The 72,089-nt window shown below is 33.6% G+C and overlaps 2 protein-coding genes and 1 long non-coding RNA gene across 3 annotated transcripts; 1 reads left to right on the top strand and 2 right to left on the bottom strand.

Annotated features, from left to right (window-relative positions):
- Nucleotides 1-18,868: 18,868 nt before the first annotated feature.
- On the top strand, nucleotides 18,869-27,237 carry LOC120152692. The gene is made up of 3 exons (XR_005518706.1): nucleotides 18,869-19,006; nucleotides 21,312-21,321; nucleotides 27,228-27,237. It is a non-coding gene; the product is annotated as an uncharacterized LOC120152692 (long non-coding RNA).
- On the bottom strand, nucleotides 18,875-22,805 carry LOC120152691. Its single transcript, XM_039164864.1, has 6 exons — nucleotides 22,698-22,805; nucleotides 22,499-22,610; nucleotides 19,658-19,750; nucleotides 19,468-19,547; nucleotides 19,095-19,323; nucleotides 18,875-18,995 (listed from the first exon to the last, which is right to left on the bottom strand). The coding sequence occupies exons 1-5, from the start codon at nucleotides 22,712-22,714 to the stop codon at nucleotides 19,260-19,262; spliced, it is 366 nt and encodes a 121-aa protein (XP_039020795.1). The 5' UTR covers nucleotides 22,715-22,805; the 3' UTR covers nucleotides 18,875-18,995; nucleotides 19,095-19,259.
- A 13,013-nt stretch (nucleotides 27,238-40,250) lies between the features above and the next one.
- Nucleotides 40,251-42,546, bottom strand: LOC120152631. The gene is made up of 3 exons (XM_039164819.1): nucleotides 41,621-42,546; nucleotides 41,225-41,283; nucleotides 40,251-40,838 (listed from the first exon to the last, which is right to left on the bottom strand). The coding sequence occupies exons 1-3, from the start codon at nucleotides 42,240-42,242 to the stop codon at nucleotides 40,341-40,343; spliced, it is 1,179 nt and encodes a 392-aa protein (XP_039020750.1). The 5' UTR covers nucleotides 42,243-42,546; the 3' UTR covers nucleotides 40,251-40,340.
- Between the last annotated feature and the right edge of the window lie 29,543 nt (nucleotides 42,547-72,089).

Raw genomic sequence — 72,089 nt, 5'->3', positions numbered from 1 at the left:
AAAAACAAATTGAGAGTCGAGCCACGAGTTGATTACCCTATATTTAGGATTTTGGAAAATTATGAGTTTGATCTTATTTTAATTTACGATTCATTATGTTATTTCAAAAGAAAAAGAAGAAGAAGATTTTCTATCTGGTTAATGCTTACACTTATGTGAATTTATTTAGGACTGTTGCATATTATAGCTCTAAGCCCGAGTTCAATTTCGATTTACTTAAGTAGGGGAAATATCACACCTCATGAGGAGTATTGGACTTCCTTGTGTGGGTCTGATAAATTACCTCTGGAAAGCAGCCTAAGTTGCCTATCTGGATATCAGTTCCAAGTTACGCTTTTAGTGGTGTGATCCCCTAAGAAGAATATGATTCGTAAGTTTGTAATGGGCCATAATCGGAGTCAACCTTAGCAAGTTGTAAAGATGTCTTGGAAACCTTCTTAGAACTAAACCTTAAGTAGAGAATTTAGCAAACCTACCCCATTAGAGCAATGAGGATAACCTAGGAGAACTAGAACGCATGCAGTTAGGACTCTTAATTTCCTTTGTATGTTTATTTTTCAGTCTCAACTTTGAGTCGTATTTAATTATTTTTGCTAAAATTACATTTCTTTGACTAATCATTTTAATTAACTTGACTCTTTTTGTCTTGTTTCTACTAACATTGATTTCCTTTTGTCTGGTCTTGTGCTTTGTTGCATTTTTGCATGAACATGACATATCCTCCAAATGTATTGATCTCTTAAACAACTAATCTTTTAGAAGGTTCTTGAAAAATAATGCCACAACAATGCCTCTAGTTGGGTAAGGTAGAATTTCGAAGATGCTTTACGTAGTTCGAGTAGCATCAAGAGATAATCTACCTACTAAGGAGACGAGCTAGACGTCTGCCTGCTGAGGTAACAAGTTGGACTTAAGAAAATTCGACGTTGAAGCCAACAGTTGAATGTCACGAACCAACTCAAAATATTTCTGAAAGTAAAAGATGGAGTAGAAGCTTTGAAGACGATGCAATACCCAAATGGTCGCAGGAGCTGGACAACTTGAAGATGGACCAGACTTTTATTTCACAGTGTATTAAGACACTGTCGGTTTCTCAAGAATTGTTTAAGGAACAATTATTTTTTGGATCAATTCCTTGCTACATTTGCATCTCACATTTTGCACACCTATTTTTCATTTGCATGTGCATCTTTGCATTAGCATATATACATTGTACATTAAATGGTATACATTGCATCTCAACATGCATTAATCACGGATCTTGGGAGTAACTTGTAGAGAATCATGTGATAAAAGTTTTAAGGTAAGATGAAGTCACCCCATTTGTACCAAAAAAAGGATTGAGAACTATGGATGTGATGTTAGCACCGTCTAAAGTTTGAGGCACATCATTGAGATATGTGGGGTACAAAAGACCAAGGTCCAAAATTTAATTAACCCAAGAGCATAAACCTTTAATAATGATACATCCTAGTATGAATCAGGAAAAATTATTTCATCCACTGTGAAATCTTATGGCACTAGCTTTGTCCTGTTTCAACATGTTTTTGTTCTTTCTTTATTTGCTCAATAAATATTTTATTGATTGAACTTATTTCGTTTTCCAAGGTTATGAGCAATAAATCAAGTTTTAATCTTGTAATTCTTTGAATATCGAATGAATTAAAGGTTCTTTTACTACTTCATTAATTATAGACCTTTGACAAGGGGCGAGATTAGACCTTCCCTACCCCATCCAAAGCTGAAAGAACCATTGTTGGGTTCCTTAGCCAAAATAACACGCAAAAGACCGAACCTTGATATCATTTCCCTTTGAAACCATAAATTCATGCCCTTATCCTTCTCGAGGCACCAAAATTCGTACTTTTTACCTTCCCAGATAGAGTTGATCATTCCTCCACACTTTATTGTCCAATATAGAGGGCTTCAAATTTACTTATTCGTTTCCTACCTTTAGTAAAATCTGGAGGCATAAGGTACAAGAGGGTCATGTGTACGAGAACCATTCCTGTAAGAAAGGTAAAATGGAGTGTTACGGATCAAGTTTTTGCTAGAGAATTAGAATAATTGGGGTATACTATCCAAAGCAGGATCAATCAAAGATGAATATATACGATTCGCAAACCGGTTGCAGTCGAGAAACCAAGGGTATGATCCCCTGAGAGAGCAATCATGTACAGTAGGGTAAGGTCATTTCAAACAAACATGGTGTTAAGCAGGTCTTGATGCTTGTGATATAAGGTGTCGACACCGTTTTTTGCCCGGGTGGGGAAAGATCGATACCGAATCGGGGGTTTTCTCTTTGAAAAGAATTTTTGAAATATGAGGAGTCGCCACCAATCATTTAAGGTGCGATTGGGAAACCATAAAGTAGGGTAATTTTAATATAACATTTTATTTTTATCAAAATACCAAGTTTTAAGGTCTGCGAAAATACAGAAATCAGGTTCAGGAGTCGATTACACGTAAAGAAAGATTAACACCCCCACAAGCACCCAAAAGTTGGTACATAGTTGATTACCCTATATTTAGAATAAAAATTTTTGAGTTCAAACTTTATTTAATTTAAAAATCATTACGAATGCAAAGTTGAAAAGGGTATTCGTTTATTAAGATCGATAACATTTGTCCCCTAGCATAAATCCGGGAGATCAACAATTGTGTTTAATAACCAGACATTGCCTTAATTTTAAAAATCATGATGTAGTCTTGAAAATGATGTTGACCTATCTTGGGAATCACCAGTAGTCACCCCTTGATATGCGGGAGATATACAATTAATTCCCTAATAAGTGAACATTTCCTTAGGTTTGAAAATAAAATGCACTCAAACAATTGGTTACAAAAATTAATTACTAAACAAAATAATGGTTTCTCTCAAACCTAAAGTGTAAATTATAAAGTTTAAAGGACCTAGGGAATTAAACCTAAAAGTGTAGGCTCTAGTATTAACCTAATTAATTTTAACCAATTATTTGATCAAATAATTAAAATGGAATCTCAAGCAAAAGCGTCGACCAAATTAAGAATTCTCCTAAATTAAATGATAAAATATGAAATGAAGCCTAAAAATATTTTTTCTAAATCAAGTGGTCTATCTTAAAGCTAAATTAAAATTAAAGAACCTAAATAAATAAACATACAACATTTTAGGGTAATCCATAAATGAATAAATAATTAATTAATATAAATGCTGACGAAATAAATAACAATAATAAAAAAATAATTAAAAGACAAATTTAAGAAATGAAAATAAACAAGTCGCTAAAGTGCAACTGAAAGAAAATTAAAAGTAAAAGGAAATTAAATAAATTTAAATTATAATAGAATTTTAACTAAAATAAATATGGAAGAAATAAAGGTTAGTAAATCAACATGCTTTAAAAGAAATTTTAAGTAAAGAAAAAATATAATCAAAGGAAGCAAACGACAAAATTAAAGAAAAATAAAAGGTTAGATAAATATATTAATTTTATATAATTGAGAATAAATTTAGAAAATATTAAAATAATAAATGGTAATTAAGTAAAGTAAAGGGGATTGAATTAATACAAAACAAAATGACAGATCAAGATAAAAAGGGATTAAACAACATTAGATGAAAAAAATCTAAAATATAATAAAACATAAGGTAAGATGCATACCTATAAAATTGCAGAAAATTAAATAACAAAAAAAAAAGGAATATAAAATTGCAAGAAAATAAAATTTAAGGGGTTAATTTTAATAATTTTACTTGGACCATAAATAACGCAAATCATAACCAGGGTGAGTCATCCCAAGATTGTAAAATAATTAATTAGAGGGGTTGAAACGAAATAAAATAGAATACAACAAACAAACTAAAAAAACAAAAATTAAAATGAATAAATTTAAAACTTCATTATCAAATTCATAATAAAATAAAAGATAGAATCAACCAGTGACTAACATGAAAAAATATCAAGATCAATAGCTAATTTCAGATAAATTTGAATTGTAATAATGGTGACTAAATTAAAATAAATGCAAGTAGGGTGTCAAAAATAAAATAAATAAAAGAAAATATGGGGTCCAAAATGTAAAAACACGGCTAAAGTGAAGGGACTAAAGAAGGATTTATCCAAAAACTTTGGTGACAAAAGTATAAAGTACTCTGGAATAGAGGGACCTAGAGCATGGTTTACCCAAATATTTTAAAACAAACCCTCGCTTTTAATCATATCCGGAAACCCGTGAAAACCCAAAATATTTCCCCTTCTTTCATTTTCTCTCCATGCTCTCCCTCTCCTCCCATGGTCTGATCGTCGTTCACCAAGCAACAAGGAAGACGCTGGCCGCCGAGCACCGGCAACCACCTAAGGTAAACCTACATTCTTCCTATGTTTTTTTTAAATTCGAAAAAAAAAAGTTGCTAGAAAAAAAAGAAAGTTGACACCTTTGAAGGTTTCTTTTGTTGTTCTATTGATTTATAAAAATTGGGGAAGCCCCTTTTACAACTTGATTTTTTTTTGCGTGGATAAAAGAAAATAAGTGAGCCCCCTGCCTTTTTACATTGTGGGGTTTTTATAACCCATGTTAGCCCCTCCCAAAATTACATTACTTTTTTGTTTCCTTTTGTATGTAATCTGCTGATGGAGCTAATACTAGGGTAGATGGGAGTTGTTGCGTGGAGTGTTGGAGATAGAGGCATGGGGCAACATGGATTACTTTGTTGGGATTGGGGCAGAGGATCGGTAGGAGCTGATTGGGTAATAAAATGGTGATTACAGCTGCCCCTCTTTGCTCATTGTTATGAAATGAGAATTAAGCAAAGATAATAAAGCGCCATTTTATTAGCTCAATATCTGTTCTTCAAGATACAAGTTCTTCTCATCATGATCTTTTTACTGGAAACGTTGATCTCTCGAGTGAGGCATCGCTGATTCGAAATGTCGTGAATCGAGAAAAGGTTGAACAAGCTCTTCATTATGAATTCTCTACAAGAAATGTTGGTCCCTCGAGTGAGGCGTCGTTGATTCAAAATGTCGTGAATCGAGCCAAGGTTGAATAAGTTCTTTTCATGAATTCTCTACTGAAAATGTTGGTCCCTCATGTGAGGCATCTTTGATTCGAAGTGTTGTGAATTGAGCAAAGGAAACGTGAAAACATCCTGCCCAAAGGTCTTATGGATGGCCCAAATGACTTATCATCTTGCTTGAAAGACTTATAGATGACCCGAAGGATTTAAGCATCATGCTCGAAAGACTTACTGATGGCTCGAAGGATTTAAGCTTATTCAAAGTGTTTTGAATCGAGAAAAGGAAATGTTAACCCATCTAGTGGGGCGTTGCTGATTCGATGTGTTGTGAATCTAGAAAAGGAAATGTTAATCACTCAAGTGAGGCGTAGTTTGTTTTAAGAAAAACGATCTCAAGCAAGATAAATCTCCTGTTTCGAGTGAAACTATCTCAAGTGAGATAAATCTCATGTTTCGAGTGACACTATCTCAAGCGAAATAAAATCTTCTGTTTCGAATGAAATCTCAAGCGAGATAAAATCTTGTGTTTCAAGTGAAATTATCTCAAGCGAGGTAAAATCTTCTGTTTCGAGTGAAACTATCTCAAGCGAGATAAAATCTTATGTTTCGAGTGAAAGTATCTCAAGCGAGATAAAATCTTCTGTTTCGAGTGAAACTATGTCAAGCAAGATAAAATCTTCTGTTTCGAGTGAAACTATCTCAAGCGAGATAAAATCTTCTGTTTCGAGTGAAGTTATCTCAAGCGAGATAAAATCTTCTATTTCGAGTGAAACTATCTTAAGTGAGATAAAATATTATGTTGTGAGTAAAACTATCTCAAACGAGATAAAATATTCTGTTTCGAGTGAAACTATCTCAAGTGAGATAAAATCTTTTATTTCAAGTGAAACTATATCTCAAGCGAGATAAAATCGTCTGTTTCGAGTAAAACTATCTCAAGCGAGATAAATATGGTTTTAAGAAAAACAATCTCAGGTGAGATAAATCTTATATTTTTAGTAAAACTATCTCAAGCGAGCTAAAATATTGTTTTAAGAAAAACAATCTATAGTGAAATGATATGTCTTGTTTCGGCTAAAAACTATCTCAAGCGAGATGAATCTTGTCTTAAGAAAAATAATCTATAGTGAAATGAAATGCCTTGTTTCGAGTAAAAATTGTCTCAAGCGAGACAAAGTTTGTTTTAAGAAAAACAATCTCAAGTGAGATAAAATTTCATATTAAGTGAGACTGTCTCAAAGGAGACAATATTTTTTGAAAATATTGAATCTGAAGATGATTGCTCCCTCTTGCTGAGGATGTCTTTTGGTCTTTTGATTTCATTTTTCATGAAAGATCTATAAAAAAATGTATCTGAATACAACTATTCTGAATGTCCTCATGAGAAGAGAAAATATCCTTGAGATAGACAAGACTTCAAGAGAAATTTCAATGGTACCCTCATGAGAGGGGAAAATTAAAGTTTTTATTGCATAAGGTGATGGATATTTGATGCAATGATACAAAAATCATGTATGTGTATGCCGATGCATGTTTTCTCGACTAATGGTAGTGAAGAGGTGCTCAAGCAATCTTGGTTCTTTTCCTAATCTGTTCGTCTTCATTCTCCTCCTACACCAAGGTGTACCATCATATTTCTTTGCAAAAATATGCTTTTCTCGCTCCCTAAAATTCAAATTCTTTGTCCCAATTTCTGATGTTAAGCTTCTAGGTCCGAGTGACCTATGTCAATTTCCAAGCTAAACTCTTCAGAGAGATTGTCCTGTTTGAAAATGTTTTCTTTCTTTTTATTTTCAAAATATGGAAAGTTTGTTTAAGAAAAACGTTCTTCTTGTAGGCTCACAATCAAAATAAATTGTAAAACAAGAGTTCATTGAATATCAAATAAGTCAAATTTTCTTTTAATCATTCAAAAATTATATACATTTAAAAAGTGTAAAGATTAATGTTGATATAAGGCTTAGGCTGACTTGGGAAGGTAATGTGTTTCAGGTTAATTTGGGGAGGTAATATGTTTCAGGCTGGCTTCTTTGGTTAAAATCTTGTATTCTTGATTATGGTGTTAATGAAGTAGTCGTTATTCTTATCTTCTGGAAGTGTTCACTGGTTCCCAACCCTCGTGTGTGCCTTTAGGTTATGTAGTGCTTTATCCAGATGTATAAGATCATCTTCTGTACAGTGGTTGACAATCTTCGTGTTCGAGCTGCCTTTTCAAGTTTTCACCTTGAATTCTCCTTTGGATTTTACATATTGAACCCTTCTTTTATTATTTTTCCTATCATGCATTAAAAATTTTAGAAAACTAATTTTTGCAAATAAAATTAATCATGAGGGGCGGAATGAAATCTGAAGATAGTCTCTCCACTTAGAAATCCATGTATGATTATAATGGACTTTTTAGGCATGTAACGTAGGTCGGGGCTCACGGTTACGAAAGAAAGGGATAAATAGGCCCAAACAAGTGTTGAAGGGTTATTGAACCAATGATCAATTCGTTATGTTGTTTTCAATCTTGTCTTGCTCGACTTGAATAAGCTCATGTGTCTTTTATTTTATTTTCTTTTGGTGTTCTATGATCTTCTAGCGAATTGATTCTAGATCTTTTCTTTTTTTTTTTTTTTTTCTTTTTTTTTTTTTTTTTTTTTTTCTTTTTCTTTTTCTTTTTTTTTTTTTTTTTTCTTTTTTCTTTTTTCTTTTTTTCTTTTTTCTTTTTTCTTTTTTCTTTTTTCTCTTTTCTCTTTTCTCTTTTTTTATTTTTTTTATTTTTTTGTTATATCTCTTCTTTTTCTCTCTGTGTTGTCAAATCAATTTGATCTTCGAGCGCTTCGTATTTGGTATGCCTTATGGTATCTTGTTATTTCTTACTATGACTTGCCTCTGTAACAAAATCTAGATTGCTGGCTTTCGCTTATGTGAGTAGATTTCATTCATCTTGCCCCCTATGAGGAGGGTGATCCTTGGTTAGGGTTGAATCATAAGAGAAAATGTTATAGGCTCAAAAAGGGATAACAAGGGATATATATGTGTGTGTGTGTGTGTGTGTGTGTGTGTGTGTGTGAAAGGATAAATGAAACAAAGACGTTCATCATCTCATACACGGAAGTCTTTGTAAAAGAGGTATCACCAGGGGGACAAATATTCAGGATTAACCTTATTTATATGAAAACAATGTAATTAATGCATGAGAGAATTATTTCAATGATTCCATTTATTTCTACTTCACTTTGCTCCTAGTATGCCCCAATTATTTGAATTCTCTTGCAAAAACTTGATGCGTAACACTCCCTCTTAACTTTGTTGTAGGAATGATTCTTGTTATGCCCCCCATATTTATCGAGGTTGGAAAATGAATGTTGGTTCTGTTTCTAGGAAGGGAAGTGTGTGACTTTAAAGTCGTAATTCTGAAGAAGATAATGTTATGGAAAGGTTATTTCTTTCTGGGAAGGTAAAACTACAGGTTTTGGTGCCTCGGGGGGATAAGGGCATGACTTTATTATTTTGAAGCGAGGTGATGTCAAAGTTTGGTCTTTTGGTAATAAGCACACGCCATGTAAGGAAACAAGTAAGGGTGTTCGACTTTGGAGAGAACACGAAAGGTTTAATCTTGCCCCTTGTCAATGATCTATAATTAATGAAGTAGTAAAAGAACCTTAAATTCATTTGATATTCAAAGAATTACAAGATTAAAACTTGATTTATCGCTTATAACCTAAAAAACACCATAAGTTCAATCAACAAAATATTTATCGAGTATACAAAGAACAAAAACACGTTCAAACAGGACAAAGTCAGTGCCATAAGGTTTCATAGTGGATGGAAGAACTTCTTTTTAATTGGCCCCATAATGTCTCATTACGAGTTAAAGGTCAATACCCCTAGGTCAAACAAAATATGGGCCTTGCTTCTCAGTGCCCCACGGATCTCGAGGATGTGCCTTGAACTTCAGATGGTGCTAACATCACGTCCATAGCTCTCAATCCTTTTTGGTACAGATGGGGTGACTTCTTCTTACCTCAAAACTTGTTGAACTATATTTTGATATAACAATTAAGGCAAAATGTGAATTGCCCATCCAGCTCAATTGGTAGAGCACAAGGCTCTTAACCTTGGGATCGTGGGATCAAGTCCCATTGTAGGCAATTCATAATTTAGAGGTCTCCCACGGAAGTTGCTCTCAACCTGGTGTTGGGGGCAGCCTACTATCCTACCTCCCCTTACCCCATTACATATGGGAAAAAGGGTCAGCTAATTAATTAAGACAAAATATTTCTGGACTTGAATTGAATTTATTCAAAGTTTTCAAAGTTTTTCAAAAATAATTCAAAGTCCGTAAAGCTTGGAATTGAGCACAAAATGTTTTTCTTGACAAGAAGTATCGAAATTGTTCTTATAGTATCGATACCTAATGAACAGTACCGATACTTAATGAACAGTACCGATACTATTCATATGGTAGTGATACCAAAGGTAAGGGAAGTATCTATACTCACTAGGTAGTATTGATACCACCAGCATTGCTCAAATTTCAGAATGCAAAAATGGTACCGATACCCAAAGGGGTACCGATACCCAAAGGGGTACCGATACTACTCTACATAGTAGTATTGATACCATAGGGATAATATCGATACCATCAGGCCCCAACGGCTAGTTAATTATTACAAAGTTTATGTCGATACTCCCTTTAGGAGTACCGATACCCTCTATTATGGGCAGCTTTATTTTGCACGAAAATTGATCCCCAACGGCTCCAAAACACTCCCAACGGTTAGAAACGGTCACAACAACATTCCAACATATAAATACAAGTTGAGGACACCTGAAGAAGGGTTAGAAACACATATCCAAGCAATCAAACACAAGAGAAGAGTTTTTCATTATTATTTTCATTTCTCTTGTAAATATTGTGTTTGTGTGAGCTTAATTCTTTGTATACACATACCTTTGAGAGGTTTATTTGTTTACTTCTTTTTATCCTTTTGTAAAGGGATTTTGGTTCTATCTTAGCCAATTAAAACGATAGGGACTTGTAAAGGTTACTCTTGATCCTTGAAAAAGAAAGAACAAATTAGTGGATTTGTTAGAAAATCCTAAGTGATGAGCTTAGGTAGTGGATGTAGACTTGGTTGAGAAGTCGAACCACTATAAATCTTTGTGTTCATTTTCTTTTTTTTTCTCTCCTTACTCCCTAAACACATTTTTATCAATTCACCCCCTTTACAACACTTTTGGTTATTCAATTTAGCCTCTTCAAATCCTAACAATTTTTATCAGAGCTTGACTCATTAGAATTTTTAACCACCTTAAGATGATACTCGAAAAAGCTGTACCGATTCCCGATGCAACCGACAAAGAAATGGCTTCAACCTCCAGTGCCTACTACATTGAAGATTCACAATCGGACAACAAGTCACCCTACTTCAATGGAGCAAATTATGCCTATTGGAAGAATATAATTATGCTCTTCATTTAAACCAATGATATAAGAGCTTGGAACTCTATCATGAAAGGCTACATCATTCCAATCGGCGAGATTGGAGTGATGGAGAGAAGAACAAGTTCCAACTCAATGCTAAGGCTATGCACATCCTCTTTTACGTATTAGGCTCGGATGAATATGGTAGAGTCTCATCTTGTTCCAATTCCAATGAGATATGAGATAAGCTCCAAGTCACTCATGAAGGAACCGATGAAGTGAGGGAAACCAAGATAAGTGTTCTCAACCATAGCTACGAGAATTTCAAGATAAAACTCGGTGAAGGCATCAAAACTATGATGGATAGATTTTCTGTGACTGTCAGCGGTCTCAAGGGATTTGGAGAAGTAATCTCTAATGAGAAGCTTGTGAGGAAGATGATATACTCTCTTCCAAAGTCTTGGCAATTGAAGAAGATGGTGATTATCGAAGCTAGAGACCTAAACTCTCTCACTCTTTATGAGTTGATTGGTTCTCTTCTTACTCATTAGTTGATGGTGAAGGAAGGGGAAGAATATAAAGAGAAACAAAACAAGAAGAAGAATGAGGCAGGCATTGCCTTCAAGTCCACCAGTGAGAGCTATCAAGATTCAAGTAAAGAGGTGGATAAAGACGATGAAGAAGAAGAGATGGCCAAGCACTTCAAAAAGTTTAAGAGATTTGTGTCTTCCAAGGAAGTAAAACAATAATCAAGCAAAAAAAAAGGGTCCCCCAATGTGCTTCAATTGTTAAAGAGCGGGGCATGTCAAGTATGAATGTCCTCTTCTAAAGAAGAATGGATCAAGCAAGAAAAAAACATTTGTGGCAGCTTGGAGTGATAAAGATGACTCCAATGATGAAGATGAAGTAGCCAACCTATGCCTCTTGGCCATCGAATGAGATTCAATGGTATATTATAACTCAAATGATTTAAATACACATTCTTTTTATGAGTTACAAGATGCTTATAATGAGTTGTATTTGGAATTTGAGACCATGAATTCCAAATATAAGAAATTAATTTCAAAACTCAAAGTTGAAAATGATTTGATTTTGAAAGCAAAAATTGATTTTGAAGATCAAAATGAAATTTTGAAAAATGATTTAGAGTTTTCAAAAGTCAAAATCAATGATTTAGAAAAAGAAATTTTGATTTAAAAGTTTAGTTTGAGAGCTTAACAAAAGAAAAAGAATTAATTTCTCAAAACAACTCATTATGTTTAAAAATGGAAAAATGCTCACATTGTCATTTTTATGGTCATTTGGAACATACTTGTCCCATAAAGAAAATAAAATCTTTTAAAATTAGACAAGTATGGATTCCTAAGGGAACAAGGGGCATTGAAACAAACGTCCAAGGATCCAAAGCAATTTGGATACCAAAATCCAAATAAATGTCTCTTGTAGGTGTGTGGGAGCAATGGTGATGAAAATGAAGAAATTGAGATGTTCTAGCCACACTTGAAAAAAAGAATGGGTAACCTCTAAGCTTAAATATTTTATTTTGGTTATTTGGTTGCTCATTTAGTTTATGCATGCATGAGTTTTGATTTTAAATGATTATGCATTGTTTTTAATCTCATGTATGTTGAAAAGTGCTTTATGGTGAACATTTTAAAATTTTAATGATTTTTCATAATTTTTAGTTCATCATAATGAATTTTGGTCAAAATTGATTTTCAATGTAAATGATATCTCTCTAACAATTGATATAAACTTTTCAAATTCTTTGATTTTACAAATTTTAAATTTTTGACCTAAATTTAAATATTTATGCATGAAATTTAAAAATACAAATGATATCTCTCTAACAATTGATATCAAATTTTTCAAATGCATAACATTTTTTAAAAGCTTTATGCATATGCACTTAATTTCAACATTGGATATTGCATAAAGTATTTTAGACTTGGATATATTGAATTTCATGTGTTATTAACACTTTTGTTACTCTTTGTTGAAATTAAATTTTGTTTAAGTGTCAAGCTTTTAAAATCAATTTTTGTTTGGAATGCACTTTTTGAGGGGTAGCTTTAATTTTTTTCAAATGCTTTTTATGTCAAATTCACCACTTACTCTCCAATGTTATTTTTGAACTTTAAAGTAGAATTCTTTTTGATCTAACAAAAAGAGGGAGAAGTATGGTTTGAAAACTTAATGAAAAAGGGGGAGCTGATCATTTTCACATATTTTCCAACAATTGGAATCTTTCTCATTAAACATTTTATTAAGGGGAAGTTTTGCCAAAAACAAGTTTTCAAATGTTTTGTTATATCAAAAAGGGGGAGATTGTTGAACTATATTTTGATATAACAATTAAGGAAAAATGTTTTTGGACTTGAATTGAATTTATTCAAAGCTTTCAAAGTTTTTCAAAATTCAAAGTCCTTAAAGCTTGGAATTGAGCACAAAACGTTTTTCTGGACAAGTAGTACCGATATTTTTCTTACAGTATCGATACCTAATGAACAATACCGATATTGTTCATATGGTATTGATACCAAAGGTAAGGGAAGTATCGATACTCACTAGGTAGTATCGATACTACCCTTACCTTTGGTATCGATACCTAATGAACAGTACTGATATTGTTCATATGGTATTTATACCAAAGGTAAGGGAAGTATCGATACTCACTTGGTAGTATCGATACTACCAACATTGCTCAAATTCCATAATTCAAAAATGGTATCGATATCCAAAGGGGTACTGATACTACTTTACATAGTAGTATCGATACTACTTTACATAGTAGTATCGATACCATAGGTATAGTATCGATACCATCAAGCCCCAATGGCTAGTAACAGCTAGTTAATTATAAGAAAGGTAGTACCGATACTTCCTTTAGGAGTACCGATACTCTCTATTTTGGACAGTTTATTTTGCACGAAAATTGATCCCCAACGGGTCAAAAACACTCCCAACGTCTAGAAACGGTCACAACAACATTCCAACATATAAATATAAGTTGAGGATACTTAAAGAAGGGTTAGAAACACCTATCCAAGCAATCAAACACAAGAGAAGAGTTTTTCATTATTATTTTCAATTCTCTTGTAAATATTGTGTTCGTGTTAACTTAATTCTTTGTAAACACCTACCTTTGAGAGGTTTATTTGTTTACTTCTTTTTATCTTTTTGTAAAGGGGTTTTGGTTCTATCTTAGCCAATTCAAAAGATAGGGAGTTGTAAAGGTTACTCTTGATCCTTGAAAAAGAAAGAACAAATTATTGGATTTGTTAGAAAATCCTAAGTGAGGAGCTTAGGTAGTGTATGCAGACTTGGTTGAGAAGTCGAACCACTATAAATATTTGTGTTCATTGTCTTATCTTTTTCTCTCCTTACTCCCTAAAATTTTTTTTATCAATTCACCCCCTTTGCAACACTTTCGGTTGTTCAATTGAGCCTCTTCAAATCATAATAAAACTTTTATCATGAGATTCTCCACAAGTTACTTCCCGGGTCCGTGATTAATGCACGTTGAGACACAGCGTATACTATGTAATGTGCAATATATATTTACTAATACAAAAATGAAAAAATACACATGCAAATGCAAAGATGCACAAATGGGAGTGCAAAATGCAAGATGCAAATGCAACAAGGAATTGATCCCAAAAGTAATTGTTTCTTGAACAATTCTTGAAAAACCGACAATGTCTCGGTACACTAGGGAAGTGAAAATTTGGTCCATCTGTAAGTTGTCCAACTTCTGCAAGCATATGGGTACTGCATCATTTTTAAAGCTTCTACTTTATCTCATACTTTCAGAAGTCTTTCAAGCTGGTTCATGATCTTCAACTATTGGCTTCAGGGTCGAATCTTCTTAAATCTAACTTGTTACCTTAGCAGGTATACGTCCAGCTTCTCAGTAGGTAGACTCTCATTTGACGTTGCTCGATCTACATAGAGCGTCTTCGAAATTCTACTGATCCCATCGAAAGGCATTGTTGTGGCAACAATAAATAAATTTGACTCAAAGTTGAGACTGAAAAAAAGCATACAAAGAAAATTAATAGTCCTAACCGCATGTGTTCTAGTTCTCCTAGGCTATCCAATGGCTCTAGCGGGGTAGGCTTACTAAATTCTCTATATGAGGCTGAGTTCTAGCAAAGGTTCCCGAGCCATCTTTACAACTTGCTAAGGTTGACTATTAACTGTAAATTATGTAAGATCGAACTCATAATTTCCATAATCCTAAATATAGGGTAACCAACTCGTGGCTCGACTCTTAAGTTGTTTAAAAAAATGTCCCCAGTAGAGTCGCCAAGCTGTCGACATCGTTTTTCGCCATGCGAGGAAAAAACGATATCGACTCGGGGTTTTTCTCTTTGAAAAGATTTTTCGAAATGTGAGGAGTCACCACCAATCATTTAAGGTGCAAGTGGAACACCATAAAAATAGGGTGATTTTAATAGAACATTTTATTTTTATCAAAATATCAATTTTTAAGGTCTGTAAAAATCCATAAATCAGGTTCGGGAGTCAGGGTAAGGATTAGCATTCCCACAAGGCCCAAAAGTTGGTACCTAGTTTATTACCCTATATTTAGAATCGAAAATTCCGAGTTCAAACTTTATTTATTTTAAAAATCATTACGGATGCAAAGTTAAAAAGGGTATTTGTTTATTAAGGCCGATAGCATTCACCCCCTAGGATAAATGCGGGAGATCAACTATTGTGCCTAATAACCGGACATTGCCTTAATTTTAAAAATCATGAAGCAGTCTTGAAAAGGATGCCGACCTATTTCGAGAATCACCAGTAGTCCCTCCTTGAGCATACTTGCGGGAGACATACTATTAATTCCCTAATAAATGAACATTGACTTAGGTTTGAAAATAAAATGCACTTAAACAATTGGTTACGAAAATTAATTACTAAACAAACTAATGGTTTCTCTCTAACCTAAAGTGTAAATTATAAAGTTTAAAGGACCTAGGGAATGAAACCTAAGAGTGTAGGCTCTAATATTAATCTAATTAATTTTAACCAGTTATTTGATCAAATAATTAAAATGGAATCTCGAGCAAATGCGATGACCAAATTAAGAATTCTCCTAAATTAAATGATTAAATATGAAATGAAGCCTAAAAGTATTTTTCTAAATCAAGTGGTCTATCTTAAAGCTAAATTAAAATTAAAGAACCTAAATAAATAAACATGCAACATTTTAAGATAATCCATAAATGAATAAATAAATAATTGATATAAATGCTAACGATATAAATAACGATAATAAAAAATTTATTAAAGACAAATTTAAGAAACTAAAATAAACAAATCGGTAAAGTGTAACTGAAAGAAAATTAAAAATAAAAGGAAATGAAATAAATTTAAATTATAATAGAATTTTAACTAAAATAAAATATGGAAGAAATAGAGGGCAGTAAATCAACATGCTTTAAAAGAAAATTTAAGTAAAGAAAAAATAGAATCAAAGGAAGCAAACGGCAAAATTAAAGAAAAATAAAAGATTAGATAAATATATTTAATTTTATATAATTGAGAATAAATTTAGAAAATATTAAAATAATAAATGGTAATTAAGTAAAGTAAAGGGGATTGAATTAAAACAAACCAAAACGACAGATCAAGATAAAAAGGGATTAAACAACATTAGATGAAAAAAATCTAAAATATAATAAAACATAAGGTATCGCATACCTATAAAATTGCAGAAAATTAAATAAAAAAATAAAAAGGAATATAAAATTGAAAGAAAATAAAAGTTATGGGTTTATTTTAATAATTTTACTTGGACCATAAATAACGCAAGTCATAACCAGGGCGAGTCATTTCAATATTGTAAAATACTTAATTAGAGGGGTTGAAACGAAATAAAGGAGAATGCAACAACCAAACTAAAACAAACAAAAATTAAAATGCATAAATTAAAAATTCATCGTCAAATTCATAATAAAATAAAAGATAGAATCAACCAGTGACTAACATGAAAAAATATCAAGATCAATAGTTATTTTCAGATAAATTTGAATTATAATAACGGTGACTAAACTAAAATAAATGCAACCAGGGTGTCAAAAATAAAATAAATAAAACAAAAGAAAATATGGGGACCAAAATGTAAAAACACGGCTAAAGTGAAGGGATTGAAGAAGGATTTATCCAAACACTTTGGTGAAAAAAGTATAAAGTACTCTAGAATAGAGGGATCTAGAGCATTGTTTATCCAAAAAATTTAAAACAAGCCCTTCCTTTTTATCATCTCTAGAAACCGTGAAAACCCAAAATCTATCCCCCTTCTTTCGTTTTCTCTCCATGCTCTCCCTCTCCTTCCATAGTCCGGCCGCTGCTCACCAAGAAACATGGAAGATACTGGCCGCCGAACACCGACGACCACCTAAGGTAAACCGACATTCTTCCTTTGTTTTTTTAAATCGAAAAAGATAAGAAAAGAAAAGTTGCTGAAAAAAAAGAAGAAAATTGATATCTTTGAACAGTGTTTTGAAAATCGGACCGGACCGATCGGTTCAACCGGTTCAACTGGGAACCGCTGTCTAGTCCGGTTCATTCTACACCGATTAAGCCGCTACTAGTGAACCGGAAGGAACCGTTGAACCGGTTGTGAACCGTTGAACCGGACCGGACTGTGAATCGGTTGAAAACTGATTCTGTTTTTTTTTCTAAAAAAAAATTAAATCAAACGACGTCATTTGTTAAACGAGCTAAAAATTATCAGGTTCAACTCGAACTTGAAATATAATATTGAAACTTGAACTCAAAAAGGCTTGAACTAAAAAAAATTTAGAAGCTAGATTGAAGCTTGAAATTCAAGCTCGATTGAAGCTTGAAATTCGAGCTCGATTGAAGCGAAAGAATAGTTCGCTCTGTGCTCACCTAAAGACTCAATGATTTTGAATGTCAAATTACCTCTATTATTTATAGAAGTCAGTTGGGATGCTCTTCTATGTTTCTTAGCCATGTGGGATTGTATTTTTTTTCATATTTTTACTCTTTAGATTTTTGTGATGTTCTTCTATGTTTCTTAGCCATGTGAGATTTTTTATAAAAAAAAATTAAACCAAACGACATCGTTTGTTATGATTTTTTAGCCCTAAATTTATTTTTTGATTATAGTTATATAATTATATTTATTATTTAATATGTGTTACCTTAAATATTATGTTGTAGTTGATTTGAATCATTTTGTTTCACTTGATTTTATGGTTTTTAAGTTATATATGTTATAACTTGCTTTGAATATGACTTGTGATATAAAAAATTATTTTTTATTAAATGTTTTTTATATTTTTATTTAATTTTTTAAATAATTAATTATGATGTCGTCCGGTTCTTCCGACCGATCTGACCGGTTCGACCGGTTGAACCAATGAACCGATAGCACAACTGGTTCGTTGACCGGTCCGGTTCTGAAAACCATGCCTTCGAAGGTTTCTTTTGTTGTTCTATTGATTTCTAAAAAGTGGAGGAGCCCCTTTTACAACTTGATTTTTTTTTAAGTGGAGGAAAGAAAAGAAGAGAGCCCCTTCTTTTTACATTGTGGGGTTTTTATAACCCATGTTAGCCCCCAATTACATTGTTTTTTTGTTTTTCCTTTTGTATGTAATCTGCTGATGGAGCTAGTACTAGAGAAGATGGGAGCTGTTGCGTGGAGTGTTGGAGATGGAGGCATGGGGCAGCATGGAGTGCTTTCCTAGGATTGGGGCAAAGGATCGGCAGGAGCTGATTGGATAATAAAATGAAGGGCCTCCGGCCTAATACTATTATTATTCATACAACAGAAGCAATGTTTTCTATATTCGAATTGTGATTTTGAGGCAAAATAGTTGAGGATATCTTACCAGGACAACAACATCCCGGGCAGCCAGGGCCAAGATGTCGGCACAAGACACAACACCAGGGCATCGTGTTTCAACTGCCTGTTTGGCCTTCATTAAAAATAATTATGCATGTTTTTACATATTCTAACTGATTATGTTTTTATTGAGTAAACTACATCATTCATCACTCAACTATCTTTGTATTCTTATTTTTGTCACTTAAGTTTAAAATATTTTAATTTAATCACCCAACTTTAAACATTTTCGATCACTCAGAAAAAACTTCTAAAGAAATACAAATAATCCGATCTTTGAACAAATTTTTCAAAAATTAACAATATTCAAAATGATAAATGTATTTCATCTGGGATGGTATGTCGTTTAGCCATATGAATATAGAATACATAACTACATCAACCTAGAAATATAAACATAAATATGAAGATGCAAATACCATATATCATAAAATAGGCAGAATTCACAAAATTAACAACAACAAAAAACACCAATAATTTCCCATCAAATTACAAACAATCTTTCTGACAATACATCCTCCGACTTTTCCAACAATAAATCAAACTTGTTTGTTTTTTTATTATGCAATCTTCCACAGTATATATCAAGAAAGATACGACGTCGGAAATGAATCATATCTTTTTGTTCAAAAGGGAAGGAATCACCATGAGTAAGGCAATCGGCATATTTCATCACGAATACCCCACAATCAACCGAGCTTAAAGTTTTGTTTAAGAAGAAAAGGAAAGGAAATGTAAGATGTTAAGTAAATGAAAAAGGTGCAGAGAAAATGTAGATTTAGAAAGACAATGCTTACTTTTTTTGCTTTGGAATATCATTACGCACTATGAATGGCCATTCCTCCGCATCACTGTAACCAAACTCTGGTAGTAGAAAATATGTAAAGCATCCTAATATTGTTTCCTTTTTCATCACCATTAGATCTTATTTGCGAAGATGGCTTTGAATCCAACCATGAAATCTATTTCTCTTGTATCAACATAGAAAAGAACCCAGTGTGTTGATAAACACAATGGTAGAAACAACTGCAATCACAAATAAAAGTTAAAATAAAACAAAAATTTACATCAATTTTTGTTTGTTAAGACAAAAGATTTAAATTACGCTTGATGAAAATAACATTATCAGATAGAGACTTTACAAAAAATAGCAGAAACTAAATAACTTACTTTATGTACACCTGTGAGCTTCTCTCCTTTAAACAAGCTAATACTTCATGTTCTGATTTGGATCCATCTATCAAGAATGTCTGCATAATATATAGGTTAAATGGTACTGTATATATAAGTAATCTCAATCAGAACACCAACACTTTCTACTCAAAATACAAATATTTCTTGAGAAGATGAAAGTTCTTACAGCTATTTGAGAGTCAAATGAATAGTGATTAATGTATGCCCCTGGAAATCTCTCAGATCTCTTCCTAAGCAATTTGAAGAAAGTATTAACAACCTGGCATGGTAACATATAGAATTATATGATAGCATTGAATTTTACGTGTGAAAAATATATAACTAATACACAACACTAATTAAGAAAACAATACAATGATCAAATGTAACAACCTGAAAATTTCAAAATAATATTTAATTGGAATTTGAAGATTTAATTGTGTTATTGGTGAAACTTTGAGCACTAAATTGAAAGATTTTAAAACTTGTAGCTTGTTTTAGAGTTAAAGTAAATTCAGGGACCAAGCCTTGAATTTACCCAAAAAAGTTGGTAATGTTGGGCATTACTCATATATTCTCCCAAATTTCCCTCTCCCAATCTCAACTTCTGACGACGATCCCGACGCCGTCCGAATTCTAATCGTCATTTTGAAACTATCATTGTGTTCGTTATCGAGTCAGGAACAAATCCCTTAAGTTAATTGAAGAGAAACGCTGCCAAACACCGTGAATTTCAAGTCAAAGCATCGACGTTTTTTTTAGCTCAATCGCCTAAAAAATCATAAATTCATCACCGATCGTTGCTCCGTTTACGACACCTCCCGCACCATCGTGTTTCTTGTGTCGTTCCGAGTCCGCCGGTGTCATCCTCTGTCTCCGTCGACGGCGGCGCGTGGGGAGGTGAAGCGGTTAAAGTTTCCGATTTGATTAAATCTAGCTCTCCGCCGTTCAAAAATTTGATCGATCTTTGTAAGTATCTCGAAATCGCTCAAAATAATTTTTAGAAATTTTTCCGTGATTTTTAGAGCCCCGGAGGAGGTTCCACGCGCCACACGCGCCGTCGCAGGGCGAGTGCATAACTGGAAAATCGGTTTAACCGGTTTTGAACCGATTTTAACCGGTCTGAATCGGTCCGACCCGACCCGACCGTTGACCAGACCCGACCCGACCGTTGACCCAACCCGACCCGATCGTTGACCCGACCCGACCCGACCGTTGACTGGGTGATATTTTGGGAATTAATTCGAAATGGGTGCTATTTTGGGAATTAATTCGAAAAGGGTGCTATTTTGGGAATTTATTCAGAAAAATGTGCTATTTTGGAATTTAATTCAAAAAGTGCTAATTTGGGAATTTAATTCGAAAAGGTGCTATTTTGGTAATTATTTTAAAAATGGTGCTATTTCTGTAAAATGATTGACAGTTTGTTGACCACCTTTGACCAGGACTTTGACCGGCTTTGACCGGCTATTAAACAGCCGTTAATCTTTTCCGAGAATACCTATCCTGATAGTTTTTGACGTCTCGAATCCGTTTTTGGGGTCGATTTCACAAACTTCAAACCTGAAAGTCTTCAAATTGTCAATCAAACCCGTTGACTTTGATTTTGACCAAGAATTCAAATTTTCGGAAAGTCATACTTTATGTTTTTTGACGTCCTGAATCTGATTCCGAAGTCTGCTTTGCCAAATTCTTACCCAAAAGGCTTAATATTTTAATATTTTGATTATTTAATTGAGATTTGGTCAAGGATTGATTCAATAAAAATATTTTATGAAGGTACTCGTATTTCACCTGAGCAAGGATCAATTAGGTCCGGTGTTATCCGTTCATTAGATCAGCCTGAACCGCGTACTACGAGAATTACCCGTAGGTTTCCGTATATTATTTAAATAATATTTATATTATTTATATTAGGATTCCAATATGAATTTTTCTAATTCGTAGGATCTAACGCTGCAACAGAACGTGATCGACAAACCCAATAATAAGCTTTCCTATCTGATTTCTCAGACTGTTACAGGTGTGTTTCTCGACAGTGTTAATTATTTTTGTTTTAAAATATACATCTGAACATTATGTATCTGATATCTGATTTACCGCATATTTCTGATATGATCTCTGGTTACGGTATTTTATACCGATTTTCTGAATATTGATTATCTGATATCTGAAATTTTGTATACTACTGATTTGTCTTCTGATTTCCGTATTTCTGTATATAATTTTTAAGCATGAACACTTTTATGTTTTAAAGAATTAATCATTGTTTTCATTCAAATACATTCATGAACAATCATTGGAAGGGTATTGTTGAAGGAAGTATATCTGCAGGTTCTTCGGCTTTGTGCTCAGGGCCTTATTTGATGTGTGGGTTGGGTGTATGGTTCTGGAAAATCTACATATTCTGATGTGATGGGCTGGGGGTAGTGTTCATATTTTTTTTTAAAACGACATGCTTGCATAAATCGATATTACGGGGAATATTTTTATCAGTATATTTTTATATACACTGTATGGAACACACTGGGCTTTTCGCTTATTCTATAGTTTTTACCCTTTTTCAGATAACAGCAGACCGTAAGCTAGCAGATTTGGCATAAGGGAGATCAACTACTTATTTTGTACGAACATATATCTCTATATGTTTTCCGTTGTATCTTGTGACATGTATTTGCTATCGTTTTTGGATATATCTGTATTATTATTATAATGTATTATAAGATAAAAAAAAACTCTGAATGGGACATGTAACCACTTAGGTTTGGGTTTAACTTACAGACCGGGTCTGGGGGGTTACATAAAAATTTCAGATTTAGTATTTTTCCGGTCATTATATATAGGAGTGGATGTACGATTTTATATTAGGGTTCGAACTTAATAAATTATATTAGAAATGTATGAGATATGAAATTAGATTATCAATTAAAAAATACTTAAACTAAATGAGTATTTGAAAATTTTAAAGGATATGACTGCACCGCAGCACCCTCAATCCACCCTGATTATATATCTGATAATTACTCACCAAATCTTCAATGTAGAACAATGTTCGATTTTCATTTCTACGAGTCACAATGAGTAAAGGTGTCAATTTATCCCCCATTAATTTGAACTCTTTATCTCGCCCTATCAATTTTCTGTGAAACATAAACTTCACAATATAGTTAGATTATATTGATCTCTTTATAATCTAATATTAACACATCAAAGTTATAGCAACGTACCCATGCAACTCATTCATTTGCCATTTATCTAGTCGATTATACTTCTTGTCTGTGAGGCTTGATCTTAAATATGCTCAATTATCCTATACGAACAATAGTAATTAAAATGAAAATAATTATGTAAAAGCATTAAGCCTATTAAAAAACAAAATGAAATAGAAATATGATCCTCTCTACACCATAATCCTTGCTCCTTTAATGGTGTTTCATCATTAGACTCGGAAGATGAGCTTTGAGACATATCCAATATATTATTGTCGAATGATGAATCATCATCCCGAATGTCGAATGAACCATTAACATCTCTTCCATGAATAGGTTCTACATAAAGAAACTTTGATTAAGAATTTTTGCCATTTCTCTTCATAATTATTTCAATATCCATGTCAAAATTTTCGTAAATAATTTGACAATGTCTCCAGTAGTGTTAGCTTTGTCATGATTCAAACTTTTGGAAACTTTTACCACATTAGTGTCCTCGTCCATCTTCCTTTTCCTTTTATCCTGTGAAATGAAAATGCATCAAGGTAACTTAGTTTTCATTGTAGGAAAAGACAATCAATGGAGACCACTTCTAATATTAATTTAGTACCTACCGTATTATGCTTGGAATCATAGTTTCCTCCATCATCTGTCATAGCAAATGAACTCAGTTTAGTGATAAGATAATGTAACTCTAAAAGAATAGATTAGATCCTCTAAATCAATCATAATGCAGCTGAAGTTTCTCCTCATCTTCGTTATAAATGTGATGTATCTCATACATAGTGTAGACACATTTTTTCATTTAAATTTATTATTATTATTAAAATTATTATTATTATTATTAGTATTATTATTATTATAATTATTATTAATATTATATATTATTATTATTTAATAAATAATTACAAAACTGGACCGGCCCAGTTACAAACAAACCAGAACCGGCCCAGACCAACCAGAAACCCTAAACGATTAGTAAGGTTTCAGCTAGGGTTTCTAAACCCTAGCCACCCCCAGCCGCCTCTGATGCTTCCAGAAGCCCAGCCGCCGCCTCTGCCGACACTCCCACTGCCAGGTGACCCAACCATATGCTGCCGACGATCCCCTGCTACCACGACTCCCATGAAGAAGTCTCCAGAATGCCACGAAACTACCCACATCGAGCTCTATGATGAGTCACCGCCATAGCTATGGTGACTCACCAGAAGTCTCCACTGGAACCGGTCCGACGAGAGCCTCAGTGGTGGCTATAAAAGCCACCACACCTGCAAGAAAGAAGACAGACGGCAGAGAACGACAAGAAAAAAAAACAGAAAAAAAAAACAAAGCAAGAACTACACCAACGATCCCAGAAAATACAAACCAAAAGAAGAGAAAAAGAGACTTACCGAGGAAATCGCCGTCGTGAGAGCCTCTACAAGTCATCAGAGAACCGAAACGTCGAAGAGAAATATCCTAGATCTACGACGATTGGTAAGGTTTTAAGCTAAAATAACCTTAGAACTAGATATAGAAAAATAGGGGCTTTGATTTGGGGTGGGTTTTGTAATTTCCGGCCACCGTTAACGGTGGCCGGCGGCAGCAATCGGAGCCCGACAGCGGTGGCTGACTGGGCCGGCTTCTCTCTAATTTTAGAGAGAAGCCAGAGAGAAATCTTCTCTCTCTCTGTTTGAGAGAAGAAGAGAAATGAAGAAATGAATGGTTGGCCCGAAGGGCCAGCCGGTTTAGGGTATATAAACCCTCCTCCATACGACGTCGTTTAAGGGGGAGGGGTATCTGTGTAATTAACTAAAGGTTAAACCCTTTCCGTAGCCATCCAAACTTGTAACTCTTACATTCTAGTCACTAAATCAAATTTATAATCCTTTTAATTTGGTTCTTTAATTTTAATTTTATTTATTTTAGTCCTTTCTATTAAATAATATATTTAGGATAAATACGTATTTAGTCCTTTAGTTTTAATAATTAATATTTCAATCCCGAGCTTTTATTTTTAATTTATTTTAATCTGATATTCGAATTTTAGATAAATTTTATTTTAGTCATTAAATTAATAAATAAGAAAATAGCTTGTTTAATACCTATAATTTTGATTAATTATGAATTAGATATTTAATTTTAATTTTAATATAATTTAGTCACTATTTTTAAATGTGTTTATTTATTTTACTACTTTTAAATATATCATTCTAATTGTATTTTTATTTCTTTATTTAAATATTATTATCATATAGTCATAAAAATATATAATAAATAATAATTTATATTTTTTTAATAAATTATTTTAATATTTTTCAATATCGAAGAAAAGGACAGTCTTAATATAACTGGATGTCCTATTCTGGTATTTTAAAATTAAATATTATTAAAAATTATTATTTAATTTTATTTAAATTTAATTTTATTAATATCAAAGAAAAGAGCTGTCTTAAGGCACCTAGAAGTTCTTTTCTAATATTTTTAAATAAATAAATAAATATTATTTATATAATTTTGAAATAATAGGATTATAAATTAAATATATTTTTGAATTTTTAATTTTAACACTAGAGACAATTTATAATTAAAAAGTACCAATTTTGGGCGTTGTAGGGGTGCTAATCCTTCCCTAAACGTAACCGACCACGAATCCCTTTTTATTATTAAAAAGAATGAATTTTTGGTTATAAACGCAGATCAAATTATTTTTTTTAATTGATGTTTTTTTTAAAAACTCTTTTAAAAGAAAAATTTTTAGGTATTCGACCTACCTGATCCAAAAGGTCGATGGCGACTCCCAAATTATTTTCAAAACTATTTATTTACATCAATTTCCCGCCAAGTATAATATTTCGTGCCCGGACGAAAACCGGTTACGACAGCTTGGCGACTCCACTGGGAACTCAGTTGTCAAACTTTTAAAATCAATTATAAATTGTCTCTACTAATTAGAAATTAAAAAAAATCATTTATTTAATTTTTTCTTTTATTTCAATTTTTTTTATTTATTATTTTCATAATATTTATTATATTTATTATTTTATTTTCAAGTATTAAATTTCATTATTTATTTGTTTGTTATAGATTTGAATATTTCTCCTCACACACAACACTTGCATTGCATAACATAAAGCTCTATAATTGAGTTTGTCCTTTTTAAGTGGGAGTGAAAGCGACGTCTTCGTGAGAATTTATTCTCCGTGTCAGACCTAGCAAGTAACTTTCAGGGTTCATATGCTCTATGTCTTCGTGAGAATTTATTCTCCGTGTCAGGCATAGAGAAATGTGTCCTCTCGACTTGAACTCGATCCGCTTAAGTCTGTGATGGACTAGGATTGAGGGTTGGCAGCCCAAGGGGACATCAACAAGGACAATTCGAGTACCTTTACTCCTAGAACTGAAATTCTGCATATAATAAATCCTAGAAATTCACCTAATCTAAGACAGTACTGAACCTCTGTTCATAGGTGTACACAAAGGAGAAATAAGCTCTGCTTTTAATTTATTTAATTTATTATTATTTTTTCTCCCTGAATAAATGCATGCGAACTAGAAATCATGCGGTTAGGTTAATTTTTCCAAACAAAGCATGGAACTAGAAAGCATGAGGTTAGGATTTATTATATGCCATGATAAATAAATTTTTTCTTTCAATTAGTTGGTATTAACCATTTCATTTTTTCTTATTTTCCCATGTATGTTATTTTTGCTCTAATTTGTTTAAATTATTTTCTGTTGTTTGCATTGCATGATCATGACCAAAAGGTGTTAACTGAAAAGACTGTTCATCAAATTAGAAAGAAATCATAAATGGACAAAAAGTTCTATGATCAAACAAAATCTGATGCGGCCAAGAAAAAACATCCTGAGGGAACTCTGAAGATAGAGAAAAGCTATGCACCCAAAGATTGTATGCCCATTGAAGAGCAAAAGGAGATATGAGAAATAAGAGAGCAGGTGTCCAAAATGATGGATAGAATATCTGTTTTGGCCAAAAGAGAAGAGATTCCTGCACAGAAAGAGAGAAAGCTTAATAAAGATAATCCTGCAATTTCAGATATGCAAGGGAATTCTGATCCTAACCAAATTGAGAAATTACAGACAGTCATCATTCGTATTCACAAATCGTCTGGAAATACCAAAGAAATGGTGACCACTGTAAAAGCTCTCAGAGATGAGAAGAAATCATGTGATCAGAAATCATCAAAGTTTGGTCTGATCTCAATGACTAAAACTCAGGTTCAATCCAAGACAAAAGGTGGTTCTCATCTTGATACTATCCCCATATCATATAAAGAGTTGTATGAGAAGCTACTTGAAGCACGAGAAGTGGATCCATATTATATAAAACCGTTCCAACCTCCGTATCCGAATTGGTATGACATCAACGTTCATTGTGAATATCATACCGGAGCTCAAGGACATACCATCGAGAATTGTCTTGCATTCAAACACCGAGTCCAAAGTCTTTTGGATCATGGAATCTTACAATTTATGATAAATGATCGACCTAGTTTGGTAACCAAGGGTCTTGATAGATTAATACCAAAAGTCTTCAAAGGTAAGAATATCAGTAGGGGCGCCCAGAGAGAAGAAGATTTGCTAAGATTTGAAGCTCAAATACATCATTTGAAGATTGAAAACGATAAATTGAACACCAAAATGGAAACCATACATGAAGATTTCCAGAAGGTCAGTCAAGCCTTTCAAAATGCTGGTATAGGAAACACCCCAGAAGAGTGGATATCAGGGGTCACCAAATTGAAAAAGAGTTGCAACATACATGAAGATCTTCTCCAAAAACTTTTTGAACACAAAATGTTCTCTCGCAAAGGAAAATGATCAACTCCAAGAATTAAACATAGGAGATGAAAGAACCCCAGAATGTCATGGAAGAAGCTGCAGTCCAGACAAGCAATATGGCCCATAAGCTGATAATCTAACTTGGTTTTAGAGAAGAAAATGGGAAAGTTATTCCCTATATGTAAAGTTTTGTTGAAGTTAGGATTAAAAGTTGTCCCCTACATGTAAAAGTTTTGTTTGATGTACTGAAGCTTTTGTGTTCAATGAAATCTGTTCTAAGATGATCACTCTTAAGTAACACCTTTTCATACATACATTTACATTTTGTATATGGGCATTTTCATTTTGTATTTTTATTTTTTTTATATATATCTTTGAATTGCACATTTTGCATTCTTATTTTTCCATTTATGCATTTTTCACATTTTTATTTAAGTACTGTCATGTATTTTAATATAAATAATTCATGAAAGGTTTCTGTAACAGTAAAAACCAAGATAATTCATTTATTTTATTCTACCATCTTCATGAAAACAATGGAGCAATCTTATGAGGGACTACAAGACCATTGGCCAGAACCATTGACAGGGTTACCTCGGGATACAAGGAAAAAAGTTTCAGATTCAGTACCAGATGGATCAGATCAAATTATCCAGGGAATGGAATCTGATAAAGAAGATACAACTGCTATAGAGAAATCGTGCTGAAGAGTCGAGAAAGATAACATACCCTGGGGTATCCCACTCAAACTCAAAGAATAGCCTCATTAATTATTCACAATATGAGGAGAAAGTCATGAGAACAGAGAAAGCAATCAGAAACATGAAAGATGTTAGTGCCTACCACAAAGAATTAGAAGCAAGAGAGCTCAGCTTGATTCCAGATTTGATTATTCCCCATGAATTCAAAATGCCTGATTTTGAGAAATATGATGGCACCAGTTGTCCTTTAATCCATTTGAGAATGTTTTGCAGAAAAATGGAAGGATATTTGAGTTCTAATGATTTATTAATACACTCTTTCCATGATAGTCTTGTTGGCCCAACAATAGTATGGTACAATCAGTTGACCCAAGAACAGATCAAGAGATGGGTAGATCTAGCTGATGCATTTTTGAGACAATATCGATATGTTAAAGGCTTAGTTCCAACACGTATGGATCTTCGAAGAATAAAGAAGAAAACCAATGAAAGATTTCAAGAATATGCCCTAAGATGGAGAGGAGTGGCAGCACAAGTTCAACCTCCCATGTTAGAAGAAGAGATATCACGTATGTTTCGTGATTCCCTTCCCGCTCCTTTCCGCGAGTTGATGCATGCAAATCCGACAAAGGAATTCGAGAATCTTGTGACAACTGGAGTTTTAATTGAGAATGTAATCAATGAAGAAAACTCAAAAGTCATATCTAAAAGCCCGATTGATCAGAAAACAAAAGCTGATGATGTAAATGTATGTCGTATCCAAAATCCCCGCAACTGCAAAAGAAAAAGAGAAAGTAACTGTTCGGATCGACCAAAGAAAGTCATGCGATCAAGAAAAACTTTGGAAGTGTTCCAAACTTCCATTTCAGATTTGTATCCTCATTTGGTTAAAGGTCAATACATCACACCAAGACCAACTAAAGTGATATCAAACCCTTCTGCTCATAGCTATGATCAAGATAGTGTTTGTAATTTCCACTTGGGGGTAAAAGGGCATTCTACAGGCAATTGTAGGCCATTGTTAAAAGAAATTGAGATGCTTGTTGATAAAGGGGTTTTGACACAAGAAATGATCAAGAAATGGGGAGCAAATGAAGAAAAGAACCATGATCCTATTACATACCATTATAGGAGTAATGAGGCATAATAAAATAAATAAGTGGAAGTGTTATCTACCACTGTAGTACTTTCTATTTTCAGCATCTTGTTTGAACTTGTTTTTGTTCCTTTCTCCGCTTTTTGTGCAATAAATAAATGTGTGTTGCTTTTATGGTTATGAGTAAGGAATCAAGTTTTAATTTTGAGATTATTGAGTATCAAGTAGATTAAATATTATTTTAATTTTTCAAGAGTTATAGATCTATTGGCAAGTGATAAAATTATATCTTCCATATCCCATCCAACAACAATTACTCGACCTTTACCAAAACCAAATCTTGACACTACATTTATCTGAGACTCTGAAGAAATGTCTCTACCTATTTTTACACCTACTCCAGATGTTTACCTTTTCGGGTATAGTTGATTGATGACACTACATTCCACTACATATACGACTTCAAAAGTCACACATTGGTCCTTCCAAACACAAAACCATCATAAACCAAAAGACCTCAAAAGAACCAAACTTTCAATTATCCGTGAATCTTACTGTAAGAAGAGACGAGATGAGGCATCATGGACCAACTCATTGATGATAATTTCGAGTGATTAGGGTATACTCAAAGAAGAAGGGGAAAGTGATTGATTGAAATAAATATATCATGCATTAATTACATTTTTCATGTAAATAAAGTTAATCTTGAATATTCATCCCCCTGTGGATACCTCTTTTTACAAAGGTTTCTGTATATGAGATGATGAACGGCATTGTTTCATTTATCCTTTAATATATATATATATATATCCTTGGTTGTCCCTATTTGAGCCTGAATAATGTTTCTTCTAATTCAACCCTAACCAAGGATCACCCTCTACATTGGGGGGCAAGAGTGCTTGAAGATCAATCCAATCAAGAATAATGGAAAACCTCCAAAATGCAAAAGGAAAAGGAGGTGCTCAAAGCAATTGAAGTATTATACTTATCCAACAAAGAAAGAAGAAAAAAAAGAGAAGAAGAAAAAAGAAAATTGAATCAAGATGAGTGATTTATTGAGCCTCAAGTTACAAGGTTGATCAAGTACAAACAAGAAGAGAAAGAAATGCTGGAGATATGATAAAATGGAAATGAATCCAAAATTTGGCAGTCTAGAGGGATCCAGTTGATGGAAAATTCCCCAGCAAGACAGATCCAAGTCAAACAAAACAAGATTGATGGCATCAGAATGAATTGATCCTTGGTTTGATGACTCTTAAACACTTATTTGGGCCTTTTTTATTCCTTTTTTTCATAACCATAAGCCATGGCCTACGTTACGTACCTGAAAAGTCCATTTTAATCGTACATTTCTAAGTAAAAGAGAATATCTTCAGAATTCATTCCGCATCTCAAGATTGATTTTTATTTGCAAAAATTGGTTTTTAAAATCTTTAATGCATGATATGAAAAATGATAAAAGGAAGGTTCAAGATATAAATTTTTAAATAACATCTTAGAACCAAAGGAGGATTCGAGTTGAAAACCTGAAAAGGCGGCTCGAATATTGAATGGTGCAACAAACGACATAAGAGATGATCTTAAGCTCTTAAATGAAGCACTACACATCTCAAAAACGTTCCTGAGATTCTGGAAACGAGAAGCATCTCTACAAGATGAGCATACCAACCATTTCTTCAAGTTAGTGGAAGCCCGAAGCGACATACTGAACCAACTTGAAAGAACCTACTTTACCAAAATCAACCTACACCTCAAATCAGTCAATAATTTTGACACTTGCCATAGGATTATGATTTTTGAATGATTTAAAAGTGTAGTTGATTTATTTGATATTCATTAAATTCATTGTTTATGATTCGATTATATTGTGAACCTGAAAGGGGCAATACTTTGTAAAAATCTTTCATTCTTTAATAAACAAAGGAGGAAAAAACATTTTCAAACAGGACAGTCTCAAATGAGGAAGGTCCTTGAAGCAATTGTTGCTTATTCTACCTCTGTTGTAGAAAAAGAATGAACGAGGCCAGAATAATGAAGCACTTCACATTTTTGAAGGCAAGTGGTCCAAGAAGCCAGAAAGTCTGGAGAATTGAACTTGTGACACTCTCCTATGACATTAGCAATTCATCAAAAAAAAGATTATCGTTTATCTCATGCTGAGGGCGATAAGCATCACCAGACAGATTATTTTCCCCAACCATCAAATCATGTTCTCTAGAAGATTACATCATAAAGCCATGAACAAGTCACTACCTGCACTCTGGTTATACCGTGATACTGGCTCAAGTCTTGATACAGCATTGCTGCCTTTTTCCATGCTGATCAATTTCCTTGACAAGATTATATCCATTATGTCCTTCAGAAGATTGCTGAATTTGAATTGGAGGACTTATGGCACAGAATAAGATATTGGAACAAATTCTACATTTGTATGCCGTACAGGATTCCAAAAGTTGAGATAACCAGTTTTACCATCAATTAAACCTTTCCATGGTTAGGGAAGAGTGGGATAAGACAGTGTGTATTTTGGAGCAACAGAAGAGACAGTCATTGTGGTAGTCATTGCAAGAAAATGCACCAGCAAAAATCTTCTATTTTATCCTGATGATGTTTATTTCTTCCAGTAAGGTTGTTACACTGGATGTCACCGACAACAAGGTCGAATTCGACAAATCTACTCATCAATTGCTCCAACCGATCATCATTCAGTTCTTGCACATCTGTTTTCAAAAGTATGCCAAGACAGTAAAAGGCAACTTCTGCATCATTGATCCCAGAGAAAAGAGACAGGACATTGATACCACCATGGAACATGTCTCTATACAAATCATTGTGTGTGGTTTTTAGGGAAATCTAAAAGCATTTCCACCTCATCGGATTCAAGTGGAACAATTTTATTCTTTTCAACCCATACCAGATTCCATTTTCAAGCACTCATCAAGAACATACTTCTGGACACTCGAAGATGTTTCATTGTCATAAGCTTCAAGAGCCTTACAGATCCTTTCTGTCAATTTGGCACTTCCTGTACATGTTTATAGACAGTTCAAATTTGTTCTTGGATTCCAGGAAGACCATCATTTCTTTGTCAATAGAAAAGCATCAGCACATGGAGGAAGCAGAATAAGAGAAAATCTGTTCTTAATTGGCAGAATTATGAATATAGCCATTTTCAATGTAGTAGCATGGAAATGTTTCGAATCTACGAATTCTGGCTCTACATCGAATAAGCATTGTGATATCCTAGTCCAAACATTAACTAGAAGATGAATTTGCCAATAGCATCTTCTGGAAGTGTTCTTTGAGTTATCTGATCTGGTTGAACAGAACCAATCATTGAATTCAGAAGATAAATTTGCCAATATCATCTTCTGGAAGTGTTCTTTGAGTTATCTGATCTGGTTTGGCAGAACCAATCATTGAATTTAGAAGATGAATTTGCCAATAGCATCTTCTGGAAGTGTTCTTTGAGTTATCTAATCTGGTTGAACAGAACCAATCATTGAATTCAGAAGATAAATTTGCCAATATCATCTTCTGGAAGTGTTCTTTGAATTATCTGATCTGGTTTGGCAGAACCAATCATTGAATTTAGAAGATGAATTTGCCAATAGCATCTTCTGGAAGTGTTCTTTGAGTTATCTGATCTGGTTTGACAAAACCAATCATTAAATTTGGAAGATGAATTTGCTCATAGTAGAAATAAGGAGACTCAATAGCATATTCTGGAAGTGTTCTTTGAGTTATATGATCTGGTTTGGTAGGAACTACAGAACCAATCATTGGAATTAAAAGATGAACTGCATGATTGTCTTCATTAAGAAGCTTCTTTTCAAGCTTCCTCTGCTTCTTCCTTTTCCACAAATCATAGCCCAAGTTTCGCCTTTGCTTGTAATTGGGATCATTGCATAATGGCTTCCTATCTTCTACCATAAGAAATGCGTCAGTAACCTTAGCCATTGGATCAGCACATATAAAATCTGTCAACTTTGCAATTGATTGAATCTGGAACACATATCTCCATGGCTATTGAAGCCTCAGCCTCTGAGAATCCCATTTTTGTCAAGTATAACAGTTTATTCTCCTCATCAGAATCAGAATTCAGGATTTCCTCGATATCAGAAGAACTATCAATATCTGTGAAATCATCCTAAAAAATCCCTCCATATAATCAAATGAGTTATTATCAGAATCAACATGTTGCATGGGTGTGGATTTTTGATGAGCTTGTACCACTGTATATGTAGTCTTGTTATTGCATCAGATTACTGTTTGCATAAATTGGTTGCTCTCCCACATAAAAGTATATTTCAGAGATGGCTTTCACTGAAAGATGATAAGCCACTGTGTCAGCCTGGAACGGATTACCAAGCTATTTTTACTTCACTATCTGACTAAATCCCTCCAGATACAGAAAATGGTCACCTCATTCAGAAGACACATATCTCAGACATTTCTGTTAGAATGATTGAATACTTCTTAAGTTTGTGATAACATGAAGAGAATTTCAGTTACTTGATAATATTATTGTTTAGTGACACCAGAATGCGAGTATTCAAGATAAATAGATTTGGGGCACGAATAAAGCTACAAGTACCTACAACAATTCATTGTCAAAATTGGACCTCGTGGGGATCATGACATTCCAGTCAAACAGAGATTAAGAGTGAATCAGATAAATCTAGAGGGACATCTTGAGGGCCCATTTCAACTAGAAATAGAATATTGGGGCATTTTGAAGGCTCACAACAATATGAATATTTGGGCATTCTTGGAGGCTCATCTCAACAAGAAGTAATGTTAAGCACACTTTTAACATCTGTATCAGCAAATATTGGGGCATTTTAAAGCTCACTTCAGACAGATCCATGTGGGATATTTTGAAGACTCAGATTAACAAGAAGCAAATATTGGGGCATGCTGAAAACCCTTTTCAAACAGAATCAAAAATGTTGAAATATTCTGAATATTTATCAGCAAAATGTTGGGGCATGCTGAAAACCCATTTCAATCAGAATCAGAACTGTTGATGCATTTTGAACATTTGTATTAGCCAATGTTGGAGCATGCTGAAGGCCCACAATATCCAGTGTAAAGATCATTGACTTGAACAAATATTTCCAATGAGACAGAAATATATGAAGAATGAAAATGGTGAAACAGTGACAGTCGAGCTGACTATACATAATTGCTTCGTTCATCAGGCAATTACATTATGATCATGATGTTAGATAAATGTTTACTCAGCAACTGCAAAAATTCCACGGATATCTTTCTGTACATTGATCCTACAGTTGATGTGTTTCTACTTCCTACAAAGATCATTATAGAAGAAAATGTGATCAGTATCACATTTGTCTTTGCCCGAGATGATATCAAGATCAGTTAGTGTCTCCTATTCAATTCGACACCAGCATATCTTGTGAATTTGACCAACTTTTTGGTCATACCAACATTACACTTGAATCCCCACTGAGTTTTTGTTCTCAAATGGTCTTGTGACATCATTCAAAAGCTTTGAACACTAGGCAAAGAACTTCAATGATTACGAACATCTGAGCAGAAGCCACAAAAAAGGATGAATGTATTGTCAAATGTTTTACGAACATCTGAGCAGAAGCCACAGGAAAAGATGAATGCACTGTCAAATGTTTTACGAACCTGTTATTATGATGCTGAACCAATGTTGCGATCATATGGTTTCATTTATTGATCCAAGATGAAGTCTGTCTTCTTCAACCCCAAAATTAGAAGTGAGATATAATGAAGATTTCTTTCCAAGGAAAGCTGAAAATTTTGACAAACAAAAAACTAGTGGAGCCAACTAAGATCAAACAATAGGTTGTTGTTAAACATCTTTACATGATATGGTTTGAGTTGTTTTGTTTGAGATCCAATTAGATGTGGAGACATGAAAGGAATTGGAATAAATCCTCCTTGTGATATGTTTCAAGAGTCAAATCAGAACAGACTCTATTCTCCTGATTAATCCCTGCTGAGTCAGGCATATCTACATCTGCATTTTTTAAAGATAATAGATTCTCACTTCAGAGATGACAAATTTTCTTTTTAAAGATGATAGATTCTCTTTTCAAAAATGAAAGCTTTATGGAATTTCTACACAAGTCCAAGCAAAGAAAATTGGTTTTATCCAAGACAAAATGGGACATCAAGGTCATAGTTCTGACTACAGCAAGAGTTCCACAAATGAAACATTTCTTCTGAGACCTTCATGAAGCAAAGAAGACAGTAAAGATACAAGTTGATCAGATGATTCTGCAGAAATGCAAGCTTGATAGCATAAGTTGCTACATTGATATCCAGAGGTAACCCTGGCAATAAATGATGAACTAGAGGAAGACCAAGTTCACCACTTTGAAGTCAAATGAAGATTGCATCAACATTCATGCATTCATAAGAATATCATTTACACAATAGACAATGCATTACATTGATACATCTGAGTGCATTCAAACATGAAGTTTTACAGATCTTCGGAAGAACGAAGAAGAAAAAAATACCTTACAAGAAGAAGGTATTCAAAACCAAAAATACAGGAATCACGCAAACATCTGAAGAAGAGATGGACGCAATCCACAAGAATGAGTATTATCTTGAGATTGGGGCATGTTACCCAATCAACATGTTATTTTGAAAAATAATGAGAAAATGATTTCCATAGTTTCTCATTCAATCTTTTCTGAAAATGAAATTGTTGAATAGTAAGAAAACAATTTCCATAGTTTCTTACTTAGTAAACTATTTCTCACATCTGTAAGTCCTTCAGTGCATGATGTTTCCAAAAAGCCTTCGGGAGCTTTTTGATGTTTTCAAAGCCTTCAGGTCATCTGTAAGTCCTTCAGTGCATGATGTTTCCAAAAAGCCTTCGGGAGCTTTTTGATGTTTTCAAAGCCTTCGGGTCATCTGTAAGTCCTTCAGTGCATGATGTTTCCAAAAAGCATTCGGGAGCTTTTTGATGTTTTCAAAGCCTTCGGGTCATCTGTAAGTCCTTCAGTGCATGATGTTTCCAAAAAGCCTTCGGGAGCTTTTTGATGTTTTCAAAGCCTTCGGGTCATCTGTAAGTCCTTCAGTGCATGATGTTTCCAAAAAAGCCTTCGGGAGCTTTTTGATGTTTTCAAATCCTTCGGGTCATCTGTAAGTCCTTCAGTGCATGATGTTTCCAAAAAGCCTTCGGGAGCTTTTTGATGTTTTCAAAGCCTTCGGGTCATCTGTAAGTCCTTCAGTGCATGATGTTTCCAAAAAGCCTTCGGGAGCTTTTTGATGTTTTCAAAGCCTTCAGGTCATCTGTAAGTCCTTCAGTGCATGATGTTTCCAAAAAGCCTTCGGGAGCTTTTTGATGTTTTCAAATCCTTCGGGTCATCTGTAAGTCCTTCAGTGCATGATGTTTCCAAAAAGCCTTCGGGAGCTTTTTGATGTTTTCAAAGCCTTCGGGTCATCTGTAAGTCCTTCAGTGCATGATGTTTCCAAAAAGCCTTCGGGAGCTTTTTGATGTTTTCAAAGCCTTCGGGTCATATGTAAGTCCTTCAGTGCATGATGTTTCCAAAAAGCCTTCGGGAGCTTTTTGATGTTTTCAAAGCCTTCGGGTCATCTGTAAGTCCTTCAGTGCATGATGTTTCCAAAAAGCCTTCGGGAGCTTTTTGATGTTTTCAAAGCCTTCGGGTCATCTGTAAGTCCTTCAGTGCATGATGTTTCCAAAAAGCCTTCGGGAGCTTTTTGATATTTTCAAAGCCTTCGGGTCATCTGTAAGTCCTTCAGTGCATGATGTTTCCAAAAAGCATTCGGGAGCTTTTTGATGTTTTCAAATCCTTCGGGTCATCTGTAAGTCCTTCAGTGCATGATGTTTCCAAAAAGCCTTCGGGAGCTTTTTGATGTTTTCAAAGCCTTCGGGTCATCTGTAAGTCCTTCAGTGCATGATGTTTTCAAACATTTCCATCCTGCTCGAAAGAAGCCAAATGAAAAAATTATTGTCTTTTTCGTCTTTGCTCTATTCTTGTTAACACAAGGATGAGCAAAGAGGGGCAGCTGTAGACATCATTTTTTCATTTAAATTTATTATTATTATTAAAATTATTATTAGTATTATTATTATTATTATAATTATTATTAATATTATATATTATTATTATTTAATAAATAATTACAAAACTGGACCGGCCCAGTTACAAACAAACCAGAACCGGCCCAGACCAACCAGAAACCCTAAACGATTAGTAAGGTTTCAGCTAGGGTTTCTAAACCCTAGCCACCCCCAGCCGCCTCTGATGCTTCCAGAAGCCCAGCCGCCGCCTCTGCCGACACTCCCACTGCCAGGTGACCCAACCATATGCTGCCGACGATCCCCTGCTACCACAACTCCCATGAAGAAGTCTCCAGAACGCCACGAAACTACCCACATCGAGCTCTATGATGAGTCACCGCCATAGCTATGGTGACTCACCAGAAGTCTCCACTGGAACCGGTCCGACGAGAGCCTCAGTGGTGGCTATAAAAGCCACCACACCTGCAAGAAAGAAGACAGACGGCAGAGAACGACAAGAAAAAAAACAGAAAAAAAAACAAAGCAAGAACTACACCAACGATCCCAGAAAATACAAACCAAAAGAAGAGAAAAAGAGACTTACCGAGGAAATCGCCGTCGTGAGAGCCTCTACAAGTCATCAGAGAACCGAAACGTCGAAGAGAAATATCCTAGATCTACGACGATTGGTAAGGTTTTAAGCTAAAATAACCTTAGAACTAGATATAGAAAAATAGGGGCTTTGATTTGGGGTGGGTTTTGTAATTTCCGGCCACCGTTAACGGTGGCCGGCGGCAGCAATCGGAGCCCGACAGCGGTGGCTGACTGGGCCGGCTTCTCTCTAATTTTAGAGAGAAGCCAGAGAGAAATCTTCTCTCTCTCTGTTTGAGAGAAGAAGAGAAATGAAGAAATGAATGGTTGGCCCGAAGGGCCAGCCGGTTTAGGGTATATAAACCCTCATCCATACGACGTCGTTTAAGGGGGAGGGGTATCTGTGTAATTAACTAAAGGTTAAACCCTTTCCGTAGCCATCCAAACTTGTAACTCTTACATTCTAGTCACTAAATCAAATTTATAATCCTTTTAATTTGGTTCTTTAATTTTAATTTTATTTATTTTAGTCCTTTCTATTAAATAATATATTTAGGATAAATACGTATTTAGTCCTTTAGTTTTAATAATTAATATTTCAATCCCGAGCTTTTATTTTTAATTTATTTTAATCTGATATTCGAATTTTAGATAAATTTTATTTTAGTCATTAAATTAATAAATAAGAAAATAGCTTGTTTAATACCTATAATTTTGATTAATTATGAATTAGATTTTTAATTTTAATTTTAATATAATTTAGTCACTATTTTTAAATGTGTTTATTTATTTTACTACTTTTAAATATATCATTCTAATTGTATTTTTATTGCTTTATTTAAATATTATTATCATATAGTCATAAAAATATATAATAAATAATAATTTATATTTTTTTAATAAATTATTTTAATATTTTTCAATATCGAAGAAAAGGACAGTCTTAATATAACTGGATGTCCTATTCTGGTATTTTAAAATTAAATATTATTAAAAATTATTATTTAATTTTATTTAAATTTAATTTTATTAATATCAAAGAAAAGAGCTGTCTTAAGGCACCTAGAAGTTCTTTTCTAATATTTTTAAATAAATAAATAAATATTATTTATATAATTTTGAAATAATAGGATTATAAATTAAATATATTTTTGAATTTTTAATTTTAATACTAGAGACAATTTATAATTAAAAAGTACCAATTTTGGGCGTTGTAGGGGTGCTAATCCTTCCCTAAACGTAACCGACCACGAATCCCTTTTTATTATTAAAAAGAATGAATTTTTGGTTATAAACGCAGATCAAATTATTTTTTTTAATTGATGTTTTTTTTAAAAACTCTTTTAAAAGAAAAATTTTTAGGTATTCGACCTACCTGATCCAAAAGGTCGATGGCGACTCCCAAATTATTTTCAAAACTATTTATTTACATCAATTTCCCGCCAAGTATAATATTTCGTGCCCGGACGAAAACCGGTTACGACACATAGTATCAAATTGCGGTTGTGGTTTCGCGGTTGCTGATGCTGCGGACGTTACGTAACGTGTTGCGTTGTCGCGGGTGTGATCTCCTCCTCAAAAATCACAATACGTCTAAAATATTATATTTATACATTTTACAATTATCTTTTAATATACTCTTATAATTTTTTATTTTAAAAATAAAAATTAAATTTCATAGATAAAAAACTATTAAAAACAAATATAAAAATTACCGCAGTGTTTACATTTGGCTACTGGTTTTCCATCTACTTCAACCCTCTCAAAGTCCAACCAAACCTTGGACGTCAACTCTCTAGTTGTAGTTCCTGAGAGTTCAAAAGCCTCCTTATTTTCTTTCAAAATGTCAGAGACCCCACCGAAAACAATCTGAGAATTTGATAAAAAAAAATCATGTATACAACTTTATATAATTTCGATATCATATCTAGGGAAAAAGAATTGATATTGGCCTACACATAAATTAGTTTGTGTACTAACATATGATATTAATAAAGAAGAATCAACAATTACCTGGTCATAAGACCCTTCTGATGCGTTAAAAGGAGCTATTGCCACATGTGATGAAGAACGTGAACGTGTTGGTGGTTGAACATTTAGAACCGCATCCCTCTAAAAGTTATTATCATTAGATTCATCAATGCTAAACCATGATTAATTCAATGGTCATAAGACACTTAAGAGGAGCTATTGCAAGATGTGATGAAGAATGTATAAGTGTTGGTGATTGAACATTTAGATTCGCTTCCCTCTAAAAAGAAAACATCATTAATTCAATGTTGAGATGATATAATAAAATAGAAGATAATGTAATTCTATGAAAAAAGAAAGGATAATGTAATTACCTGGTCATTAAGCGCATTTATTTTTCCAGCATGAACATCCCTTGCTTCTTCAACTGTTTGAATGTTTACTTCAGTGTCTTGAACGGCTACCGTTACAAACTTGTTCTACATGTTTTTCAACTCTTCAAAGATACGATATGCCAGAGGTCCTGATATTTCACACTCCCAATAGAATTCTACTACATAAACTTTATTTGAATAATAATTCCGGAGAACGATAGCAACAGCGGCATCGATTCCACAAGTTTCAGTTTGAATAAGAAATTCTTTATTTTCCATATAGAAGTTTCGAATACTTGGATGGAAATAGAACCCTTCACTTGATTCAAGTGCTTTCTCAACAATGGATAGAGCCCAGATCTTATGAATATTTATTGCTTTTCCGTATCCTTTCATAAATGCATAAGAGTTCCAATCTTTCACGTAACAAGAATTCCTTTGGATTAACATTGTACGATTCTTGAATGGATATGACGTCTTTTCATTCTTACCAATAACCTTAGAATCCCATGTTAAAGCCAATGGAATATCATATTTATGACATAAATCTTTTAATATGTCATATATCTCAGCAAAAGAAGCTACTCGATTCAGTGCCCAACCCTGTTAACGTATTGAATAATAATCAATTAACTAAATAAAATAATAAATAGACTATTTGGATTGATCTAAATTTAACCATAATAAACTTGGGTAAGAGATTTCACACAAAATTTACGACAATCTATGAACACCTTATAATACACTGAAAAAAATCAAATATCATTTATCTTCGATTAAGTATGGCAATGACATTATCTTTTGATTTGATTAACATTATCAATAATTAAATAATTAAAAAATATGAATAATTAACAACACATATTTGTATGAAAAAAAAATCTTTAAAACAATTTCGCCTTTAATTTTATTCGTCTTTAATCAAATTAAAAGAAGAATTTTCAAATCATTTTTGTGTTATTTTAAAATTTTAAATGCTAAGTTAATACCTCTGGAAAAGGTTGAAGAGGTGGTATCGTACTGTCCAGCAGAGAATTTGAATTGAAACCTACAAAGAAATTTCATAAATTAATCATCATCAGTGGGTGTAATGATAATTAAAATTAACTTTTTATTTACCCAAGAACTAATTCATTAATCGATCAATAATTTATCTTTTACAAAATTAAAGATATAATCTAACAAATTACATCAATACTGTTAAAATTTATAAAGAAAAACAAATACTATACATAAAATTTTACAGTGGAAAGAAATTAAAACTAAATAATAAAGCTTATCATGTGATACGTTAAACGAAACATTTTATTTTATTACTAATAATGTCATAGTACTATAGATTTTCGAATGCATCAAATACATGAATAACTAAAAGAAATAAATACCTGGTCCGAGCTTATGGCTATTGAGATTGCAATTGAAATGCTCATCTTCAACTTGGGGTTTCCACGCCGACAAGAAAAACGTTGGGCGTTGTTCCCAACCTAAAATCAAACACCCATTTTCCTCGCGCATTGTTGCTGGCCAACGTAGGTCATCGTCTGAGGGGGTTAACGGAACTTGGCGAAAGCCAGCCATTGAGAGAATCTTTTGCCATTCGGTCAAAGTTTTATGTCGCCTAATTGGATCCTCGCCTTCCTGTGTGTATATGTTCAGCATCCACTCAAATTCACTTTGAATTAGATCCCCATAATCATCAATTATATCGGAGTAATAACGAAAAGAATCCTCCGAAAATGTCAAGAAATTGGACTCATTCTGATCGACATAAAACTCCAGCATGAATACAAGAGCTGGATTTATGTTCCTAAATCTTTCAAACTCTCTCTTCATTGCTTCTGTATCTATTAGCAACTTGTGAAGGTTCAGATTATAGAAGACCAGTGCAGTTTCATCCTCTCTTCTTTTAAAATCCAATTCAGATTCATCCAATTCTCCCAAACTACTACCATACAACACTTTCAACTGATCAAACTTTATATTCAATTCGCCAGCGAAGCACCTCATTTCAGATTCGAGATTTACATGTTTTTTTAGAAAGGGTGACTTACACGGACGGATAGGGGATCACAGTCTGAATTCGGTAATTTTTCAAAGCCGATGTCCTATCATTCAAAAAATCTGGGAGGGGGAAATCAATGAGGTGGAATCTCTTCTTTCCCATCAAAGGCAAAGTATCTTTCATGGCATTTCTGATTGCGACATTTATACAGTATGAGTCATAATAACAAGGTACTACATGATACACCGGCAAAGTGTAGTAGGAGGAAGTGGGATGCAGTCCATACCAGGGTTTTAAAAAACGGTCCACCACCGCGATTTCGGCCACGATATAGCGGTTTCGCTGTCGTTCAAGTTACCCGCGACGGCCTCAATAGCGTTCGCGACTGCGACGACCGTAATCACGGTAAATTCGAAATAACCAAAAACGCGACCGCGATTTGAAACTCTGGTCCGTAGGCTCGGCGAACTAGAGCTTCCGCGAAGTATTTCACCATTCTGCTTTGATTTATCCCGAGTCCAGTATTGGCAACAATCAAGATCCATTGCAGGAACCAATCGGCACGTTTCAGATCCCCATCTTCAATAGCTTTAGCGCAGTCTAGTAAGAACCCCGCCTTAGAAGAGGCCATCAAAGAATATCAGATTCAACAGTATAAGGAAGAAGAATAAGAAAGAAGAAATTGGATGGAAAACAGAACGCCAAGTTATTTCAATCACTGTTTCATTTTGAATTTTCTTCCCTCTTTTCCTCTATTGCTGTGAATAAAAAAAAAAAGCATTCATGCGGCAGTGAATTTTCTTTTCTGCAAAATTTGTTTCTCGTGTTTGCGGATCAAGTGGGTTGGCAGGAGTGCAAGGGGATGTATAAGAAAGACGAATTAATATAAGGTTAATAAAATACGTTATTAAAAATGTTAATATTTTTTAATATTTTCGGTAAAGTGTTATCTAAAATATTATTTTTTTTCTACAAAAAAATGTTCATATCGGAAATATTCACTTTAGGTAGCGAAGTTAATATTTTCGATAAAAAAATAATATTTTAAGTAGCACTATACCGAAAATGTTAAAAAAATATTAATATTTCGGTAGCGTCTTTCTTTAACCTTATATTAGACTGTCGTACAAAAGAATTACCCAGAAGTGCAACCGTTAAGCCAAAGATAATAATGTGTTATTTCATAGGGTGAATTATGCGTTTAGTATCCAAACTATCCGTTTTGGTCCATTTTAGTACCTAATTTTTTTAAAAAAATCATACCTAAAGTTTAGTTTTTGTTTCATTTTAGTATCCCTGTTAAAAATTTAACGTTATGTTTTGAAAAAAAAATTGAAAGTTTAGGTACCAAACGCGTTAATTTTTTAACGGTGGGTACTAAAATAAAACAAAAAACTAAACGTTAAGTATGATTTTGAAAAAAAATGAAAATTTAAGTACTAAAATGAAACAAAATTGATAGTTTAAATACTAAATGATAAAATTTACCCCATTTTATATTTAAGTCTATTTTGCTTTTCATCTCTTACCCCACCATTTTCTTTTCTACAAACTTTGCTTAAGCGATATCAAGCTACTTAAAACTTGAATCAACTCTCATTGGTTGATTTTTTTTATTAATCTAGGGTAAGTACAGGTAGTATCTATTCAAAGATAACTCTACCCTTTGACATTTAATGCTCACATCCTTGACATCTATAGTGCTCGAATTCGGGCTCTCAAGGAATAACAACAATTTATTTACTATGAATGTCACTTGGTTCGTGCTTTTTCTATATTTTTAAATTGTAATAGTTATAATATTATAATGATTTTTTTCTAACATTTCTTTAATTTTAATGGATATGATTTAAAATTACTTTTAATATTTAGTTGAATAGTTATTTTGACATCTATTCTTTCTTTAAACACTTTAACCATCAACGTTTCATTTTGGGTCAAAATAGTTTTTTTGCGAATGAAAATCGTTAACCAAATAACGATCAATGCCTTGAGATAATGTGTCAATCCTTAATGGCATCATATGTTAATATGACAATGTCACATGTACAAAAATAATAATATAACATTTCGTCACATCAATAAAAAAGTATTTTTTTATTATTCTAAAAATAATTTTATATAATTTTATTTAATAGTTATGAATCATTCACATGTTAACACGTTTGAATACATCCAATAATGCGATACCCGGTTCTTTTGTTCACCGTGGAAATTAGACTAACATCTTTATATATCCGATGAAGGGAGAAGAAGAGTGATAAGAAAGGTAAAATCTGGACCCAATTGAGGTAATCATAACCAATGAAAAGTTGGTTTTAATTATCCCAATGGTCTAATAATTCTCCAAATCTTTTCATCATCATAAAACCCTTTTTTTATATATTTGATTGTACCCAATTAAGGTCGAACAAGTCTTAAAAGCCTAATAAAATTCTAATACCACCTCAAATTTGTTATTGTAGCTAACAGACAATGCCCCTCTTGGCTTTGGAGAAGCCCTTATTTTGGCATAACATACATGCTACAGTACTCTGATCATATTTCTGGTCATCTCCGGTCCTTGTATTTGGTATCAGAGTCATATTCCTAGATCTATTCATTTTACAAAGATTTCAGGGAAAATAAATCTTATTATCATGTCAAAAACTACTTTAATAAAGATTTCTTCAAAATCACTTGTTACTATGGGAGACTAACCTCTCAAAACTAATATAGCCAAAAAGATTTTTCCCTTGTATGAAGTTAATTACTCCGAAGATGAGAAAGTTCAACCCACAGAACTATCTCTTGTAAATCCTTATTCTACTTACAAAAAGCCATTTATTTCCCCTATCAAAAGCATCAAGTCTTTGATTCATACACCATCAAAAAGGTGTAAAGGAGTATGTCCAGTCCTCCCATTTTGATAAACACTACATCACGAGATCAACCACATAAAATTTTTTACTCTGAAAATTCCTTTTGACTTTTCAGAAAATGGATATAAATTGGGTATTCCCATATCAATTTTGGTGCAATTCGACTCGCTCTTAACTATCATGGCACGGAAGAAAAGCCAGTAGTAGCAAGGATTGCTTTACTGGATACCAAATATTTGAAGTATCAAGATGTTTGTATTGGTACTGTGGAAGCTACTATTAACAACAAGCTTGTTATGGTAACTTTGTTTCCAAATTTTACCATGGCCCTTATAGATCCCAATCTCATGGATGCTTTAAAAATCTAGATATATATAGTTGGAGCCCCTCAGGTGGAATCTTTAATAATTGTAACTCTTCACTATCAAATAGTGTATAGAGTTCAAGATCATACTTTTAAGCTCAATGGGAGCGGATCTGGTGATTCTCTATTGATTTTAGCTAACACATAGAAGCAGCCACATTGTATTCATATCCCCAAGCATATCCCAAGAAAGGAGTTGCTCCAGTTATTACCAGACAAATGGGTGATTAATTACGAGCATATCCATGAAAAAATACAACCAATTAGACCCCTTATTAGTAAATTCACCTCTAAAGAGAATGGGACTTCAGAGATCAGATTTGATCATAACCACTTGAAGAGTCAACCAACACCATTAATATTCCCTACATAATTGATGATGTTGCCCGTTGGAGATCCCATAGAAGCACATGACAAAGAAGAACCAGACTGTTATTGTAAATTATGCAAGCTGGCTTAGAATCCTCTTTTATAGAGAATTTTGATGCATCTGACAAGCCGATCTACATGTTTAAAGATCCATTAATCGGTTACTGTCCATGGGATCCTGAATGCTCGTGTGAAATGTGTGTTGATGAAAGATTCGATGCATGGATTGAATGGAATCATCATATAGCATATTTTCCCACAAAGTTTGCAAGAAAAAGAAAAAATATTCTCATTACAGTCTTTATAAAAGATACATGCAAGGAGATCCCTCAGCTGGACCCCTTGGAGAAGACAATAGAAAGTTTATTTTCCTTGTGGATTATTCATCCAAAACCCCTACAGTTAAACCGACTCAGTCTCTTCCACGAAATCCTCCACCAAAACCTCCTCCATCACTAGCATCCAAAATAAAACCAGGAAAATAGACCCAACCCTGCTATAAGAAAATTCAAAAGTGGGTTAAAAAGAACCCTGAACCAATACCTTAAATTCAACAAATCCCAACTGTCTACATGTAACACACTAATCCAGTTTGACCCGAAGATCGTTGGATTACAATATCACATGGGACTAAATAGTTACCCAAAATTTTTCTCTAAAAATTGCTTTTCAACTAACGAAATTAGTTCATCCAAACTGTTAAAATAAAACCATAGTAAATATCTAAGTTTACAAAATAGTGGGGAGCTCCCAATATATATATATATCCAAAAGAATATAGTACTAATACAAATCAAAGTCACGATTGAATATACAAAGGGTCCATAAATAATACATGCCCTCTAAGAAGACTCAAGACGTACTTGATAGTCACTGCTAATCTGGTTTGATGCACTAGAATATCTGCTGATGATAACTCCCATGCCCTACCACTAATAACCTGCGTACGGAAACACATTCCGAACGCTAAGCTTACGAGCTCAGTGCCTCAGTAAAAACTTTTCTATACTATGTGCATTCACTAAATGAAATAAGTTAGTGGCACGAGTCTGAACATATGAATACATATTATATTAAAACATGATCTTCTAAAATGTGGCAGGCATCATGGTGCAGCGGAGGGATTCTGTCATCTCGGAGCTCACACCCCTCTAGCCTGCCAAGTGGGAATATGGAATTCCAGTATCGAAAACTTATACCCTTCAACCACTCCATCAAGACTTGGGGCATCTGGCACCCGGTCGACTGCTGAAGTGTCAAGGCACTGACTGGATCCATTGTCTGTCTTATTTTTTGTAAAAGATTCTCGGGTGTCTTGGCTATTTCCCGAGTATCAAACAAGGCTAGTTTTATGTAAACCTAACTTTTATTTTTTTCTACTGTTTATATATTAATTATTGTTATTGCTTGAAGTCTTATTTTCTATTATTCAAGTGTATTGGGATACCTCAGGTATAATTCTTTAATCCCTGGTTATTTTATCAAATTTTGCTCATGGGTATCGATACTGACCCTTCAGTATAGATACCCTCTTATTTTACGTGGGTATCGATACTTGATTGAGTATCGCTACCAGAATGAGGTTTGATGTTTCAAAAAATTAGCCTAGTATCGATACCCCTATGGGGAGTATTAATACTCCTTCCCTAGTATCGATACTCAACGAATTAGTATCGATACTACCCTTATAAATCTGCCTATTTCGTGCCTGACTGAAGAATAGTATTGATAGTGTTCATACAATATAAATTCTCTAGTTGCTCAGTGCTCTGTTTTGGGATAAAAATCCTATTTTTCATCCCCAAACAACCCATTAAGGTCCCCAATTGATATTTAAGTGTTTTATTTTTTAATGAGGGTAATAAAGAGGTCTTTAACATACTAAAAACACACAAGTAAGGTCATCTACCATGAACATGTCTAAAGTTTATGCAACATACCATTTCTATCTAATGAGCTACAAATGATGTAGATGAGTCAAGAGTGAGTTACCGATGGTTCTGAGGCGTTGGAAACGTCAAAAGCTCAACCCAAGGTAATATTTTCCTTCCCCTAGCTTTGAAGCATTCTCCAAACTCTTGCACTAAACAAAACCAAATACAAGGAATACTAGCTAAATTTAATGTTTTAAGAGACCCTAAAGACTCTTCTAAGCCTAAAAATCACTGAAAATAAGTTAAAATCTCATAATCCCTTAAACCCCCACAAAACTCATTCTTGAGAACCATGGTGAAAAGATAAAGTTGAGGGCTTAATCTAAAGCTCTGAAGATGCTGAGTTAAACCCTTACCTTGGCTTGCTTTAAAAATGTTGGAACTAAGATAAAGTTTTCACCTTTGCTTCAACTTTCTAAGAGGAAAAAGATGATGAAAGGGAAGAGAAGAAGACAAGAAAGTGTACATGAAAAGATGAAGGGAATAATGTGAGATCACCCATAATTAAAGGTTCTCAGCTTATAAATTTCTAAATGGTGAAATTGCTTCCTTGGTCCCTCTAATTTTGGCTGCAACTTGAAAATATCATTTTTATTCCTTATTGGGATTGAACTAAGCCCAATTCTTCTTATACTTGGGTCAAAGCTTCCTACAAGCTAAGAAATTAACTCAAGGTCCATCTCGGGTTAACCCAAAACTCCTAACCTAGGATCTGGGGCGTTACGACTCTCCCCTCCTAATTAAAATTTTATCCTCAAAATTTACGTAAGTAGAAGATGATACAAGGCTAATTAGGCTTCTTCAATAATGGAGAAGTTGGCAACCTTGTTGTTTCCCGATCTAGGAGAGACACCAAAATGCTATACTTTGAATTGATAAGTAATCTGCAAAAATTAAAGAAAGAAATGATTAAGATGGAAACATAAATAAGAAATGAAAGAAGAAAGGAAATGATAAGAATTGAAATGGATATATATGTTATCAAAGATGGGATGCGGAAGTGTTGTTGAATTGTCCTTCAAATGTTGATGAATTCAGCCATCATTGGTGATGATGCACATGATTCTTGATGAATGTTGATGGATAATTCAATGGTTAAGGAATGGTGATGAATATGGTAATGGGATGGTGATAGAGTTGGCGTGAAAGTGATGGATAATGGTGAATGAAATAGTATCTTATAAAACTAAGAAGGAACCAATGTTATAAAGAACAAAGACCCGTTTCTTATAAGTTTTATAAGTGATGGTAGCAAGGACTTTGACCCACTAGTTATATGAAATAGGAACCAGAAGTATCAAGGAAGAGATTGACGCCACAAACTTTAGAAAAGCTTGCTTAATCGATATAGTTCTAAAAAGAACTTGAAGAGAGAATAATCTCACAAGAGTTTTAATTTATCAAAGGGTTGAGTTTTACAAATGAATGCCAAAGCCTATTTATAGATTTGTATAGGCTTGGCCGAATAGATGCATGCCTTTTCGATAAAGTACATAATTTAAATTGAAAATGCATGATGCTTGGATGAAAGGAAATGTCCTTGGCCGAATGGTCTTCTTATGGTTCATCTTGGCACCAACTTTGAAGCAATGCCTTGCTTTGGCCGAATAGGGAGAAACCTCTTCACTTTGGCGCCCATTTCATCCACACGTATGGCACATGTGTGGGCTGGTCATGAGGCACTCACATGGGTGGTGTAGAATGCTTAAGGTGTGGACTCCTCCATGGCGTGAATATGAGCAGCAAGTTAGGCTTGACTTGGCATTAAACATGTATCTAAATGACATGTCATCAATTGGGCAGCAACTAATTATGAAAGGTCACATTTATGGAAGGTAACATTTCATCATTTAAGCTACTTTCCAAGTGTTTGAGCTGAAGTTAAGCTGGTCATAGATGAAGGACATGTGTATAAGTCTTAGGGCAACTCCTTGTGAAAAGGAGCTTCTCGAAATGGTAACTCTTCGCGAAAAGGTACGAATCCACAAAATTTGACCTAGAGCATATTTGTAGTTCTTTGTGTGGTGAAGATGATGGTGCAACTCTCCAGCTGAATTGAGGTCTCTAGCTAGCTCAAAAGTCCATCAAGTAAGCTATTAGCTCAGGGGTCAGCTGGCAACTTTGTCCCAAAATGTTCTTGAACTGTCCCGGAGTTGTCCTAGTCACGTTTCCTTAGCTCGTTGACTCTAATACTAGCTTTAAGTCAGCTCCCATCATGTGGCCGAACATGCACCTACAAAAGAAAACATTTATAAGCTAAGTAATAAAAGATATAAATATATAAATATGTGGTTCATAATAATATCTTCATACATTCATAATATCATCATCATAACTATAAATATAATGTATGTAAGCTATTATCATAACTATGGTATAAAGAAAGATTAAGTTAAAGAAAATCCCCCTTTGATTATTGAGAAAGGTTGGATATGCAAGTCCATTTTTGATGCTGAATTGGATCACATCAGAAGAGGTGAGGATATAACATTGCATGTCCTCTTTAGTCTTCCACGTTACCTCCTCGACTCCATGATTCCTCTACAATACTTTTACTAGATTAATCATCTTGTTCCTTAACTTGTTCACTTCGCTCTTCAATATTCTGACTGGTTCTTCTAAATAAGCCATATCTGGGCTGACCTCAATCTACAATAAAAGTATAACGTGCAAAAGATTGGAACACCATCTTCTGAGCATAGATACATGGAACACATTGTAGATACGTTCCAACTCTGACAGTAAAGCTAGCCTGTAATCCATTGGTCTGATTCTCTCAAGCACCTCATAAGGTCATATGAAATGAGGAGTTAACTTTTTTTTGCCCGAAGAGGAGTACTTTCTTCCATAGGGAAACCTTGAAGAACACCTTGTCCCCAACTGCAAACTCGATGTCCTTATGCTTCAAATCTATGTAAGACCTCTGTCTATCTGAAGCCTCCTTAAGTTGGCTCTGAATTAATTGAAATTTCTCATCTGTCTCTCTAATCAAGTTGGGGCCTACTATTTTAGCCTCACTGAGCTCTGACCAACAAAATAGAGTCCTACAATTACATCCATACAAGGCCTCGTACGGAGCCATCTGAATGCTCGACTGGAAACTATTGTTGTAGGTAAACTCTACTAATGGCAAGTGGGCCAATGAATTGATTGTATTACTCCATAAAAGATTGCAGCATGTTGAAAAGGAAACTGCTTCACTAGGACAATATTTATTTTTCCATTTTGAACAAAAGGATAAAGAAATTAAGAAACTAAAGGAACATATCAAAATAATTGAAGAAAAATGACAAATTCCTCAACTGCTTGGAGAAGAAGACATTTTCCTATCACTGGAAGATCTATACTAGAACTTCAACAATCAATACTTGTTTCATTCAGAAGAGATACAAAGCCTCCACAAGGGCTAGTATTTTCTTTTATGTCTCCAAAAAAAAGTCGACAACTTATGAGCTCTATCAGCAGATAAGAGGCAACAAGCTGAGAAGAACAGAGAAAAAGATAAAGGGAAAAGACAAGAAGATGATGATCCCTCTCCAAAGTTTTCAAAAGAATTAATGATATAGCAAGGTCAACAAAATCCTTTGACCTATTTTCTTGAAAAAATTACAGGGAAACTACAATCCCTAAGATAATTATTGTCAGTCCAGAGAAAGAAGAAACTGAAGAAACAGAACAATGAACTTCTGAATATAAAAGTTTAGAAAGCTAATATGTCTCTTCAGCAGATGTGATTATGGCAGCAACTAATCAACCTGAGGTTAAAATAGAAGATTCAAATCATGTATCAAGATGGCCTCAAAGACTGTAGGAATTTCATTCATGGATGGAGACACAGAAGCTGACAAGAGAAAGCAACTATGATATTCTCATAGAATTTATCTCTAGATTCACTAAAGTACTTATAGACTGGTGGATTACTTTAACCGCAGGAGATCAAATGTAGTTCCTCGTTCAACAAGATTTTGCATCAATTATTCGTGTAATGTATAATTGCTTTCTTGGGAATCCAGATGATGCAAAGACTCTCAAGAGAAAGGAATTTTTCATGTTGTTCCTTTGAAAAAAAGAGATTTGGAGAAACATTTTAGCATTATGACAAAGCTCTTCTACATGCTGGGAATAGATCAGAGCTTGAAGCAAGCAATATTAGCTTCAATCCAGAACTCTTACAAAATGCAGTCAACCGACATTTTCAACAACAAATAAGAGATATTTTACAGTTAACTATAAGAGAAATCCAACAAGAAACTTATATTGTTGTTACAAAAAATCTGTGATAGAAAGAAGATTATTAAAGATTACATGACTTGAAGCAAAGAGCTAGACAAAGCCTGTAAGGAGTCTAGATTAACCATCAAATACAAGAAAGAGAAGCATTGTAACTGTGATTCTCGAAGAAAAAAGAAGAGGTTCTACAAAGATTATGGCAAATGATCTTTTAGAATACCAATCTTCCCAAGAAGAAGAAGAAAATGGAGAGATATGAGAAAAAAGAGCCCCATGAGTAAAATCATTCAGGTGTTATATTTGTGGACAAAAAGGACATTTTATAAATAATTATCCTAGGAACAATAAAGGTTTTAAGATGATCTAACAAATCTAAGAGAAAATAGGGATCAAGATTAAAGAAGATGATGTTGAATCCCTCTTTTCCGTTAAAGATGATCATACTGATAAATCCTTATTTACTATTCAAAGCATAAATGTTGAAGACTTCGAATCATATACGGAATGATCCTCTGAAAATATATATGCTTCAAAGTAGTTTTAGCCCATCCATGGCATCAATTGTTCATGTCCCACATATACCAACATTAATTTATCTGGGAAAGTATGAAAAGCCAATCTCAATAATCATTTTTGTTAACACTGGAGCTGCTGAAACGATCATGAATCTGGATATTCTTCCTCCAAAATGGTGGAAATCTCATACCAGACACTTTAATTCAGCAGCATATTAGACATTTGCAACTCACCTCATCAGTAAGCCTATTACAATTCATTTTTTCCAAGATATGCTACTACAACTACAATATTAGGATCACATCTCCAAGGAAAAGATTTGGTTGTAGGCTTTGATCTCTACACAAAGGCCTAACAGTTGAGAATTCTACCTAATGGTCTTAAATATAAATAGATGTTTGAGCGACTTGTATAAATCTCTATACTTTACTTAATGGAGACCAAAGAGGTGATTTCCTATGCTATTGAAGAACTCAAGAAGAAACCCAGTGCAGAATCACATAAAGACTTTTTATCTAAATGTGATCATCCGTTATGGAAGAATTCATAGTTTTTCATTCAATTGATATTCAAGAAAACTGAAGATATCAACCCAACAAAGGCCAGTCACTAAGGAATGAATTCTGAACATAAAAAACGTAATGCAATGAACTTTTGTAGCAAGAGTTGATTAAGCCTTCAGATTCGCAGTGCGCTTGTGAAGCCTTTTATGTTAATAAAATATCAGAACAGTCACTAAGGAATGAATTCTGAACATAAAAAACGTACAGAAACAAAATACAATGAACTTCTACAGCAAGAGTTGATTGAACCTTCGGATTCGCAGTGGGCTTGTGAAGCCTTTTATGTCAATAAAAGATCATAACAAGCAAGAGGAAAGCTCAGACTAGTGATTAATTATCAGCCTCTTAATCACATCCTCCAAGATGATAAGTTTCCTCTTCCCAACAGGAATGCATTGTTTTCAAGCTTGGCCAAGGCCCAGATCTTTTCAAAGTTTGATCTTAAGGAGGGATTTTTACAATTGGGTATAGATACTATAGACATGCCCAAAACATGATTATGTATTCCAAATCATCATTACCAGTGGAAGGTTATTCCTTTTGGACTCAAAACGGCCCCATCACTGTTCTAGAAAGCAATGATCAAATTTTTTTTATCCAATCATAAAGAGTGTCTTTGTTTATATTGATGATATTCTTCTATACAGTCCAAATGAAGAATCACATTCTAAGTTATTAAACCAGTTTAAAAAATTGGTTATATAGTATAGGATTATGTTATCAGAAAGAAAGATAAAGATTTTTCAATAGGAGATAAAATTTATGGGAATGCATCTTAAAGATGGGTGATATCATCCAGGACCTTATATTTCCTAAGAATTACTAAAATTTCCAAAAGAAAATCTCATAAAGAAATAAGTTCTCCAGTTCTTAGGGATAGTAAACTATCTAAGAGATTTTATTCTAAAAATCTCTAAGTATATTAACCTTTAAGAATGATGCTCAAGAAAGACCTTCCTCCATAAAAGGAAGTTCAGACCAAAACTAGAAGAATATTGAAGGATAAGCTATAACAATTATCACCATTACATATCCCTCCTGATGGAAAAGAATTATCCAGACATATGCAAGTGATAAATACTGGAGAGCAATAATTTTTAAAGAAAAAGATGAAAAAAGACATGTGTGTGGATACAAAAGTGGAAGATTCTCTGATGATGTAATACCCCAAATATCAGACAGGTGACCATAGTGAACGAATTTAAAATTTGGTGGGTTAAATTGAGTAAATTGATAAGTATAGGGAATGATTTAGGAAATTGTGTTTAAGACTTATTATTAAGAATAGAAGATTGAGGGGTAATTTGGTCCTTTAAAAGGAATGAATTTAATATTCATTTAAATTGGGTTATTTAATAAGAGTGAATATGAGAAATAAGAGGATAAGTTCTGAAAGTGGTTCTATCTTCTTCTTCTTCTTCATGTCCTGAGCCCCCTAGCAAATGTAAGGTTTCATCTAATTAGTTTTTCCTTTCATTTTTAGGTTGGTTTTGAAACCTTAAGTGATGGAGAAACTTAATGAAAGATCAAAGAGAATTAAAACTAAGAGATAAATTATTTATCTGAGATTTAATAAAATGAGTTTTTAAGTGATTTGATGAAATATGGTCAGATATTGAAGTTTAAAGGTATATTTGACTTACCAAAGAGGTAAATAAGAGATTTGGAGACTTAAAAGTGGTTAAAAACATGTTTTAAATATGGGTGTGATTTTTAGTCTTAAGGGTTCTTATGAGTTATTGGATATTAGAGGGAGATTTATGGATGTATGTTAGTTAGATTAAGTAATGATGAGTTTAATGGTATAGCTGGAGATAAAAATAAGAGATTTAGGCAGAAATTTGATAAAAATCGAAGTGAATTAAGAAAAATTTGGGTAAGGATATCGGTACTGGAAGAACAGTACTGATACTATATAGTTAAATTTGAGGAAAGATGATGAACACGATAAATAGTATCGATAATTATGCCAATAGTATCGGTACTAAAGTGGGGTATTGATACCAAGAGGAAGGTATCAATACTATTATTGATAAATGGATTCCAGAATGCAAAAATATTATTGATACTGAAGGGAGTATCGGTACCATATTATAGAAGTATCGATACCACAAGAGGGGTACCGATACTATTCAGCCTGGAATTTTAAGTTAGGATGAACTTTAATAGAATTCAATAATAATGGTACTTTTGAGTATTATTATTTTGTATAAATGTTAGAAAGTATACTAACATTTGTATTGTATATGTTGTGTAGGTCATAATCAAACTCTTGAATCAAGAAAGCAAAAGGGCAAGGATAAAGTTGCCGAATAGTCGGACATCAGTAAGGCATAATAGTGAGGCATACCATGTGAGTGCATTTGTTGTACTTATATGAAATGAGGATGACTTGTGGTAAGTCAACCTCAAATGTTTGATTAAAGTATGTTTTACAGTATTTCGATATGTTTATAGAATTGATACAAGAATAATTGTAGAGTATGAACTGCTCTAAAATGAATAGATGAATGTTTATGTTGTTTAATCTGCTAAGTTGATTGAATAGTCCATTGTATGTGCATTGAGAGTCAAATGTGCATTTCGACATAAATTGTATATAATAGTTATTGATTGATTTTGTTTAATGTATAACGGTGCATTTTCATATCAGTCATTGTGTACTTTCGGCACTAGATGTGCAGTCATGGTATTCATAATGAGTTTGTGAATTACCATTTTGATATACAATTATGTATAAAAGTTATAGATCGATTTTGTTTAATGCATAACGGTGCATTTTCGTATCAGTACTATATGTACTTTCGGCACTATGTGTGCATCCATGGAATTCATAATGAGTTTGTGAATTTCTATTTCGACACTTCGGTGCAATGAATGTACCTTGCATTATCATTTGACATACATTGGGAAAATAAATGATAAATTGGAAAAATACTGATTGATAGGTATGTTGAGCATACTGAATATAGTTTAATAAGTTATGTGAATGAAGTTTGGTTTGCCAAGCTAGTTTATGTATTAATATGATTTATACGATTTTCATTCGTATTTTGATATTTTATGATATGCTTATATTTAAGTACAATTCATTTTTTATTACTATGCCTCACTAAGTAAATACTTAGCATGTGTTGATTTCACATGTAGGAAATAGCAAAGACTAGCGGAGTAAGGAGTGTCGTGGACATCATCAATCAAAGGTTGCCTCATCAGTAACTATAGGAAAATTATGTCTACTTTTGATAATTAGATGGCATGTATTGGATTTATGAAAATGCTCTGGATTGTATTTAACTTATGATGTTTGTAAAATGTTAAAATTTAAGATTATTTTAACTACATAAAGTTAACGAATATTTTATTATTATTATATTAAAATGTTTTTTAGAAAAAATTTATAGGTTTACAAATAAGGAAATGTTTTAAAAGTCATGTGACACATATGACTTATGTACGAAATTATATACAAGAAATTGAGTGTTACATTTATTGGTATCAGAGCCGCAGGTTTAGCCGATTCTCGGCTGAAACTGGGTGTATTTTACTTTAAAAAGGGTTTACATGCCACTAAGATGTCAATGTTACTGATATGGTATAGTTAGAATATGATTGATGTCACCCCTTACTAACTTTAGTGTTATTATTATGTATGTTCTAATAGATGTCAGAATCTACGAATTCGCGGAGAGCGACTGATCGAGAAGATAGAGAAGGGTCAGGTATCGAGAACTATAAAGCTAATTGTGAGTATATGATCCCATCCGAAAATGCTAGTGTACGGCACATCAGAGTATGCCAGTGCCAGAGTTTAGAGCTTTTATGTAGGCTCTCGATGCCATTTTGACTCGATTTCAGCCTCCTCCGCCTCCCCTTGCTCCTCCAGCACCACAGATGTTGATCCCAAAAGAGCTGAAAAGTTTGGGAGCTCCTGAGTTACGGGGAGAAGATGACGAAGGTCCTATAGATGTTGATCCATGGTTAAATGACATTAAGGTGATTCTGGAAAGTATTCACTGCTCAGATTCTGAAAAGTTGGGCGGAGCTGTATCTTTACTTCGAGGATCAGCTCGAGTGTGGTAGACCAATACTACGATGTATGCACCACCGGAGCAAGTGACCTGGCAGTTCTTTCAGGATGAATTTAAGAACAAGTACATCAGTGAGCAGTTTAGGTGGGTGATGCTGCTGAAGTTTCTTAACCTGAAACAAGGTGATCGAACAGTACATAAGTACGAGGCTGAGTACAACAAGTTGAGTCGTTTTGTTACTGAAGTAGTTCCCAATGACAATGTTCGACGTGATTGGTTCACCGAGGGTTTGAGGCCAAAGTTGGAAGAGATGATGTTGGCTTTAAACTTGCCCAACCTACAAGAAGTTATTAACCGAGCTAAGGCTATAGAAAGAGCTCAAGAGGATACTCTAGCATCGGAGCAAGATATAAAGATGGGAAAAAGAGTTGGAATGTCTTCAACTTCCCATCATGCTAAGAGAGACAAGGGTTTGAGTTCCCGGTACAATAATAGAGATGGATCTATTGCAACTTCACAAAAAATAAGCAATCACGGTGTTTTGTTGCTGGCTCGAGTAGAGTATTTGGAGAAATAAATACTCCATGTCAGACATATGGAAAATTTCACCATGGAGTATGTAGATTTCTAAATGGAGCTTGTTTCCAGTGTGGTGAAACTGGTCACTATTCTCGAAATTGTCCCAAAAAATTCGGGGATATTTTAGTACAAAATGAGAGATCAATAGCAGCCTCGAATAGAAGTAGAGGAATAGGTAGATCCAGAGGATAATCTGAGATAATCCCGCAACCCAAGACTCGCAAAGTAGTAAGAATTTATAACATTAAGACTAATAAAGATTGGGATAACCCAAAGATTCTAACAGGTACATTCCATCTTTTCGATGAGCCTGTATTTGTTTTGGTTGATGCTAGTTTTACACACTCTTATATTAGTACAAAGTTGGTTAGAGCTAGAGGAATTCCTTTAGAACCAATTTTTAGTGAGATGATAGCAGTAAACCCTATGGGTTATAGTGCAAGAGTAACTTGGGTGTGTAGAAAATACCCGATAAAGATTCAAGGGATTATGTTCCCGGTAAACTTGATGGAATTACCTTTCGATGAATTTGAAATTATTTTGGGTATGGATTGGTTGTCTCCTCATCATGGATGGGTGGATTATCGCAAGAAGCGATTATTTTTAGAGACGCGTAAGACTCAGAAATCGTAGTGATAGGCGAACAACCGAAATCACCATCCAATGTGATATCAGCAATGACTGCAAAGAAAATGATGTCGAAAGGATGTACAACTTTTCTGGACAACGTGATAGACGCTCAAATTTTGGAAGCGAAATTAGTTGATATTCTAATAGTTAGGGAGTTTATAGATGTTTTTCTGGAAGAATTATCCGGCTTACCTCCATACCGTGAGGTGGATTTCCAGATTGAAATTTACCCAGGTACTGAACCTGTTTCTATGGCTCCAATAGAATTAAGAGAATTAAAGGCCCAATTACATAAGCTAGTTGACAAGGGATTTATCAGACCTAATGTTTCTCCTTGGGGAGTACATGTGCTTTTTGTGAAAAAGAATGACGGGTCTATACGATTATGCATAGATTACCGACTGCTAAATAAGGTAACAATAAAGAATAAATATCCTCTTCAGAGGATTGATGATTTGTTCGGTTAACTAAAAGGTGCATCATTGTTCTCTAAGATAGACCTTCGGTCAGGCTAACACCAATTAAAGATTAAAGAGGAGGATATATCAAAGATAACTTTTTGGACTCGGTATGTACATTATGAATTTGTGGTGATGCCATTCGAATTGACTAATACTCCTGCAACATTTATGGATTTGATGAACCAAGTATTCCAACCCTACCTGGATCATTTTGTGGTGGTATTTATCGATGATATTTTGGTGTATTCAAAGTCAAGAGAGGAGCATGATGCTCATATTCGTGTTGTTCTTCAGAATCTTCGAGAGAAGAAGTTGTATGCCAAACTATCCAAGTGTGAATTCTGGTTAGATGAGTTTGCTTTCCTTAGCCATATAGTCTCCACATAAGGCATAAGAGTATATCCCAAAAAGATTCAAGCTACAATGGATTGGAAACCCCCAAGGAATGTTTATGAAGTTCAGAGTTTCATGGGGCTTGCTGGTTATTATAGGCGGTTCGTGAAGAACTTTTCAATGTTAGCTTTGTCGCTAACTAAGTTGCTACGGAAAGATGTGCCTTTTATTTGACCGGATAAATGTCAAGAAAGTTTTAAAATACTAAAGAGGATTGTAACAGAGGCACCAGTGCTTGTATAACTTGATTCGGGTAAAGAATATATAGCTTTTAGTGATGCATCTCATAACAGATTGGGATGTGTGCTTATGCAAGAAGGGAAAGTTGTGGCCTATGTCTCGAGACAGCTAAAGATTCACGAGAGAAATTACCCGACACATAACTTGAAATTGGAAGCGGTCATGTTTGCTTTGAAGATTTGGCGTCATTATTTGTACGATGAGTGGTGCCATATTTATACAGATCATAAGAGTCTAAAGTACTTGTTGACTCAAAAAGAACTGAACTTGAGGCAGAGAAGATGGATCGAGCTTTTAAAAGATTATGATGTGATCATCGATTATCATCCAGGGAAGGTGGATGCACTTAGCCGAAAGACTTTTGCAACTTTACGGACTATAGATGTACGTATGTCTTTAAAGGAAGATAACGCCTTGATTGTTGAGCTTAAGTTAAAGCCAATGCTCATGGATCGGATAAAAGAGCTACAAGGACAAGATAAAAAATGTTTGGCAAGAATTACGCAAGTAGAAAAATATGAGGCCAAAGACTTAGAAATGATGACTAATGGATGTTTATATTATCGTGGAAGACTTTGCATTCCAGATAATGAAGAATTGAAGAACTATATTCTTTAAGAGACACATTATAGTCCTTTGACGATGCATCCAGACGAGAATAAGATGTATCAAGATGTAAAAAGTCGTTATTGGTGGTATGGCATGAAAAAAGATGTATCAGAGTTTGTTGCAAAATGCCTGACATGTCAGCAAGTGAAAGCTAAACATCAAGTGCCTTTCAGATTGCTACAATCAATATTCATTCTCGAGTGGAAGTGAGAACGAGTTACAATGGATTTTGTTTCAGAGCTACCTTTGATACCCAGTAAAAAGGAGTTAATATGGGTAATTGTGGACAGATTGATCAAGACATATCACTTTATTCCAGTTCGGGTAGATTACTCGATGGATAAATATACGGAGTTGTATGTAAAATAGATAGTTCAGTTTCATGGAGTACCAGTTTCGATAGTATCCAACCAAGATCCTAGGTTTACTTTGAGATTTTGGAAGTCCTTGTACAAGGCATTGGGTACTCGATTGAATTTTAGTATGGCTTTTCATCCGCAGACAGATGTGCAGTCAGAGCGAACTATTCAGGTATTGAAGGATATACTAAGGGCATGCCTGATTGAATTCAAGGGATCATGGGAAATATATTTTCCTTTAGAATTTTCTTATAATAACAGTTACCGATCGAGTATTAAGATGGCCCTGTATGAAGCCTTGTATAGGAGGAAGTGCAAAACACCCTAAAATTGGTTTGAGTTAAAAGATCGAGACCTGGTTCACTCAGAATTAATGAAATAAATGGAAAATAAAGTGAAAGTTATCCAGGATAATCTTCAGATAGCCTCCGATCGACAAAAGTCTTATGATGATCTAAAAAGAAAAGAGATTGAATATCATGTGGGGGATAAGGTATTTCTAAAAGTATCACCTTGGAAGAAAGTGTTGCGATTTGGGCGCAAATGAAAGATGAGTCCGAGATTTATTGGACTTTATGAAATTCTAAAAAGGGTCATACCAATAGCTTATCAGTTAGCTTTGCCTCCCAATAAGAATAAGATTCACAATGTTTTTCATGTGTCGATGCTCAGGAAGTACCGATTAGATCCATTGCATATCATCACATCAGAGGAAATAAAGATCCAACTAGATTTGACTTACGAGGAAGAACCAGTGAACATATTAGCTCGAGAAAACAAATAACTGCGTAACAATAAGATTCTTCTAGTTAAAGTACTTTGGAAAAATCATAGAGTCGAGGAGGTTACTTGGGAAAGAGATAAGGACATGAGGAAGTCGTTTCCACACCTCTTCGCATCAGGTATGTCTTAAAATTAGAGGACGAATTTTCTTAAGGGGAGATTTGTAATACCCCAAATATCTGGTAGGTGACCATAGTGAAAGTATTTAAAATTTGGTGGATTAAACTGAGTAAATTGATAAGTATAGGGAATAATTTAGGAAATTGTGTTTGAGACTTATTATTAAGAATAAAATATTAGAGGGGTAATTTGGTCCTTTAGAAGGAATGAATTTAATATTCATTTAAATTGGGTTACTTAATAAAAGTGAATAGGAGAAATAAGACGATAACTTCTGAAAGTTGTTCTCACCTCTTCTTCTTCACGTCTTGAGCCCCCTAGCAAAGGTAATGTTTCATCTAATTAGTTTTTCCTTTCGTTTTTATGTTAGTTTTGAAACCTTAAGTGATGTAGAAACTTAAGGAAAGTTCAAAGAGAATTAAAACTAAGAGATGAATGATTTATCTAAGACTTAATAAAATGGGGTTTTAAGTGATTTGATGAAATATGTTCAGATATTGAAGTTTAAAGGTATATTTAACTTGCCAAAGACGTAAATAAGATATTTGAAGCATTAGAAGTGGTTAAAACATGTTTGAAATTTGGGTGTTATTTTTAGTTTTAAGGGTTCTTGAGAGTTATTGGATATTAGAGGGAGATTTATGGATGTATGTTAGTTGGATTAAGTGATTATGAGTTTAATGGTATAGTTGGAGATAAAAGTAAGAGATTTAGGCAGAAATTTGATAAAAATTAAAGTGAGGTAAGAAAAATCTGGGTAAGGGTATCGGTACTGGAATAATAGTACCGGTAGTGTACATACTTATGCAAGTAGTATCAGTACTAAAGTGGGGTATCGATACGAAGAGGAAGGTATCGATACTATTATTGAGAAATGGATTCCATAATGAAAAAATAGTATCGATACTAAAGGGAGTATCGATACCATAGTATAGAAGTATCGATACCATAGGAGGGGTACCATACTATTCATCCTAGACTTTTAAGTTAGGATGAACTTTAATAGAATTCAAGAATAATGGTACTTTTGAGTATTATTATTTTGTATAAATGTTAGAAAGTATACTAACATTTGTATTGTAGATAGTAATCAAGCTCCTGAATCAAGCAAGCAAAAGAGCAAGGATAAAGTTGTCGAATAGTCGGACATCAATAAGGCATAATAGTGAGGCATACCAAGTGAGTGCATTTATTGAACTTATATGAGATGAGGATGACTTGCGATGAGTCAACCTCGAATGTTTGATTAAATATGTTTTATAGTATTTCGATATGTTTTCATAATGTTTATGGAATTGATACAAGAACAATTGTAGAGTATGAACTGCTCTAAAATGAATAGATGAATATGTATTTTGTTTAATCTGCTAAGTTGATTGAATAGCCCATTGTATGTGTATTGAGAGTCAAAGGTGCATTTCGACATAAATTGTATATAATAATTATCAATCGATTTTGTTTAATGCATAACGATGCATTTTTTTTATCAGTACTGTGTACTTTTGGCACTAGATGTGCAATCATGGTATTCATAATGAGTTTGTGAATTACCATTTCGATATACTATTATGTATAAAAGTTATCGATCGATTTTGTTTAATGCATAACAATGCATTTTCGTATCAGTACTATATGTACTTTCGGCACTATGTGTGCATCCATGGAATTCTTAATGAGTTTGTGAATTTCCATTTCGGCACTTCAGTGTAATGCATGTACCTTGCATTCTTATTTGACATACATAGGGCAAACAAAGGATAAATTGGAAAAATATGGATTCATAGGTATGTTGGCCATACTAAATATAGTTTATCAAGTTATGTGAATGAAGCTTGGTTTGCCAAGCCAGTTTATCTATTAATATGATTTATACGATTTTCATTTGTATTTTGATATTTTATGATATGGTTATATTTAGTACAATTCATTTTGTATTACTATGTCTCACTAAGTAAATACTTAACATGTGTTGATTTCACATGTAGAAAATAGCAGACTAGCGGAGTAAGGAGTGTCGTGGACATCATCAATCAAAGGTTGCCACATCTGTAACTGAAGGACAATTATGTCTACTTTTGATAATTAGATGGCATGTATTGGATTTATGAAAATGCTCTGGATTGTATTTGATTTATGATATTTGTAAAATGTTAAAATTTTTAATATTATTTTAACTACGGAAAGTTAATGAATGTTTTATTATTATTATTATATTAAATGTTTTATTTTTTTAGAAACAAAATTTTATGAGTTTACAAATAAGGAAATATTTTAAAAGTAATGTGACACATGTTACTTGTGTACGGAAGCGTATACGAAAAATTGGGTGTTACAGATGCAGAAATCCACTATCATTCAACCTTCAAAGAGATCATAATGGTGAAGAAAGGAATATCCAAATTTGAGTTTCATCTAATTGGCCATCACTTTTTGGTCGAAATGGATATGTCATCCTTCCCTCAGATGTTGAAGTTCAAGCAGAAGGTTGTTCCAAATCTACAGCTACTCCGATGGGTAGAATGGTTCTCAAAATACTCTTTTGACTGCAAACACATTAAAGGTAATTCTTGTAGATTTACTATCCAGACCATCTCATAAACCACCTAAACGACCAAAAACTTACCCCTCTGAATCGGCCTTTTCAGTTCCTCCAAACTTTAACCCAGAATTCCCTCCAGAGCTTTATCAGATGGTAATAGAAAATAAGTTTCATTCCAAAACTAAAGATATGATTTTGAATACCAGTTAGACTTATTCAGAAATTATTAAGGATTGTTTCTAAAACCTCATGGCTTGCATCAAGATTACCCATTCATTCACCCAATTCATTTCGAATTTACTGAAGTACCTAATAAGCTGAAATGGTTATTAGGGTATTTTACCCATTTACACCATGTAGCCATCCAGTTTAACCTGCCAGACCTTCCATATTTCCTTGACAAAACCATAAAAGGACAGATCTAGCCAGAAATAAACAATATTTTTACCATTTTACAATGGTTCTATCCTCTACACCAGTGGGTGGATATGGTTGATAAAGAATCACAAAGAGCTCCTAGTTTATTTGTGGTGATTATCCTTCACAAGCCATATTATTTTCTGCAACGTGGAAAATCAAAGCAACTAGGATCATTTCCTATAGCTTGGGTTCATAGAATCTACCATTATGACGTTAGAAAAATGGATGTTCAATATAGAATATAGATAATTACAGAAGTATTTGTGCCAACTCAACAGACAGTTTCCATTGGAGATATGGCCACCACCAGATGTTGATGCACCATAGGATTCATGGCTCATAAATCTGACACTGTACTACAAAGCAATAATAGAGGCAGCACGTGAATATCAAGAAAGTATACCTGATCCATCATAATAGTCTCAAGATTACCCTGGATCAACAGTATTGCCAGCAAAACAAATGACTCAGCAATTGTGTCGGCATAAGAAACAATTCCAAAATGTGAAAAGATGGACATGGACCCAGAATATTCGCATGAAGCTTATTAGATAGCACACTACAGAAAAATACAAGAGGACATAATTGTTGAGTTGAATCTGACATATGATGAGTCTACTGATTATAGTGATACATCATTGTAGTATCACTGTAAATACTTTAATAAAAGTTTGTCTAGTTGTCCAAACTTTGTCTGGTATCCTATGTAAAATATGAAACGTGGTAAGTTTAGTAGCTTGTCGTTTTCCTCTCCTTCAGCTTATAAAAGGAGAAGCTATGGTTTGTAACAGGGCAGAGTTTAGCCTTTAATAAAATCATGTGTGTTTTTTAAAATATGGCCTTCTAAATTCCCTCTCTTCTTTATGAGTCTTTTACAATGACTTTTTTTATTAGTATGATTTTTTTATTTTTTATGTTTCACGATTCATTTGAAAATTATTATTTTCATTTTTTAATTTATAATATTTGTATCACACATAAAGTCACAATTGTTTGTTATCAATTATGGTGTTTGAATAATATTGAAGATTGTTCTTAAAATTTTAGATAGATCATGTTTTCAAATTCTTTCTTTTAATTTTATATATTTTCAAATTCTAGAAAAGATCGTTCTTTCATTTTCAAATGTTATATTATGTATTTAGAAAAATATATTAAAAAGTATTGATGTTAACACTATTATCAATGATTTTGCATTAAAATATTCAAATGTAATATTTTTTATAAGTATTTGTATTCTTAAATATATTTTTTGACATCTTTTATATTGTAATGAATTATTATTTTTTTAATTTTAAAAAATTTAACAAAATATTTATATTAGGTATTTCTTAATTTTTTTTTATTTTAGGGGCCTATTTTTTTTAATTTTCGCCCCGAACCTAAAAAAAGTCAGGATCGGCCCTGGGAACAGTACTCCAATTATATTTTCGGTCATCTCCGGTCCTCGTAGTCAATACATTTTTACTTTTATTAAAACTTTAAAACATAAACAATTTAACATATTGTTATTCAATTTTTTATTATGGCTCGACCAAATGATCTTGATGGTAAAAGAATTGTTGTTATTCCTTGAGGTCTCACTTTCGATCACCAGGAATGTCAGGGGTCTGAACATTCAATATCAAATGGTTGAGAGTTATCTTTAAACACATATTACTATATACTTACCCTAAATTAATCAGGAAAAAGTTATTATGCGATTGAGATTGCGAACAAGTAGATCCATTATAGTTCTTATTTATAATAATAAATTAATAATAAGCAGGTCCAACACTAGCCCACTTGCTCTGGTCCGTGGTATTTTCGATTTGATTTATAGAGACTGGTGGTTTACTTCAAGCTTATCCCACATGAAGCTAACATGGCTGTAGATTTTCTAGCAAAACTGATCAGAGATGCTGATGATGATTTCAAGATTTTTTACAGTACTCCTATAGGTCTTCATGCGATCTTGGATCGGGATGCTTTAGGGTCTCTTTATATCTGTTATTGTCAAATTACATAAGTCTATTTGTTAGGCTCATTTTTATTCCAAAAAAAAATAAGCCACCTAGGCCTTCTCTCCTTTTTTTATTTCGCAGTTATATTTAAAATTTAATATTATGATTACTAAAATAATTACCATCAACTTAATTTATTTTAGTTTTAACCAAAATCTTTAATCATTAGCGAATTTGAACTAAAATTTCTTTTTTCTCAAAGTTTTAAATTTTTTCCTTAAATTTTACTAAATTTGGAATTTGATCACTATAAATCATGTAACACATTAAAACTCTCGAAACCATATCTACTAATCTCATTAGGGCATATTTTTTTTTAAATCTTGACTTCATTTCGTAAAAAAAGAACAACATATTTACCCCTCATACTTTAAATGTAACCCCTAGACTCGGCCTAGACGTTACGAGTAAATCTAGATAGTCACATATCATATTCATAAATTTTTTTCATATTCAAAACATAATTGAAATCCATTTGAGTGAATAAAATGCATATAACAGTAAAAATACATAAATATCCAACAGTAAATTTCATACGATAAACATATACATCTATCAACATCAGAAGTCCATAAGAGAACATGTTCAGAACAAAATACCGATAATACATGTGCACAAAGACAATAATAAAAACTTGTGTCACCAAAATATAACAGAAAAAGGCATATAGAGATATACAGTGATACAAAAGGAAAAACGATCGATCCTTGTGATGCCAAGTATGCTAGCCTACTGTCTAGTAATATCTAAAAAGTTAAAAATTAAAGAGTGAGTTAAAAAGCCTTTTGTGCTCCTTGCAGTGTGTAAACAAATTCAGATAAATACTTCGATAAAAAATTATTTATAAAATATGCTTTTAAAACATGAACACTACCCCATCAGAACACCAGAATGTATAGGTTCCCCTGAACCGTACACCCACCTGTACACCCGATAAGGACCTTATACTTATAGTATAAGGACCTACAGTAAGGACTTACCCTATGCACAAAGTAGAGGAGCCTGCAGTAACGTCTTACTACTCATAGACTAAGCCTGAGATACTTCCTCCAATCATACCCCCAATGACATTAAATATGCATGTATTTGAGTGAAAACAATAGTTTAATTAAAAGATGAAAACATTCCATATTCCAAAAATCAAATATAGAAATACGGTAACCAGAGATCTTGTTAAAAGTATACAAAAAATCAGATATCAAAACACAATGTATACGGTAAATAATATATCATGCAGTCAAAATATTCAATATCATCATAATTTCAAAACAATTCAGATAGATAGTTCAAAACAGTAATGCAGCACCATGAGGAACACACAAGTATCGGTCTGAGAAGTCTGGTAAGGTAGTGATACATGCACCAGAGTCCATAATGATAATACATGATTCTTTGGACTAATGTATCTACTCGAACTTATTAGAAGAACAAAGTCTCGAAGATTCAAAGCATATCTTTTCGGTAAGCATAATATGAATGAATCATTAAACGATTCTAATATTACTCCCTTTAATGTTTTAGATTCGAGGTCTAATATTTTTTAATAAAGATAGGATGATACATGAATCACAAGGCTCACATTAAAGGAAGAGGTAATAACTCTTCCAAATGATCCACTCGTCCAAGCCTTGGAAAAGAAGACCAGAACAACAACATACTTGCAATGACTTTTTGAATGGGATATTGATCTTATTTGGTCAACATGTCTCTTAATATATAATTGTATGTCTCTTATATTTCCAACGGTTTTTGAATTGCATCAATCTGATATCGAAAACTCAAGATATTGTCATTTTAGTGAAGACAATGCATGCAGAAAATCCTATACGGGATTTTGTAAATATTACGAATTTTCAATATTTTATTTATTATTTGTAATATAATTTAACATAGGATGATTCTTTATCTTTTAGGATTAGATTTATTATTTTATTAGGAATTAAGGTTGAGTTAAAACATTAATTTTAGTTATTATTATTTTATTAGGAATTAGAGTTAAGACATGTTTAATTTGTATTATTTTATTCATTAGTTATTTAGGACCTTTAGAACTCATCCCCTATATAAAGGAGGCTTCATTTAGCTTTGTAAAACATATTTCTTTGATTAATAATACAACGAGAGTTCGTTTTTGCAAGTGTTGATTGCCTTGTGCCTTCGAAGTTTCTTCTCCTGGAGTTCTTTCAAGTTCTTGTGAGGGAGATTAATCCTCACACTTCAATTTGCCTTTTCATCACGACTAGGAGGGTTGGTTAGAGTCATATTATCGAGTTTTCCTTTTCATTGCAACTAGGAGGGTTCGATAGGACACTTATCAATCTATTTTTCACAAATCCATTTTCACCATCAAGCATCTTTACCGTTCACCTTCATAAGGGAACTCTTTTGATTTTTTTATTGTCTTACTTTATTTTCAGTTTCTTTATCTTTTATTTATCTTGTTATAATATTGTTGCCTTGATTCCAGCACCTAAACGAAACCTTAAAGAATCCTAGTTATTACCGCCACCTTCCCCTATTCATTACCTTTTGTTCTTCATCTAGTCTAGAGCTTTCTTGGTTTGATTTTTCAACAAGAGAAACGTTCATTAATCCGCCACCGCTTCTCTATCAATTGTTATCAAATTTGGGTCGATTCTTGGAAAGAATCAAGCAATCTTCCTTGTTCTTGCATAGAAAACCAACAAGGTACCTCAACGAAGCTAGTTCACAAAAGATTCACCATTTCAGGTCCTTTTTTGTTTAATTTTAATTTAACTTCAAATCCTTCTTGTTACTTTGTTGTTTTTCATCAAATAAAAAATGGTCAAAAAATCAAAAAGCCAAAAAAATCAAAAAATTGCAAAAGAAGGAAATTAGGGCTTATTTTATCCATATCTCATATTCATCCTAAGAGTAATCTTTAATCCAAAATTCACCCTAATCAGAGTTCATTAGAGCCTTCAAATACATAGTTCAAGTTTCATCAGCATATTCGGTCTAGAATCTTGTCGAATTTTTTAAAAATTCTACAGGAGGAATTTCATGGTGAAAATTTTCATATTGAAATTACATATATTGAAGATCATTCAAAAAATCAGAATTTTTGGAGATCAATAACGCCTTCGAACAAAGCGATCACAAAAAATAGACTGTTTGAGGACTCAATTTTCTTTTGAGTCTACTGGATACTAATGAAGGTATTTGGTTCTAAAAATTTACAAGTGGTTTCTACACACATCGAACAACATTCAAGAATTTTTCCAAAATTTGTGGACACCAGTAACCCACTCAAAAAAGTTTCTCAAGTTGACCCAGCATTTTCTAGGTTTCTGGTTTGGTTCTTTTTTTTTCTTTAACACTTAGTGCTTTAGGTTCTTTTATTTTCCTTTTTATTGTTCTTTTACATTATATAACACATTATCTTCCTTGTGTTAGTAGGACTAAAGAGTTTTCATACTTCTTCTTTCTTTGCATTCTCGTTTTCTTGGAGTCTAACCCTTGTTTGGCCTCTTAAAGCTTTTAGGTTTTCTTATCACCTTTGCTAATAATCGAACTCCGATACGAACTGTGGAAGACTACTTGATAAAGTGAGTTTTAAAGAGTACAAGATCGGCTTACTTGCCTCTCGTTATGTTATTTTTTTGGAGTGACTAGTGTGATTTCTTGTTTTCTTTTATTTTTTATTTCACTTTAAAATTTTCTTTTGAGTGTTATGATTTCAGGATGGGTGACATTAACAATGAGACACTTACGATCTTAACAATGCCGTGAGAGAACGACAAGAACTACAACTGGATCTACCAAACCAGAATCTAAGACCAAACAATGTTGAACTTTTGGTCCCCAGGCAAGCACAACCACGTTTCCAACCTGTCTTTCAGAGGAGACTACGATCCGAACAAGCACATCGATTGGAAATGAAAAGTTGATCTCCTGTTCTCATACCATGACTGCCCCCAAGCTGAACAAGTTCCCCTCATCACCTTGGAATTCGAAGGATATGCTCACACTTGGTGGATGCAAACAAGGAAAAAAATGGACAACTTCCAAATTCAACCAATCTTTTCTTGGACCGACCTCAAACAAACCATGAGGAACTGATTCCTAATGACACATTATACACGAAAAGTTAAACAACGACTACACCAACTTCAACAAGGTAGAAGTTCGTTTGAATATTACTACAATAAGATGCAGTCCTTACTCAATAGGGCTAACATAACTGAATAAGAAGAGGACACCGTGTCAAGACTCTTCGTCGGCTTAAACTCAAACATCACTAATCTTCTTGACCTCCATGGGTACGAAAACCTTACAGATACACTAAATAAGGCAATGACAATTGAAGCACAAATCCAAAGGAGATTCCGATTCAGAGAACATTACCAAGGTACTTCATCCTCTTACCAAGGTAATCCTTCAAATCCTTCCTCATATTCTACTCCATATTCTCTAAAAAGTTGAGAGATGACAAACCCCCCAAAGAGATTCTCATAGATCAACAACAAATTCGTAAGGAGATTGGGAACTTGAAACAAAAGGCAAAAGAGGTCACAACCGATAAAATCCAAACAAATGACCCACGGGTGGTGAGTGAACCTAATTGTGAGAATAAAATAGTGAATCAAAATCTATGTTTGAGCACAAAATAATTTAGAGAGAACCTTCTTTACAAACAGCCTTGCATCCATTTTTTCTTTAAAGAATCAATTATTTCGATTTCTAACATTAACAATGATTTGCCTAGTGTATTTTCCTCTCTTTTACATGATTTTAGAGAAGTGTTAGGTGATCCACCTGATGGATTACCATTGGAAAGAGAAAAACAACACCAAACCAATCTAATTCAAGGTCCCATCATACCTCGTCAAACATACAATCCCAAAGAAACCAAAGAGTTAGATTTGTTACAAAAAGGTTACATCCAGGACAGCCTTAGTTATGACGCCATCTTAATTATGAAACATGATTTGAACAAGTCCACAGGCTTTATAGTTTGTGCACAGGGAATCCATGTAAATGATGAAAAAGTAATCCATCACCAAGATTTGTCAAATGGTGCTAGGTGACCCTCCTGATGGGTTACTACCTGAAAGCCATAATCACTATGCTATATCAATGATGAGTCATAATTTATGAGAGTCCAAAGGTAAGTATTTTATTACTCATTTTAATGATATTGTAACATACTTCTTCTCCTTTTTACAAGGTAAGACTCTTAAAGTTGGCATACATACTAAACACAACTCCTTTAAGTAAATAAAATACCGAGGTAAGCAAAACATAGTAGACGATGCACTACCATGAAGGTTATGCAGTCCACAAATCTCCTCCTGAGAATTCTTAATATATGAACCTAACTTAGGAGACTTAAGGGATTACTTTCACAAACCAGTTGACATGGTTTTCCAACACTCATTATCGCCACACACGAGTCAAACCATGGAGAAAATATCTTAATTAATCATAAAGAAAGCCAACAGTAGTCGGCACCATGTTCAATTTCAACCTAAACATCAAATCACAAGACTTGTATACAAAAGAGGATTTCAAGACTACAAGAAATCAGTTCCTACAAAGAAGAAACCTCGACTAAAACGCATAAAGACACATCACATAGATCCTGGTAAATGTTTCACAGGTTTTCCTTTCAACACATCTAATTCTCTTTCTCTTGGATTTTCATATTCGATGATGAATTCTTTTGAAGAGTGGGGCAATGATACATGCACCAGAGTCCATAATGATAATACATGCTTCTTTGGACTAATGTTTCTACTCGAACCTATTAGAAGAACAAAGTCTCGAAGATTCAAAGCATATTTATTCGGTAAGCATAATGTGAATGAATCATTAAACAATTCTA

Source organism: Hibiscus syriacus, unplaced genomic scaffold (assembly GCF_006381635.1).
Source record: "Hibiscus syriacus cultivar Baekdansim isolate YM2019G1 unplaced genomic scaffold, ASM638163v2 tig00111095_pilon, whole genome shotgun sequence".
NCBI classification, from domain to species: domain Eukaryota; kingdom Viridiplantae; phylum Streptophyta; class Magnoliopsida; order Malvales; family Malvaceae; genus Hibiscus; species Hibiscus syriacus.
This window is presented reverse-complemented; position numbering and strand designations above follow the sequence as displayed.

What these genes read in the sequence shown, in the direction of transcription:
- LOC120152691 (XM_039164864.1), bottom strand. An exon ending in TGTTCTACATTGAAGATTTG is followed by an intron (nt 19,751 to 22,498) that starts GTGAGTAATTAT and finishes TTACCATGCCAG; the next exon opens with GTTGTTAATACTTTCTTCAA. An exon ending in AGCTCACAGGTGTACATAAA is followed by an intron (nt 19,324 to 19,467) that starts GTAAGTTATTTA and finishes TTGTGATTGCAG; the next exon opens with TTGTTTCTACCATTGTGTTT.
- LOC120152631 (XM_039164819.1), bottom strand. Translation starts at nt 42,242, where the DNA reads ATGAGGTGCTTCGCTGGCGAATTGAATATAAAGTTTGATCAGTTGAAA. An exon ending in TAGCCATAAGCTCGGACCAG is followed by an intron (nt 41,284 to 41,620) that starts GTATTTATTTCT and finishes ATTTCTTTGTAG; the next exon opens with GTTTCAATTCAAATTCTCTG. An exon ending in CTCTTCAACCTTTTCCAGAG is followed by an intron (nt 40,839 to 41,224) that starts GTATTAACTTAG and finishes ATACGTTAACAG; the next exon opens with GGTTGGGCACTGAATCGAGT.